Source organism: Salvelinus namaycush, chromosome 1, assembly GCF_016432855.1.
Source record: "Salvelinus namaycush isolate Seneca chromosome 1, SaNama_1.0, whole genome shotgun sequence".
Taxonomy (NCBI): domain Eukaryota; kingdom Metazoa; phylum Chordata; class Actinopteri; order Salmoniformes; family Salmonidae; genus Salvelinus; species Salvelinus namaycush.
In genome coordinates, this window is record NC_052307.1 from 69863476 (window position 1) to 69935564 (window position 72089).

Here is a 72089-nt window from a genome sequence, read left to right on the forward strand (position 1 = left end):
TCTGTAAGCTGCTCTGACAGCTGATGTTTAAAGTTATAGAGGGAGATATGAGTCTCCAGCTTCAGTGATTTTTGCAATTCGTTCCAGTCATTGGCAGCAGAGAACTGGAAGGAAAGGTGGCCAAATGAGGAGTTGGCTTTGGGGGTGATCAGTGAACTATAACTGCTGGAGCGCGTGCTACGGGTGGGTGCTGCTATGGTGACCAGTGAGCTGAGATAAGGCATGCTTTACCTAGCAAAGACTTATAGATGACCTGGAGCCATTGGGTTTGGCGACGAATATGAAGCGAGGGCCAGCCAACGAGAGCATACAGGTCGCAGTGGTGGGTAGTATATGGGGCTTTGGTGACAAAACAGATGGCACTGTGATAGACTGCATCCAATTTGCTGAGTAGAGTGTTGGAGGCTATTTTGTAAATGACATCGCCGAAGTCAAGGATCGGTAGGATGGTCAGTTTTACGTATGTTTGGCAGCATGAGTGAAGGATGCTTTGTTGCGAAATAGGAAGCTGATTCTAGATTTAACTTTGGATTGGAGATGTTTGATGTGAGTCTGGAAGGAGAGTTTACATTCTAACCAGACACCTAGGTATTTGTAGTTGTCCACATATTTTAAGTCAGAACCGTCCAGAGTAGTGATGCTAGACGGGCGTGTGGGTGCAGGCAGCAATCGGTTGAAAAGCATGCATTTAGTTTTACTTGCATTTAAGAGCAGTTGGAGGCCACGGAAGGAGTGTTGTATGGCATTGAAGCTCGTCTGGAGATTTGTTAACACAGTGTCCAAAGAAGGGCCAGAATATAAAGAGGGGAAGGTGGCTGAGGACCAACCACAGATGGCGGATGACTGCTTTAAACATTAAAGCATCCCAATGGGCACAGACGTCAGTTCAACATATAGTTTTGTTTTACATTTGGTTGAGTTGTCAACTAACGTGTATTCGACGTCCAATCAACAAAAACTGTTACCATGTGATTGGATTTAGGTTAAACGTTGGGTGAAAAAAATATGAAATGCCCTTCCGTTGATGAGATTTTGCAAATTGAATCAGTTTTCCATGTTGATTCAGCGTCATCACATTGATTTTTTTGGTTGAAATGATGTGGAACAATGTTGATTCAACCAGTTTTTGCCCAGTGGTATATCAACCATCATCAACTGACAGGAGTAACAGTGTTACACGAAAGAGATGGATAACATATGTCATCCTCGCATATCTAGCGTGACCTAAATAAGAGGAATCGTATCATCATCATAAGCACATTAAAGAGATGTCTGTGAACAAAATGGAAAAAGCAACCTTGCAGAACCCATGAATATTCAAAAGAGGAAGTTCAAGAGGATCAAATCAAATTTTATTTCTCACATGCGTCGAATACAACAGGTGTAAATAAACTAAATAAAAATAAAGAGAAACACAATAAAATAACAATAACGAGCGTATATACAGGAGGTACTGGTATCGAGTCAATGTGCGGGGTTAGTCAAGGTAATTTGTACATGTAGGTAGGGGTAAAGTGATAATAAACAGCGAGTAGCAGCAGTGTAAAAACAAAGGAGGTGGGTCTGTCAATGTAGATAGTCCGGGTGGCTATTTGATTTATTGTTCAGCAGTCTTATGGCTTGGGGGTAGAAGCTGTTAAAGAGCCTTTTGGACCTAGACTTGGCGCTCCAGCACCCCTTGCTGTGCGGCAGCAAAGAGAACAGTCTATGTCTTGGGTGACTGGAGTCTTTGACAACTTTTTGGGCCTTCCCCTGACACCACCTAGTATATAGGTCCTGGATGGCAGGAAGCTTGACCTCAGTGATGTACTGGACCGTACGCACTACCCTCTGCAGCGCCTTACGTTTGGATGCTGAGCGTTGCCATACCAGGTGGTGATGCAACCGGGCAGGATGCTCTCGATGGTGCAGCTGGATAACTTTTTGAGGATCTGGGGACCCATGCCAAATCTTTTCAGTCTCCTGAGGGGGAAAAGGTGTTGTTGTGCCCTCTTCACGACTGTCTTGGTGTGTTTGGACCATGATAGTTTGTTGGTGATGTGGACACCAAGGAACTTGAAACTCTCGAACCGCTCCACTACAGTCCCGTCGATGTTAATGGGGGCCTATTCGGCCCTCCTTTTCCTGTAGTCCACGATCAGCTCCTTTGCCTTGCTCACATTGAGGGAGAGGTTGCTGTCCTGGCACCACACTGCCAGATCTCTGACCTCCTCCCTAAAGGCTATCTCATCGTTGTCGGTGATCATTGTTGTGTCGTCAGCAAACTTAACTCTGTTGGAGTCGTGCTTGGCCATGCAGTCGTGGGTGAACAGGGAGTAAGCACGCACCCCTGAGGGGCCCCAGTGTTGAGGATCAGTGTGGCAGGTGTGTAGTTGCCTACCCTTACCACCTGGAGGCGGCCCATCAGGATATCCAGAATCCAGTTGCAGAGGGAGGTGTTAAGTTCCAGGGTCTTTAGCTTTGTGGGCACTATGGTGTTGAACGCTGACCTGTAGTCAATGAACAGCCTTCTCACATATACTACCATTCAAAAGTTTGGGGTCACTTTGAAATGTCCTTGTTTTTGAAAGAAAAGCACATTTTTTGTCCATTAAAATAACATCAAATTGATCAGAAATACAGTGTAGACATTGTTAATGTTGTAAATGACTATTGTAGCTGGAAAAACGGCAGACTTTTCATGGAATATCTACATAGTCGTACAGAGGCCCATTATCAGCAACCATCACTCCTGTGTTCCAATGGCTGGCCTTCTAGGCAGAGTTGCAAAGAAAAAGCCAAATTTCAGACTGGCCAGTAAAAAGAAAAGATTAAGATGGGCAAAATAACACAGACACTGGACAGAGGAACTCTGCCTAGAAGGCCAGCATCCCGGAGTTGCCTCTTCACTGTTGACGTTGAGACTGGTGTTTTGCGGGTACTATTTAATGAAGCTGCCAGTTGAGGACTTGTGATGCGTCTGTTTCTCAAACTAGACACTCTAATGTACTTGTCCTCTTGCTCAGTTGTGCACTGGGGCCTCCCACTCCTCTTTCTATTCTAATTAGAGCCAGTTTGCGCTGTTCTGTGAAGGGAGTTGTACACAGCGTTGTACCAGATCTAAAGTTTCTTGGCAATTTCTCGCATAGAATAGCCTTCATTTCTCAGAACAAGAATAGACTGATGAGTTTCAGAAGAAAGTTCTTTGCTTCTGGCCATTTTGAGCCTGTGATCAAACCAACAAATGCTAATGCTCCAGATACTCAACTATTCTAAAGAAGGACAGTTTTATTGCTTCTTTAATTAGAACAACAGTTTTCAGCTGTGCTAACATAATTGCAAAAGGGTTTTCTAATGATCAATTAGCCTTTTTAAATTATAAACTTGAATTAGCTTACACAAAGTGCCATTGGAACACAGGAGTGATGGTTGTGAAATTGGGTCTCTGTAAACCTATGTAGATATACCTTAACAAATCTGCCGTTTCCAGCTACAATAGTAATTTACAACATTAACAATATCTTCACTGTATGTCTGATCAATTTGATGTTATTTTAATGGACTACAAATTTTATTTTATTTAAAAAACAAGGACATTTCTAAGTGACCCCAAACTTTTGAACGGTATTGTATATATTCTTATTCCATTCCTTTACTTAGATTTGTGTGTATTAGGTAGTTGTTGTGGAATTGTTAGATTACATGTTAGATATTGCTGCACTGTTGGAACTAGAAGCACAAGCATTTCGCCACACTGCTGACCATGTGTATGTGACCAATAACATTTGATTTGATTTGATGCTTTGCCTGTTTGATGGTTCGTCTGAGGGCATAGCGGGATTTCTTAATGCAAGAATGATGTACTGTATGTGACTGATGTTAAACTGAGAAAGTGAGAGGATGGATCCAGTGCTACCAAGAGTAGTAATCTGCATCATGCAGGAAGTTGTACTGTATGAAGTACTGCTCGACTTTTGACACTCGCTAGGCCAAATAGCCCCCAAAATCCTTTAAATAAATTGGGCTACAAGGGTTTATGGTTTGGAACCAGCTCCATCTTCCATTATTCATCTTAAGGTGTACATTATACTGAAGCCTATCTGCACTACCGCCCTAAATAAGTGTGGTTCTTTAACCCCTGGAAGGATGGGGAATGAACGGGCAACCTAAGAAACCTGAAAAATATATGTTTCGAAAGCTGGAACCATTAAGAGCTTTGACAGGCTGGCACAGTCCAGTTGCTTGTCAAGACGATAGGGAAATCTGCACTGTAGGCCTACCATAGGAGTGGAGAATAGCTGCCCGGACAAATGGTAGCTAAGCTAACAAGCCCCCAGGCTCTGGAGCAGAGTGGGAGGCTGCAGACTATGACGGCTCCATCCATGCGAATCTAGCCCCACTGAGCAGCTCCAGCTTCATACGCTAGCTGTTACCCCCAGTCTAGAGCTGGTCTCCTGGGACAGAGCTGTCTACTACATCCCCCATCACACCACGTCAAACATGTGGAACATTAGGGATCAAAAAGAGTTTCAGAGAGAGGTGGAGAGGATCCTTGTTCCTGTATAAATCAATGGGATATACAGTGTAGCTAGTCTCACACGACGACTATTAGCACCTATGTGTATCTATAGCAATGCCTAAATGAATGCACCATCCATACAATTGCTATAATTATTAAATATTCTCCAAGAATTTCATCCCCTTCCAAATTAGGAGGAAGGTAGTCTTGCTTGTAAGACTCATGGCGCTCCACAGCGGCTGTGGGGAGAGACTAGGGGAAGATAAAGTAGGTCTACATTTGACATTGTTCCCTTATCAATCATAAAACCATGGTACAACTGGGGAGAAGGAAACTAAATTATACCACGCTACGCCTTTGATATTGCTGGTATCATCAGGCACCAATGTGTCCTTGGAATAAGACATAAACATGCAGTGAACTGGGAAGTCACTTTAAAGTCAGATGTAATTAGTCCAAATGAAGTGAGGGATCCACACAGTAGTCAGCAGGTGGCATATGAATACATCATGGAGGTGACAAAGACCTGAGTCCCTGTCTGATTAGTACTGTGGTTGACAGCAGGCATCAGGCCTGACTGGCACATCAAAAGAAACTGCAACACTTGTAAGTAACTTGTGGTATTCATCATGCTTCCTTCCACCACTGAGTTTACCCCATACCCCTACCTTACCTATCACAGTGTGTCCATTTTCTCGACTGAATCAAGTAATTATTTGTCGTTCGCTGTGTTCATGTTTTTTGGGGGTGTAAAATATCTGACTTGATCATTTATCTGCAGATTCTTAAAAGAAAAGAATAGCGTGAAAGAAGAAGAAAGACTATCTTACCTCTCTACCTGATGTTCTTTTTGTGTGTGAGGCTTAGTCGGCCCTGGCTGCCTGCGCCTAGTGATCCCAACAGTCCCTTTATCTGCCTTTCATTACGGTCTCACTCGCCCTCTTAGCAGAGCGGGTGTCTGGGAGAGACAGTCACTTTCTCCCAGCCTGTGATGTTCCTGCAGATTACAGAGGCGCTTTGAAGCCGCTGCACTCCTCGATGCCGGGGCCTCAGACAGACCCATGCCATCTGCCAGATTGACGCTGAAGCAGCAGAATGGGGCAGAGACGCCCTCTGTTGATCTAGGCCTCTTTTGTCTTTCATGTGTCACATTCGGATGTCGCACCAAAGCCACACCTATGCAATCTGAATCTGCAGCGGGGCCCGCCTGCCCGAGAGACAAGCACACAAACACATATAGACCAGATGTACGGACGGGATGGGGAGTAATGGGCCTCTGTAATTACTCTTACCTGTGGGCATCTGTCTAGAAATGAGACAATTACTGTGGTCTTCCCCACATGGTATTCTCTCTCCCTCTCTGCCAAGGCCTTGGAAATCACATTCATGTGGGCTATTTATTCCTTACCGGCAGATTGAATTTTATAACACCGTAAGAGCATTAGAGGACAGCATGGCTCATTTTCTAACAGTCCCGGTCAATGTTACAGAAAGGTATAGATGTTACGACCCTTAGGGCAGTTAGTATAGCAGATGGAAAGATACTGTTAAAGTTGCTGCCCTGGGGCAGTTAATGGTTCACTCTGATAAAATAGGCCTTACAGGTTTTTTTTAACAATTTGGGTTGAGTCAATACCGCCTCTCATTATTGGGTGTCAAATTGGGAGTCACAACCTTTGGTTGGAATGTCAGGTTAACACCCAAAGTTGGAAGTTCTTTCCCCATAAAATGTGGAACATCAATGAGTGCACAGACAGTGTTACCTCCTCATACAGTACAAATTAGTGTGTCTGGATGGTAAACTCTCATTGTGTTTGCAGACTCAGAGACCATTTCCTAATGGCTGCTACACAGTTTCTATGAACTTTTCATACAGCTTAGAATCTGAAAGAGGACCATCACCAGGCTTTGAACACTGGTCCCCTGTGTATTCTCCCCACCCCAGGACCACTGTCTTCAGAGGCTTATAGAGAAAAAAGGCCAAGAGCGACACAAATCACTGGTTGCCCCCCCCCTTCACACACACACACACCTCCTCCCCCTCCTTCTCTTTGTCATACAACACACAGACACTGTCACCCCCCAACAAGACTCCCCCGCAGTCACACATCAGAGTACTCTCCACTCACACAAAAAATAACTTCCACATCCATTGAAATGGAGCTTTCAAAAACAGAATAATACATTAAAGCACAAGACGTTAAACTATAAAAACATGAAGTAAAGCCCAATAAAATATACATTACAGTAATTGGAACAGAGAAGACTAGGTCTGACGATGGGAAGCGGGAAATGCTAATGACAGCACTTCAAACGTGGCTCTGCATTGATTCTCCTCTATCTGTAGCAGCACATGGTACCCTGGTTGTTGAAACTAGTTTTGCAATAATTTGAGCGAATAATCACAAAATCAATACAGTACAGACTACAGTAGATGATGATTTCATCACCATAGTGATGTACAGTGCTTTGCTCCAAGTTGGAACTTCCAACACAGAGCCAGGTCATATCCAGTGACTCCAGTGGCTCATGACTTTATTAGAGATATTGGGACATCTGCCAAGGTGAACATTGGGAGTAATACAGTCTTATAACAGTCTAACAGAAAACCAAAGCTACACACAGACATCGCGAAGACCATAGATAGGAGAGTTAAACGTCATTCTGTGATTGAGTGAGTGATGGAGTCTCAAAGCAGCCATCACAGTGACAGATTGGCAGCAATCAGGAGAGACATGCATGAGAGAAAGAATTATTGGCTTCGACTCTTTGATGTTTATATCTCTTTTATCTGATTGCTGGTTATACATCTTCAAACCCTGTTCGTTGTTGACAGGCATGGTGACCATAAACCATCATCTCTGTCACATCTGAATAGGATTCAGCTTGCTTCCCTTTGAGTTTAAAGAAGAAAACGTGAATCTGCTTCGCAGTGTTTATCTCTGTCAGGGAACAATTGATGTGCCATTCATTCTGTGTACACGACCAATAACATTTTCTTTGATTTGATTACATGGTTTCAGGTCATTTAGAAATAATTATTATGTGCTGGAGATGCTGGATGATAGTGCATTGCAAAAGCTTATAGAGAATAACATAGTATGACCATTTTTAATGGACAATAGCATAAAACTGGGTTGTCCAAGGTCATAAAAAAGCACTACCAATGTCTGTACAAAATGTTACAACATGGTTCTCTGGTATTCTAAAACTGTAGAAACTGGATTGTTCCACTGGCTTAAATTTCAAATGATGATAGTATTTTGGCCCTACAGTGGCATATAAACACCGTGCATATCTCGAGTGCTGATTGGTTGGTCAAACCCAAACCATGTGCAAGACAGATAAACCATTTCAAACCCTCTTTTGTGTCCCACTGTTTGTGTTTTTGTTGTGAATGTATGGAGACCAAATGTTTTTATTCCATACAGGCCACAGAGTGGGAAGCGGTTTCCCATGGTTCCGTTAGGATGCTGCATGCTTTCATGTGGAAAATAATCTCTGGGTCCCCTCAGCCCCTCTGTTGTGACAGGGGATAATGAATTTCACAACATCTGCCATTTGTTAGCCCTGTTCGGTGTAACGGATCTCCTTTTAATCCTGAGACGTCCATGGACTTCCAAAGCGTACGCAGAGCCACAGATGAAATGAAACAGATGGATCCCATGGCCTCTCTGGGCTGGGAGTAGGGGTACAGAGTATAGACAGGCAAGCAGGCAGAGGATGGGGCTGGGAATAAGGGCTGGGGCTGGGAGTAGGGGTACAGAGTACAGACAGGCAAACAGGCAGAGGAGGGGCCTGGGAATAAGGGCTGGGGCTGGGGAGTAGGGGTACAGCTTGGGACACATGCTATATAACTTTGTATTGAGTTACAGTACATCCCTTCAAATGCACTGAAAGTGTAGGACCTCTGTCATATGTTTATAGATATTCAGTGTAGCGGTAGTGATTTTCAGCCATAATGTTAGCTTATTCAAGCTCTTGCCTCAAGAAAAGTGAAGATTTGACATGTCAGTGTTGAATGGTTTGAGCCTTATCTCAGTTTCAAGGGACACAGAGTACTGGACAGTGATTCTCTCTCCCCAAGGCTCGTGAGGGATAGAGAGTGACAACACAGGCAGATAATAGTCGAGACTATTGATAAAGAAGCTGGGACACTGCTTCTTTAAAAAGCTCCTCCTTTAGGCTTCTGTATCAGAACTCACCAGACAGTGACAGTATTAAGCCTGAGCTGAACCAGAGTGATGGGTTTAAAATCAACTGACATGATTTACCTCACTGTTTAAAACGGTTATCCTTAAGGGCAAAAGAAAAATGGTATTTGCTTGCATGGGCCAGGCTGTGATAACGCTAAACTGTACTGTTTTGCTGTACATATAGAATACAACTAAAATCCTCAATGATCAACTTCGAAATATAAAAATATGATCACTTCACAAAAATGTAGAGGAGTTGATATCCAGATAAATTATAATTCGTTGAGGATTATTTTGCCTAGCCATTGATGAAAAATGATACATTCATCAGAGCCTCAGAATCTCCTTTCCATCTGAAAGGAAGGTATGGTTGGAATGGCCGATTCTGTTTCTTTTCCTTTCCACCAATTCTGAATATGAGCAACTGGATTCTCGGCCCCCATCCTCTGCCTCTTCATAAAACCTGGAATGTGCTTCAAAGAATGCACACTATCTTCCCTCCATGAATAAAACATCTGTCATTCATCGGCCTGTAAAATATGTGGCAATTTAACAGAGCATAACAGCTCTGAAGGGGATAGAGGAGGCAGAGCAGAAGCCTGTGCAGTGTCCTAATAATAAGCCATGTACAAGTGTTAGCTTAGGCTATCTCTCCCTTTGGACAGTTCACAGGTCTTGGGCCCAGGCCATGGCAAGTAAAACTCCTATTCGTGATCCATAATGACAATAGGAGTTATTACATGATAGAGAAACAATTCAGTGTTTCAAAGCAGGTTCATGTTAGAGTATTATTATCTATCTGTTGTAGAGTGTGGGCATCCACACTAAGACAGTCCGACAGTGGACTAAAGGCAGACTGGACTGGTGGAAATGTAAAGTAAACAATGTAGTGAATGGCCTGGGGGGGCTGCCTCAGGGAAAGCTAAACGTACAGTAAAAATCTGTCCTGGATCGGTTGGCCTTTCATGCTGGTCAAAGTGAAAAGTCACAGAGAAGGGGAATGGAAAGTGGGACAAGCAACCGCCATAAGGAAGTTAGTGGGTCAAAGTTACTGTCTCTGGACCTAATTTATTTCTATACATTTTCTCAGAGTAAATTCACTTATTCACTCCCTATCGGGTCTCCAAAGTGAGGCTCCAAAAACAAATAGGTGAGAAACAGTGGTCTAACTGTCTATCCTATCGGCTCTGTCTATCGGCTCTGTCTGTTTTAACCAGTCTGCCTGACTGTTCGGGCCAGGGGCATCTGATAACCTTGGGGTGCTTCACCTTTCTAAAGCAAGTGCCCATTTATTATTATACAAAATGACTCAGTAGGGGGATGTGATGACGTCAGAAGGAGATCAGTATGTACTATAGGCCTACATTGCTTCTGAATCTGCTGTCCAGTTTTAAAAATCTAGTAAAACCTTGAGACTAATACTGTGTCAAATCACGCCCCCTACAGGTGACTAAAGTTGATACATTCTTATGTCCTTTAAAAAATATATATTTAACCTTTATTTAACTAGGCAAGTCAGTTCACAACAAATTCTTATTCGGCCTACCGGCCGACCCCGGGCGACGCTGAGCCAATTGTGCACCGCCCTTTGGAACATCCAATCACGGCCAGATGTGATACAGCCTGGGACCATTTCTGACACAATAAAAAAAATGTTTTTTTAAATTAACTACAGTAAGAACATACAACATGGACATGTTATGTAGGTTTGGCTTATCTACAAATAAACATTGCACATGGTAATAAAATAATGTGATTTTACCTCCAGCCGACACGCGGCGCTGCACCCAACAAGCACTCTGCAATCGATTGCTATCCCTTCCAGGAGAGAAAACAAAGAACAACTTGGTTGTCAGCTAGCGTAAAGATTCAAACCATATAAATAATGGGCAAGAAGCATAAAAAGCACAAGTCTGAAAAATATGAAGGTAAGACACATTTAGATAGCCAATGCGCTGGTATTGGTTGAATTCCTCGGGCCATTAAAAGGTTAGCGCTTCATAGCTGTTTTCGCGCGAGCTTTGGTTAGCTAACGCATAATCACCCATTTGAATTCAGTGCAAGTTAGCTAGCTAATTTATCCAGCTAGCTTAGCCACATGTACCGAGCTCATTAACAGGTGTTAAAGTTAATAGATATCTAATTCGATTATTGCCGGTCGCCTTATCATGTATCCTATATGCATTGAACCAAAGATTGAACTTTGAAATGGCTAGCTAGTTACTATACTCATTTACATATTTTAGCCGATGGAGAGGTAACGTTAGCCAACTCGCCATGTTGGTCATCTGTTTGCAACATAGCTAGCTAACTAGTTGGCTACCTCACAGTTGAGCTATCCGGCTAGCGAACTGTTGGTTACAATCAAATATTTTGGAATATACTTAAAGCTAACCCAATGTGTCCCATCTACAGAGTACGGGGAGAGACCACTTAAATTGGTTCTGAAGGTTGCTGGAAATGAGGTGACGACTGGAAGCTCGAGCTTTGAAAACACATTTGACGAACATCCAGATTTAGAGAAACACAAGGACAAGAAAAAGAAGAAGAAAAAGGATAAGGAAAGGAACGATACCATGTCACCAGTTGATGACAAGAAAAAGAAAAAGGTGAGTTTGGGAATCCATGTTTTCATTACAGCCCCTGTTTACCTTTGTACCGTTTGAGGGAAATCTCCAGGGGAGACCATGGCTAAGCTCCACCTACAGTGCCTTGCAAAAGTATTCATCCGCCTTGGTGTTTTTCCTATTTTGTTGCAATACAACCTGTAATTTTAAATGGATTTATTTCGATTGCATGTAATAGACACACAAAATAGTCCATATTGGTTAAGTGAAATGAAAAAAAATTACTTATTCCAAAAAAAATGGAAAAGTGGTGCGTGCATATGTATTAACACCCTTTGCTATGAAGCCCCTGAATAAGATCTGGTGCAACCAATTACCCTCAGAAGTCACATAATTAGTTAGATTGCACACAGGTGAACTTTAAGTGTCACATGATCTCAGGATAGAGATATATATATATATCTATCTGTTCTGAAAGGCCCCAGAGTCTGCAACACCACTAAGCAAGGGGCACCATAAAGACCAAGGAGCTCTCCAAACAGGTCAGGGACAAAGTTGTGGAGAAGGACAGATCAGGGTTGGGTTATAAAAAAAATATCCTAAATATTGAACATCCCACAGAGCACCATTAAATCCATTATTAAGAAATTGAAAGAATATGTCACCACAACAAACCTGCCAAGAGAGGGCCGCCCACCAAAACTCACGGACCAGGCAAGGAGGGCATTAATCAGGGAGGCAACAAAGAGACCAAAGATAACCCTGAAGGAGCTGCAAAGCTCCACAGTGGAGATTGTAGTATCTGTCCATAGGACCACTTTAAGCCATACTCTCCACAGAGCTGGGCTTTACAGAAGAGTTGCCAGAAAAAGAAGCCATTACCCAAAGAAAAAAAATAAGCAAACACATTGGTGTTCACCAAAGGGGATGTGGGAGACTCCCCAAACATATGGAAGCAGGTACTCTGGTCAGATGAGACTAAAACATCCCCAGTGAAGCATGGTGGTGGCAGCATCATGGTGTGGGGATGTTTTTCATCGGCAGGATCTGGGAAACTGGTCAGAATTGGAGGAATGATGGATGGCGCTAAATACAGGGAAATTCGAGGGAAACCTGTTTGTCTTCCAGAGATTTGAGACTGGGACAGAGGTTCACCTTCCAGCAGGACAATGAGCCTAACATACTGCTAAAGTAACACTCGAGTGGTTTAAGGGGAAACCTTTACATGTCTTGGAATGGCCTAGACAAAGCCCAGACCTCAATCCAATTGAGACTCTGTGGTATGACTTAAAGATTACTGTACACCAGCAGAACCCATCCAACTTGAAGGAGCTGGAGCAGTTTTGCCTTGAAGAATGGGCAAAAATCCCAGTGGCTAGATGTGCCAAGCTTATAGAGACATACCCCCAAAAGACTTGCAGCTGTAATTGCTGCGAAAGGTGGCTGTACGAAGTATTGACTTTGGGGGGGTGAATAGTTCTGTATTTTTGTCTTGTTTGTTTCACAATAAAATATTTTGGATCTTCGAAGTGGTAGGCATGTTGTGAAAATCAAATGATACAAACCCCTAAAAAATGTATTTTCATTCCAGGTTGTAAGGCAGCAAAATATTATTCACCCCCTTGGCATTTTTACTTTCGCAAGCCACTATGTTTGATGAACTCCACCAACTGAGTGGCGCAGAGACCATCTTTTAGGGGAATTCAGCTCTGACCACATGGATTTGCCCAATACTTAAACTGAAGTGGCTTTTGATTTTCAGAATTCAAATAGGGGTTTATTTGGCCCATTGACTGACGGACAGGTGATGTTTCAAAAATGAAAATGAAGTGTCAACAAACATGTTTATATGGTGCATTTAGATAAAGAAGAAGAAGGGACAGGACGCTGATACAGACTTGGATGATAGGGAGGCGAGCAGGACCCCTATCCGTTCAGATCTGGCGTCCTCTTTGAATAAAGTGGAAGGTAAGTTACTTGCCAGTTTCTACAATGACTGCAACTTTTCCATAATCCTTTCTTTGCCTTTCATTTCTATTGATATAAAGTAATTTTAACCATTTATCTTTCTTACTCTTCCTCTCGCTCTCTTACTCTTCCTCTCGCTCCCTCACTCTCTCGTGTGCTTTTTCCCTCTCTCATTCTCAGAGAAAGAACTGACCCCACTGCAGGAAGCATTGAGCCAGCTCATCAGACAGCTCCAAAGGTGAAGCTTGTTAATAAGAAATTGACAATGAATTGATTAGCAGTCTGTTTCCTCTGGTCTATAAAAAAATATCCCGGTGCCGTCTTTCGGATGCGATTTTAACCGGGTGTCCTGACTCTCTGTGGTCAAAGATCCCATGGCAATTATCATAGACCGCTGCACCCCGACTCTTAAGGCACTGCATCTCAGTGCTAGAGGTGTCACTACAGACCCTGGTTTTATTCCAGGCTGTATCACAACCGGCCGTGATTAGGAGTCCCATAGGGCGGCTCACAATTGGCCCAGTGTCGTCCGAGTTTGGCCGTCATTGTAAATAAGAACTTGTTCTTAACCGACTTGCCTAGTTAAATAAAACATTTCTAAAAAATCTGGTGTCCTAGCTAAATTCCCAATCTGGCCCTCATACGGCCACCTAATAAACCCTAGCTTCCAATTGGCTCATTCATCCCCCCTCCTCTCCCTTGTAACTATTCCCCAGGTTGTTGCTGTGAATGAGAATGTGTTCTCAGTCAACTTACCTGGTAAAATAAATGTTGCATTGAGGCCTTTCAAAGCAACAACTGACTTTCTCTTGTAGGAAAGACCCAAGTGCGTTTTTCTCGTTCCCTGTGACTGACCTTATCGCTCCTGGCTACTCCACGATCATCAAGCGGCCCATGGACTTCGGCGCAATGAAGGAGAAAGTCAAGAATGAGTATTACCAGTCACTAGAGGAGCTCAAGGTACACCTGTCAGCTGCACTACCTTCTTGACGAATAACTTTCAGAATAGCTTCATTTTGTCTCATTCTAAAGCAGTGGATTGATTGACAATCAAGCCTGAGGTGTTGATTTAAATAGAAACCCAACGTTAAACATATGCAGAGTCCAGTGACTGACTGCAGTGTGTCTCCATTGATACAGGTGGACTTCAGGATCATGTGTGAGAATGCCATGATCTACAACAAGCCAGAGACCATTTACCACAAAGCTGCCAGGAAGCTGCTCCACTCTGGCATGAAGATCCTCCGCCCGGTAAGGAGAATGCGTCTACAGACGGAAATTTGACACATACATCTCACACATGCATATGGGATCTTCCCTTGAAAATGGGATTTAGTCCTGGATTAGGCTTAATCTGTGTCTAGGAAACTGGCCCTATATGTGTGCCTGAGTGAAATAATCACTAGTTGCCACATATGAACAGCAGAGGGCGCCATATTCATACCCCTGAATGTTTAGATATGAATCTTCACCACAGTTTTTATATATTTTTTAAAATAATTGGTGCCCTGTAATCACAAGACCCCTTGGTTGGAACAACAAGGGATTGTGGTGTACTTTGCGGTGAAACAAAGTCTACTCTCTTGCTGTCCCACAGGAGAGGCTTGAGAGCCTGAGGCAGAGTATTGAGTTCATGGCTGGCCTAGAGAACCCAGCCAACCGGTCAAGTAAGACTGGAGAGGTGGGAAACTCAAGCATGGGTCAGTGTAAAGATGGCCCCAGCCCTACAGATCCTAGCGAGACCGCCCAGTCTGCCCCACACACTCCCAGGTACTGTGATAACTTTACCCTGCACATGAACACTGACAATATGCTTTTAGGTATTAATTGCAGAGTCAACATATGGATTTCGATCTCGTACACAATTTACATAAACTAATATATAGACTACAGATAGGGGTTAAGGTGATTGTTCATAGCTTAGACTGTGAGAAGCTGTTCTTCACCAAACACAGATCCCAACCAGGAAGCAAGCAAGCAGTATTATACACTAATGTTAATAAGTCATGGATAGTGGGCTTGTTCTCCCAAGTGTTTGGTGGATCAGTTCTTTCCACAGACTCTGGCTGGAGGATGACCGATAATGAAAGGAATGCCTCTGAGCGTGTCAGGTCTTGTGTTCAGTCAGCACTATGCAGCACGTTTCACACCAATCACTCTCTGAAACCTACGAGTTATTGTCCTTTTAAACCCCACTGAGGTGTAATGAGTAGAAAATGTCTTCTCTTACTTTTAGGTATTTTTTTTAACTGCATTGTTGGTTAAGGGCTTGTAAGTAAGCATTTCACTAAGGTTGAGCATTTCACTATGTGCCAAATACCTGTTGTATTTGGCACATGCAACAAATACAATTTTATTTGAAATGCTTTCGCAAATAAGACTACAGCATGAGGACTTATAAGATTTGATGTGAAGTTTGATTGAAAGTATACTGACAGCATATTCATTGGGAACATGTACTGTAGCTATAGCATGAAATGTATTCTCTATTAGATTCAGATGTTATGACTGTTTCAAAATGTATTGTAATCACTAATGGCTGCCAGCAAAATAAATTCCTATTTTCAGCTGATCCTTTTTTGGTATTGAACAATGAAACCCTATGAATCAGTTAAGTTCAAAGTCTCCTACTCCTCTATATTCTGTTCTCCAATACTTCCAGGAAAGACAACGACTCCAAAGACGAAGTGTCCAAGGTCGTCAGTCAGGCAGAGAAGGAGCTTGAGGAGATCCGCAAGCTCATTGACGATTCAGGAGGCAAACTGTCCAACAGAGGGCTGGAGAGTGAGGTGAGAGCCATGGGCTATGGAATTGGCTTAAACTGTTTAGGCCAACCAAGCTCTCTTACCCCATCTACTATGTAGGAAATGTATGGTCTAATTTAGTGAATGTATTCATTATGTTCACTAATGTAATAATACGACTGTTTTATTTGGTTATGTAGCTGGACTTTGAGAGGAGAAAGTCTGATGGTTCCACCACACTGGCAATCCTGAACCCAGTCGACCTTGTAGCTGGAGGTGGGTCCAGTCGTCACGGCCGCAATTAGCTAGTTGCGCTATATCCATTTCTATTTGTGCAACATGGGAAAACAGGAATCCATGATTGATTCCAACTTAACTCTATCAAGTGTAATAAAATCATCAGCTTTTAATTGTAAATGAGCCTCTATTTCTCAATCAACTCTTATCTCTACAGATGTGGGCTACTGCCCTGTGAAGCTGGGCATGATGTCCAACCGGCTGCAGAGTGGCATCAACACCCTGCAGGGCTTCAAGGAGGACAAGAGGAACATGGTCACACCAGGTAAGCTTAAGGGGCCTTAGTGACGAGTTTTAATAATCAAAAGGCATTTCTTATATCGACTTCCATCGTCTCCCAAGAGTGGCTGAATAACCTCTTCATCTGAGTGTCTGAGACTACAGAGCTTGTATAGAAGCGCATGTATAAATCTAATGTTCAACCAACATGCCAGTATCCATTCATGGGCAACATTGTTTTTCCCTAAGGTCATGTAGCCATGTTAGATTGTGATTCTATAAAAATCTGTTTTTCATAGTCTTATAAATGTATCTCTCTCTGTGAGAGGCTGAGCTCTCAGCCTGTGGTCCTGTATCTCCATCAGTGTTTACGAGCTGTAATGTAATCCAATCTCTGATCTCGCAGTATCGTACATGAACTATGGTCCGTACACCTCCTACGCACCCGCCTACGACTCGAGCTTCGCCAACATCGGGAAAGAGGACTCTGACCTGATCTACTCCTTCTATGGAGAGGAAGCCAGCCTCCAGGGATCTGAGAGGTATGCATGTTGCTCCTCATCCTCCCCCTACATTACGGTGTAATATTATGGTCCGGATCTGACATTTACAATAACAAGGGCCTACTTTACAGTAAATAATTCCAAACAAACAAAGCTTTGAGCATTCCAGCATGCTCATAACAGTCCAGATGCCCCTGTATTTCATTGGGTTTGTATATGAGAGTATGCATTTTATGGTTCTGTTGGTGTGGATGAGATTCACTGTGGTGGAGGCTAAAACCACATGGTAAACCTGATACGACCCTACTGCTGCTTCTGAGAGGAGACCAAATGTGACTACCACACACACACACACACACACACACACACACTGATGTAATGTGTTTGTTTTTGTGTCTGCAGCCTCTCGGAGTTCCTGTCCAAATCGGAGGAGCACATGTACAAACTGGCAGACAACCTCCTGGACGCGTTGACTAACGGGGAGCACTCCAAAACCCTGAGAGAGGTAGAACCATTAAGCATGGGAATTATACGGCTATTTTAAAATTTCTTTGGACAATACTAACTTGATGCGTTCTTGTCTGTCAGACCCGTCCAGATGAGCAAGGGCCAACAGAAGCCTCTGAGACTGGAGACAAGGACATGGAGGTAAGTCTCAGCTACACTAGGACACTAAACCTGGACAACCTCAGCAGATAAAGGAGACACCACACCCTAGGTCTCAACTACACCCACCTGAAGTGAGCCCCAGCTATCCTGCTCCACGAAACATGACCCAACTCCTTGACATAATACCCGCTTAACCTGGAAGCCAGCCACACCAATGTGTCGGAGGAAACACTGTGCACCTGGTGACCGTGTCAGCGTGCATTGCGCCCAGCCGCCACAGGAGTTGCTAGAGCGTGATGGGACAAGGACATCCCTGCCGGCCTAACCCGGACGACGCTGGGCCAATTGTGCACCACCCCATGGGTCTCCCGGTCGCGGCCGGCTGCGACAGAGCCTGGATTCTAACCAGGATCTCTAGTGGCACGGTTAGCAACGGCGATGCAGTGCCTTGCGCCACTCGGGAGGCTCAGTGTTGGATAATATTAACAGCTTCTGCACATGCCATAACTGTTCTGTTCCAGCTGTGTCAACATGGCAAGCTCGTTCGCTAGCTGCCATGATCCAACACACGGAAAGAACATTTCCCCTTCAAAACACTGCCTCTCTCCACCAGCCCCTGAGAACAGGTCTGTTCACACACACACTGTCAGGGATGTGGAAATGTCTGTTATTTCTGCGCCCCCTTCGTTGGGCGGCTGAATGGCTCCTCAGTCACAGCAGTGTAGAGGCTGGAGGAAAGAAAAGATCAGGTGTCTCAAGCACACAGCAGCTCTCTGTACCTGGCTGTTTGCTGTGCTTGGCCAGTGTCCAGTTTATCCTCATTCCCTGGTTGGGTGTTGCTGCTGCTCTTTATTTTATTGGAAAGGGCTTGGCAGAGGTATCGACTGTAGCTACCAGAAAAGAGCTGGCCTGGCTGATGCCTCTCCTTTTCAGGAATGCAATTTCAAAGATTCACTGACTGCAGCACTGGGTGACTTGGAATCCAAACAAAAATGCTTTTATTAACCTTTCTTTCATCCTTTTGTTTTTCCCTCAGGTGGTTGATCCGGAGGCCAGCAAGCAGACTGAAAGCAGACTAGCCTCCCTGGGCTCTGTGATCGGCCTGGGCTTGGACCTCCAGACTCCACCGGACCTCCTCTCTGAGGGTAAAGATCAGCTCTAACTGAGGAAACCGACAGCATGCCAGTTAATTCTCTAAAGCTACTGAGAGCCAAAGCGTTACATTTTAAATCCCCTAGGCTTACACCCTTCCTCAAGGTAATTTAGGCATTTCTGACTCCTGCAGCCACCCTAGACTGTTGTAGGCCATATGCAGTCCCAGTTGAATGTAGTCTATGAAGATAAGAGGGAGGATTCAAGAAATAGAACCCTGCACGTGTCAATGCAAGCTTCCTTAGGATATTTAAGAGTGTGTATATGTCTATGTGCATCAGAGGCCCAACACTTCCAGCAGAAGTTGGATGAGACTACAAAGCTCCTCCACGAGCTGCAGGAAGCGCAGAGGGAACGCTTGAGTGTCAAGCAGCCCCCCAACATCATCTGCCTGCTAGCCCCAACCACCAAGGAGCTGCAACTGGGTAACACGTCCTTTTTTCCTTTTAAAGGAGAATGGAATTCCACTCTGTAGTTTATTGGGGGGGGCTCTGATTCAAAGGGTTGAGTTAAATGCGGAAGACACATTTCGGTTGAAGTCATTGTTGTGCAGCTGACTAGATATCACCTTTCTCCCCCACAACAGCCTTTGTTTTGGACCCTGTAAAAAAAAAACTGCAACCAGAAACAGTTATGACTAAACATGGATTTCTGTCAAGCTATTTCCTTTTGACTATCTTAATTCCAGTGGAAGAAATTTCTGGGTCATCCATTTCTCAGCTACACCACTACCAGTGATCTTTATTTGGACTCCACCTTTGGCTTGAAGTTGGACTGTAATATAATTTCCCATTTGTCTCCCTGTAGCTGAGAAGGTGACTGGTAACCTGGCCCAACTGACCAGTCAGGTGGCTCCGGGAGATGTGAGCAGTGTGTATGGGATCAGGAGGGCCATGGGCATCGCTATACCCCTAGAGGCAGATGAACCACTCATAGACCTCACCACAGGTAGGCTTAAACCACCCGGCATCTGTTTCCCTGGTTATTTAGGTCATGGGTAGTAAACATTCTAACCATATACTGGTTGATTTTGTGAACGTGTTCAGTGAAGTAGTAGGCCTACTTGCAAAACTGACTTACCTTTTTAATTGCCCCTGAGGTGGTAAAGTTGTATTGAATGGTGTTACGGTATATACAATGTTATGGCTACATATGAATTGAAATGTCAAAGCTATTCCCGTCATCTTGATTCCAGTTGATGCTGAGCCAATGGATACCTTGCCTGAAGTTCAGCAGATTCCAGTCATCGCAGTATAATGGAATTTCACAGCAACCATCCTCCTGATAACATCCAATCTCTGTTGTAGTGTACAAAAAGGTTCTTTGTTTGCATTTCTTTTAAACCTTTTTATATATAAAGCCATTTGTCATCTACCTTATCCAATCTGATATTCCGTGTCTTCGTAAATCAAGTTGGGATTCAGCCTTTAAAAAAATCAACTTGCGAAACAATTTATCGCAACTGTACAAAATGCAAACTCACATTTAGTCCTCAGACAGCATAAGATGAAAGCAACACGACAGACGTTGACTAAGGCCACAGGACAAGTCAGTGTTGCGTATCTTAAACGTCTGCCGTGGACCTTTTTTTATCTATCAAATCATTTATGGGTAACAATTAAGTATGTTACTGTGATTGTTTTCAATTAAACAATGGTCAAACAGCTTCTTAGCTAAATTTGCTCTTTGCTAGGACTGTCAGTGGTGTGATTGGGGAGTGGAGAGCTGAAAACAAGCTGTTATTGGCCGAGAGGTTTGGAACTCTCTTATCGGTCTTAACTAATTTACTGCCTGGCCAAAACTCCATCCCACCAAACAGGCTGAGATTTCAGGTGGTCTTTTCAAAATGGCGCTTATACTAAAAGGGCATTGTCATAGTATTATTCTAACCTGTGTGTTTAGGTACACAAAGGACACCAAATAGAATATTTGTTTGACCAGCGATTCCCATGCAACATATAAGACACTGCAGTTTGTTGGCTAGTCAATGCAATCTATACATTTACAACTAATATGGCTGAAGCATACTGCACAGCACTGAGTTAGGCTCAAGATCATTTTGTTTCAGTCAAATTAAGCTTTTCATTAGTCACCAGAATGTTGTTTTACTCTTCAAAATTGATTGTACTGTGCATATAGCACTTATTCGTCAGATTATTTTTGAAAGACATACCATATAAACTGTCCATTACACAGTAATTGAACAGACTGTCCATCGGTCTCAGCTGTTTCAGGAGGCAGGATATTTGGCTTCAATATTTACATTTAGTCCCATGGTCGTACAAACCAAACAGAAAAATAAGAAATTATTAGAGGGTGACTGTTCACTAAACGCGAATTGTATTAAAGGTAGACTCACCGATATGACGTAGATGCCCAAAGTAAACAGCATAGTGGGTCAATTTCCACAACAGCGCAAGTTTAAACTTCTCCGCTGTAACAGCGTGAAGGGAACCCGTGCACAAACTGTTTGTGAGAGCGAAGTCTTGCCGCTCGTGACAACGTAATTTCGCTTAGTCTACCTTTTTTAAGGTCTAGAAAACCATGGCAGAGTGTGTACTGTCACTCCATTGTTTTGGTCACCATTTGCTTGATAAACAGCTCAGTTTTGAACAGACTGAAGATGTTTTTGGTACATCTCATGATTCCAGCAAGGTTCTAGGAATATCAGGTGATAGAATCCAGTATGACGACGACCAGTGCTTGACGTAACCTCCATGTCAGTCTAATTGAATGCACACATTAGAACTGGATCTAAAAAATAAATAAACAGCAGCACTAAGCATTTATTTCCAATGAAGAATCTCCCAAAGGGATTCCTGGAAACACGAATAATCCAAAATATAACCTCTAGGACCACAAGGTCAAGTCTTGATCTTGTCCGGTCAGGATCATCGCTGACTGAAGCACTGGGATGGATTATATGAGTGCTCCGGTAGGTTTACTCTAAGAATGTTAACTTATGTGCGGTCATGTAATTAGTCTGTGCTGAATGCTAGACTGTGTCCTGTGACTGACCCAGCACACGTATGCGCTACCAGGCCCAGAGTCCACACACAGTAGTGTGCTCACCGTAGACCTCAGCTCAGGCCCATTCCCTGCTGCTTGCTCATGTCTGTGCACACAAAGAAGGTTGTCAGCTCGCCTTTTCCCTTGACGTTGATGAGGCCTCGGCACTCGCAGGAGTAGCCCAGCTTCTGGAGCACGTCTGACGTCTCCTCTGTGACCTGGAGCAGAAACAAGACAAACATTACTATGCTGAATGCATGCAGCCATGGTTTTTGTGTGGTTATAGTTACTCTCCAGCCAGACTAGCAAGGACAATACTAGGTTGTACTGAACCTGAATCTTGCCCAGCTCTCCAGTGCTCTCCATCCTACTGGCCACGTTGACGGTGTTGCCCCAGATGTCATACTGAGGTTTTCTGGCTCCAATCACCCCAGCAATAACAGGCCCATGGTTAATGCCTGTGAAAAGCAGGCAGACAGTGACACAGGGCACACATAACGAGATACCTGCTGGGAATAAACCAGTCACATACTGTAGAGTAGTCTACCAGAATGTGATGACCAAGACACTGACTGATTTTTATGCCTGAAAAGAGCATGATGACACAGAAAACTGGAAATAAAATACAAATGACATGCTCAATTCAGTGATATACACTAACAAACAAGTACCATCAGCTTGTCTGGCTGAGTCAACCACAGGGAGTCAAAGCCATTTTACATTTCCGTTTTAGTCATTTAGCAGATGCTTTTATCCAGAGTGACTTACATGAGCAATCGGGGTATCGCAAGGGCACATCGACAGATTTCTCACTTAGTCAGCTCGGTAAGTCGAACCAGCAACCTTTTCGTTACTGGCCCAACTCTTAACGGCTAGGCTACCTGCTACTACCACTGCCAGTTGTTCATGTTGGAATCTCTGCATTTTAATAAAAAATGTCTTCCAGGGAGAATTATGTGGACTTCATTTGTTATTTAGATTTTTCTAGGGACATGTGAATAAATCCTTTGATGCACCAGTCCTTTGAATTTTTTTTTCTTGTATTTCATGCCAGCTTTCTGTGATTATGTATTAAAACCCTAATGTGTGCTTTTATCCCTCAAGTATTATAAATATTTTCCTAAAGCCTGGGGGATCTGCTCAGAATAAGCTGTCTTAGAACTATGTCACAACAGTACACAGGGAGACCAGCGGAATCATGGAGAGTCAATGTTAGCTATTGTGGACAGAAAGAATGTCCTCCTACGTGGTTAGATAGACAGAGTATCGCAGGGCCAGGAGTGTTTTGTTCTATAACTAGAGCTCACAATTTCTCCTGACCAGGTTAGGTGCAGGTGTTCAGGAAAAACTCTTAGCACTAGAATAACAACCAATGAAACCCTAATAAAGATGGATAGAACCAGACACATTGCAGACGTTACAGGTAGTTAATGAATATAGTTCATATATGCCCAGGCCAGTGCCCAAGCTTTACTCACCCACACGCAGCCTAAAACTGTTGAAGGAGTGTCTGTTGATGCCATCCAGCTTGCCAATGAGGGCAATGGCAAACTCTACCATGTTCCCTATCTGTGCCTGCTGCCTATCTCGATCCTGAAACACAGTTCATCATAAAGTCCACACACAGGACACTACTACTTACAGTTAAAGTCAGAAGTTTACATACACTTAGGTTGGAGTCATTAAACTCATTTTTCAACCACTCCACAAATTTCTTGTTAACAAACTATAGTTTTGGCAAGTTGGTTAGGACAACTACTTTGTGCATGACAAGTAATTTTCCTAACAATTGTTTACGGACAGATTATTTCACTTATAATTCACTGTATCACAATTCCAGTTAGAAGTTAACATACACTAAGTTGACTGTGCCTTTAAACAGCTTGGAAAATTCCAGAAAATGATGTCATGGCTTCTGATAGGCTAAGTGACATAATTTGAGTCAATTGGAGGTGTACCTGTGGATGTATTTCAAGGCCATACCTTCAAACTCTGTGCCTCTTTGCTTGACATCATGGGAAAATCAAAAGAAATCAGCCAAGACCTCAGAAAAAAAATTGTAAACCTCCAGAAGTCTGGTTCATGCTTGGGAGCAATTTCCAAACGCCTGAAAGTACCACGTTCATCTGTACAAACAATAGTACGCAGGTATAAACACCATGGGACCACGCAGCCGTCATACCGCTCGGGAAGGAGATGCGTTCTGTCTCCTAGAGATGAACGTACTTTGGTGCGAAAAGTGCAAATCAATCCCAGAACAGCAAAGGACCTAGTGAAGATGCTGGAGGAAACAGGTACAAAAGTATCTATATCCACATAACCTGAAAGGCCGCTCAGCAAGGAAGAAGCCACTGCTCCAAAACCGCCATAAAAAAGCCAGACTACGGTTTGCAACTGTACATGGAGACAAAGATCGTACTTTTTGGAAAAATATCCTCTGGTCTGATGAAACAAAAATAGAACTGTTTGGCCATAATGACCCTCTTTATGATTGGAGGAAAAAAGGGGAGGCTTGCAAGCAGAAGAACACCATCCCAACCGTGAAGCACGGGGGTGGCAGCATCATGTTGTGGGGGTGCTTTGCTGCAGGAGGGACTGGTGCACTTCACAAAATAGATAACATCATGAGGGAGGAAAATTATGTGGATATATTGAAGCAACATCTCAAGACATCAGTCAGGAAGTTAAAGCTTGGTCACAAATGGGTCTTCCAAATGGACAATGACCCCAAGCATACTTCCAAAGTTGTGGCAAAATGGCTTAAGGACAACAAAGTCAAGGTATTGGAGTGGCCATCACAAAGCCCTGACCTTAATCCTATAGAAATTTGTGGGCAGAACTGAAAAAGCGTGTGCGAGCAAAGAGGCCTACCAACCTGACTCAGTTACACCAGCTCTGTCTGGAGGAATAGGCCAAAATTCACTCAACTTATTGTGGGAAGCTTGTGGAAGGCTACCCACAACATTTGACCCAAGTTAAACAATTTAAAGGCAATGCTACCAAATACTAATTGAGTGTATGTAAACTTCTGACCCACTGGGAATGTGATGAAAGAAATAAAAGCTGAAATAAATCATTCTCTCTACTATTATTCTGACATTTCACATTCTTAAAATAAAGTGGTGATCTTAACTGACCTAAGACAGGGAATTTGTACTAAGATTAAATGTCAGGAATTGTGAAAAACTGAGTTTAAATGTATTTGGCTACGGTGTATGTAAACTTCCGACTTCAACTGTACCTACACAACTTTATCTATACTGCGTCGTTAACCAGGTTTTATGGTAAAGTTCTATAGTATAGAAAATCAAAAGGTATGCACAGTTGCATGCTGTGTAACCCCCCTCCCATTCCACATGACCTGGGTCAAATAGTTAGTAGCTACCTGGTTATTCTCCTGTCCTGGGGTGCCACTCAGCCCTGCGGCTGCCATATAAGTGCTTCCGATGGTCTTGATCTTCTCAACTCCACTGAATTTGGGCTTGGACAGCAGCTGTGTGTGGGTAAACAAGTGGATGTGTGAGCCAGGGTTGGCTGTGTACTTATTTCTATTACTGGGACATGTGCAATTTTTGTTTGTTGATGGCTGCCAGCGGTTCTCTGACCTCATCAAAGTCTGCTATGATCTCGTTGAGGAGCCTCAGACACTCCAGACCTTCCTTGTTGATGTCACACTCCGTGTAGAACTCTTTGAAGTCCGGTACCGAGGCGAACATCACACACACACAGTCATATGACTTGTAGTACAGATCCTGAGGAGGAAGGAGGTGTACAACTTAAGAGGCAATGCCATGTAGTAACACTAAGCAGAAGAACATAGACATACACTTCACAACAGAGATATAGGGAAGTTTCAGGTTCACACAAGAAATATTAGGAGACAGAGCACAGAGCCACATCTTTAAGAGAAAGACAATTCGGAATGATGAGAGGGACAGACTCACAACAGTTCCTCCAGTGCTAGACGTTCCAAACTGTTTTCACTGTGTTGACGTCTGGCAAGGAAATGGCCAGTGATTAGGCTGTACAAGAGGGGCCAATGTTAAACGGGGCCTCTAAAACCCATTCTCTGGGAGAGAGGGAGGCCATCGAAGTCCCATGCTTCTGCTCCTAGATGTCAAATCTCTGAGGAAAACTTCAAAGCATATTTATACTCGTTTTTTTCCCTCATGCTTTTTGTTGTGTTGTTTGTTTGATTTGACAATGTGTCATCAATTGGGATTACTATTGTCAGGTATATGCAGTGTTCAAGCTAAGCTGATGAACACTCATCTTTAACTGAAGCAGCTTCAGTAGACTACTTCTCAGGCTGTAACCTACATGTCAAACACAAATAGCTGTTCTGTTGTGTATGTGCTTCCAGAAAACATGTCAAGAGTAAATAGTTCAACCAGATTTATACAAAGGCTGAATTATTTTCTCCGTCACTGACTTAAAGACCTTAGTCAAAGTGTGTCAGAGTGTGGTGATTTAGAGGTAACACGCTGGTCATAACACTGTGACTGGGCTGTGGAGTGCCGGAGTGAGGGAGACATCATAGTGGAGGGGATGTCCATGGCCTTCAGCGGTTAAAGTAGGCCAAGCTCTGAATTTCTGAAAGTTTGTCATATCTTATGAAGTAAGACAAAAATATATTACAAAGTATTGTCAAACCTGTTCAGAATAAATATTGTTAATTTCTTTTAACTTTAGTTACACTGTTTTGATTAAGTGACTCTGCTTATCAGTGGTTTGTCTAGTGTGTTTATGTCTGTATCATGTGGACTATTTGAGAGTGGCTGAGAGTAGGGGCAGCAGGAGTTGAGGATGTTGAATGTATACTATTTGAGAGTGACTGTGTAGGGGCAGCAGGAGTTGAGGATGTTGAATGTGGACTATTTGAGAGTGGCTGAGAGTAGGGGCAGCAGGAGTTGAGGATGTTGAATGTGGACTATTTGAGAGTGACTGTGTAGGGGCAGCAGGAGTTGAGGATGTTGAATGTGGACTATTTGAGAGTGGCTGAGTAGGGGCAGCAGGAGTTGAGGATGTTGAATGTGGACTATTTGAGAGTGGCTGAGTAGGGGCAGCAGGAGTTGAGGATGTTGAATGTGGACTATTTGAGAGTGACTGTGTAGGGGCAGCAGGAGTTGAGGATGTTGAATGTGGACTATTTGAGAGTGGCTGAGTAGGGGCAGCAGGAGTTGAGGATGTTGAATGTGGACTATTTGAGAGTGACTGTGTAGGGGCAGCAGGAGTTGAGGATGTTGAATGTGGACTATTTGAGAGTGACTGTGTAGGGGTAGTAGGAGTTGAGGATGTTGAATGTGGACTATTTGAGAGTGGCTGAGAGTAGGGGCAGCAGAAGTTGAGGACGTTGATGTGGACTATTTGAGAGTGACTGTGAGTAGGGGCAGCAGGAGTTGAGGATGTTGATGTGGACTATTTGAGAGTGACTGTGAGTAGGGGCAGCAGGAGTTGAGGATGTTGATGTGGACTATTTGAGAGTGACTGTGAGTAGGGGCAGCAGGAGTTGAGGATGTTGATGTGGACTATTTGAGAGTGACTGTGAGTAGGGGCAGCAGGAGTTGAGGAAGTTGATGTGGACTATTTGAGAGTGACTGTGAGTAGGGGTAGTAGGAGTTGAGGACGTTGATGTGGACTATTTGAGAGTGACTGTGAGTAGGGGTAGTAGGAGTTGAGGACGTTGATGTGGACTATTTGAGAGTGACTGTGAGTAGGGGTAGTAGGAGTTGAGGATGTTGCTGTAAGAATGCAGTGGCTCTGTCTCTACCATGCTGACACAAAGATGACATCACAAATCACAATTCCGATGAAGGGGCTGATTCATGGAGCTGTGGGTTGGTAGGTGGGGTGAGACAGGCACTGATATACGGTACAATGATCCATAGAAGTGGGACCGTCCTTACCCTGGGGTTTCCATCCCTTAACCACTAACCACACTACTGGAAATCGTAATAAACCATTTACAAGTAAATCCAATCAATTCCACTACTAAGTGTTTCCCACTAAGCTTTAGTGAGTGCAGGCCAGTGGAGATGGGACCCCAGTGCAGATAGGAGGAGGAGGGGAGGATGAGTTGGACTCAGTCGACTACCAGTCATCCATCCTGGACTCCTACCTTGTACTTCTCAGTAAGTAAAGTGTTTGTGAGGAATCCCACCTCGTTCTTTTTATTCTCCCCAACAAACAGCGCAGCCACATGGGCCGGCAGCACGTTCTCCAGGAGCAGGCGGTTCAGGTTCTCCCTGGTCTCGATCTCATCCTGCTCCGTACGGTTCTTGTTCTTCAGAAGGAAGTCCTGGCGGAAGCATGACTCATTCTACGGGACAGAAGTGATGTGGTAATTTAGTAGTAAAAGGAAAGAGGTAGTGGAAGAGGGGGGTAGAGGAAGAGAGGGGTAGTGGAAGAGGGGGGTAGGAGAAGAGAGGGGTAGAGGAAGAGAGGGGACAAGACAATGAGAGGAGAACAGAGGCCAACAAAGTAGAGGAACATGTCCTGACCTGTTGTGAGATGATGAGCATGGTGACCAGGAACAAGGTGATGTAAATGCAGCTCATCACCTCAGGGTGTTTGACCAGCCCCAACGCTCTCAGGATGGTCCCAGAGTCCTCAGTTCTGGAACACAGAGCTCAGGGGTTAGAGGTAATCTAAAGTAAAGCTCTGTATAAACCAGGTAGGATATAGTACCAGGTGTTTGATGCACAGTACAGAACAGTGTTGGGTTCAATTCAGTAAGTGGATTGAAATTCAATTAATGAATTGAAACAACCTTCATAGAAAACAAATCAGAAATGACTTAATAATATATAAATGTTCCTGAATCACTTCTTGAATTGAAAACTGAATCTACCCCAGGCCTGGTACACAACACATGCTATAGTACCTGTTTTCATTGAGTTGGTTGTAAAGCATTTGTCCATAGCAGCTGAAGAGACCAGCCTTGGCACTGAGGATGATGATGTAGTAGGCTGTGGAGGCCAGGATGAGGAAGACCACTTTGAGCTCAAAGCTCACCCTCAGGAACACTCCACAAGCTATGAGAGCCAGGATACAGCTGAACACAGAGTACTGAGAGAGAGATGGAGAGAGAGAGAGAGATAATGGAGTGAGGAGACCATGAAAACCATCAATGGAAAGTGCCAGTTCTTCATTTCAATGTTTATTATTTGTAATTGATTATATTTATTTGAAATGGCTGAGTATATATTTGCAAACAACAATAAAAACACTGAAATTGAAAGCATCATTTCATAACTGTGTGTTGCAAGCGTGCCGTGCTCTATCAGCTGAGTACAGAAGACCTGTTAGTGAGGGATATTGTAGGCATCACTCACCGGCAGGTAGAACAGGCTGCCTGGATGCTGCTCACTGGAGTTGTCAGATCGAATCAGATCAGGGTTACCATTGATATCACACGGTGACTTCGTCTGGATGAAGCACTAGAGGGAACAAGAAGATTTGATTGACAGTCAACCGCTAAGTGGGTCTGACTGAAAACAAAAAGACTGTGAAGCATGTGTTATTGGCATGTCTGTTGATGACTTGATGTTCTTCTTACAATAAGAAGCTAATGCTCTTGTTGCTATAAAAAGTTTATGTAATTGCATGTACACGTGATGGCATTCTGTTCTATGTTTAATCAGTGAGATGTGAGATAGTGAGTTGTTGTGTTAACTTACCAGGTTGAAGACTGCTAGGATGATGATGACCGCAGTGGTGATAGTGACCAGAGGGAGGCGCACACACGGCCTCTTGACCACTGCCTCGGACACAGCAGGCAGCCACTGGCAGGACGACAACTTCTCCGGAAACAACCGCTGAGGTGTGGGAGGAGCGAGGCATCCAGCCATGGGAGAGGAGGAGTGGATAGGAGGGGAAGAGATGAGTGTGTATATGGGGGGTGAAATGCATGGAAGAGACAATGTGCGACTTACTAACACAGCAGCACTGAATGTTCAGTCTATTTTCAGAAAGACAGGATAATACACTGAGTGTACAAGACATTAGGAACAACTGCTCTTTCCATGAAATAGACTGACCAAGTGAAAGCTATGATCCCTTATTGATGTCTTCTGTTAAATCCACTTTAAATTAGTGTAGATGAAGGGGAGGAGACCAGTTTAAGAAGGATTTTTAAGCCTTGAGACAATTGAGACATGGATTGTGTATGTGTCATTCCGAGGGTGAATGGTCAAGACAAAATATTTAAGTGCCTTTGAATGGGGTATGATAGTAGGAAGGTGTTCCTAATGTTTTGTACACTCGGTGTATCTCTGACTAGTGAATGTAATAACTACAATGCCTGTCTGTCTGCACCATGGCATTGAGATGGTATGCACCAGCTGTCAATGGCCACATAACATCAACGTACAGCTTCACAGGAAAAGACCCAGGGATAGATGGAAGAGCTTATGCATCCTAGCCAGAAAGCGTGTTTCCACTGTCACAGTAAGAAATACACACAGTACACACACACAGTACCCCACCCCCACACACAGTCAACTAAGCCTTGCCCTGTCCAGAAATAGGGCTTAAGCCTAAAACTCCCACTGACCTGCAGGTGACCTGCGAAACAGATGCCCAGGGTCAACAGGAGGACACAGGCCAGCACTCCAAACGACATTCCCAACATTTTGGAACTGAGGGATGAAGAAGGGAAAAGATCCAACACTGAATCCCAAAAGTTCAAATACTGGTTGTCATGCCATTATTGTTTCCATGGTTTAAGAGGAACAACTATTATTACTACTGTACCAGTCAATATCGGTTGAGAAATATGTTTCTTATAGCCACAAGGGAAAATCACTCACTCTTTTGTCACAAACATCTGAACCACAAAGATGCAGAAGAAGATGAAGGTGGCACAGCCGATGTAGTGCTTGAACATGGGCAGATCAATGGCTCGGTACTGGGGAGGAAAGAAGAAGTCATGTTTGAACCTCTCACAAATACTAAGAACACAGTTTTTACAGTATGTATAGTGCATTCGGAAAGTATTCAGACCCCTTGACTTTTCCCACTTTTTGTTACGTTACAGCCTTATTCTAAAATTGATTTAAAAAAAATATTTCCTTATCAATCGGCACACAATACCCCATAATGACAAAGCAAAAACAGTTTTTTAGAAATGTTTGCAAGTTTATTAAAAACAAAATAAAAATATGGCATTTACATCAGTATTCAGACCCTTTACTCAGTACTTTGTTGAAGCACCTTTGGCAGCGATTACAGCCTTGAGTATTCTTGGGTATGACGCTAAAAGCTTGGCACACCTGTATTGTGGGAGTTTCTCCCATTCTTCTCTGCAGATCCTCTCAAGCACTGTCAGGTTGGATGGGGAGCGTCTCTGCACAGCTATTTTCAGGTCTCTCCAGAGATGTTTTATCGGGTTCAAGTCCATGCTCTGGCTGGGCCACTCAAGGACATTCAGAGACTTGTCCCGAAGCCACTCCTACATTGTTTTGGCTGTGTAATTAGGGTTGTTCAGTCTCACAGTCCCTGCAGCTGAAAAACATCCATACAACATGATGCTGCCACCACCATGCTTCACCGTAGGGATGGTGCCAGGTTTCCTCCAGGCGTGACGCTTGGCATTCAGGTCAAAGAGTTCAATCTTGGTTTCATCAGACCAGAGAATCTTGTTTCTCATGGTCTGTGAGTCCTTTAGGCAAACTCCAAGCGAGCTGTCATGTGCCTTTTATAGAGGAGTGGCTTCCGTCTAGCCACTCTACCATAAAGGCCTATTTGGTAGAGTGCTGCAGAGATGGTTGTCCTTGTGGAAGGTTCTCCCATCTCCACAGAGGAACTCTGGAGCTCTGTCAGAGGGACCAAGGCCCTTCTCCCCCGATTGCTCAGTTTGGCCGGGTGGCCAGCTCTAGGAAGAGTCTTGGTAGCTACGAACTTCTTCCATTTAAGAATGATAGAGGCCACTGTGTTCTTGGGGACCCTCAATGCTGCAGAATTTTTTGATACCCTTCCCCAGATCTGTGCCTCTACACAATCCTGTCTCGGAGCTCCTAGGACAATTCCTTTAACCTCATGGCTTGGTTTTTGCTCTGACATGCACTGTCAACTGTGGGATCAATTAAATTTACCACAGGTGGATTCCAATCATTTGTAGAAACATCTCAAGGATGATCAAATGAAACAGAATGCACCTGAGCTCAATTTTAAGTCTCATAGAAAACGGTCTGAATACTTATGTAAAAAAGGTATCTGTTTTTATTTTTAATACATTTGCAGAAATTTCTAAAAACCTGTTTTTGCTTTGTCATTATGGAGTATTGTTTGTAGATTGATGAGGGGAAAAAATTATTTAATCAATTTTAGAATAAGGCTGTAACGTAACAAAATGTGGAAACAAGGAAAGGGGTCTGAATACTTTTCGAAAGCACTAAGAACAGGTGTGGTCTGTGTAGGCTAATCAGAGATATCAAGAGATTGAGCCAAAGAAATAGATTCCGATATAACATTTAGCATGTTGTAAGGGTTAGGAACTAAAATGTCATGTATGAATGTTTTTCTTTATACTGTATCTTACATAAAGGCTCTTGACATTGCCATTGTGCATGTTGTATATTAGGACAGTAAGGCTCCTTTCCAGTGTATGAAGACCATAGAGTCTGTCAATTGATAGTTACATGTAGTCATTCCAGAGACAACTGATATGTCTTTATATTGTATCTATAAGGTTCTAGAGATTTTCATTGTGGAGATGTACCTACTACAGTGTATACTAGGACAGCAATGCTCCTCTCAATGGTGTCTAGACAGCTCTGAGACAAACACTCACCTGTTTCTCCAGCTCTTTCTTAGGGAACCACACAGCCAGACTGCTAATCTCCTCAGACTTCACCCACTGCCTGGAGGTCACATGGGGAGAGAGTGTGAGGAAGAGTGTGTGAAAGAGTGAATGGGTGTGTTTGAGTGAGTGCAAGCTCTCTATTTTTACAACTCAATATGAGTTGAAAATGAAAATACATTTTCAGATAGCTTTGACTCATCTTTGTCAATATTATTCACAATTGGCTAAATAAGACTTTTCTCAAGGGATATGTTGGTGGCTAGGAAGATTAGATAACATTAGACCCTTAATTCTGAGTTTAGGCTTAAACTTGTGGTCCCACCTAGTGACTATTCTCTGAATGTCTTGACTGTTTAGTGACTATAGAGACTCACTTGCTGCTGAGCTCATCGATGGTGGTGGTCATCTCATTGTGCAGCTCCTCATCAAACTTGCTCTTCTGGGACTTGTTCCTGTAAAACACTCAGACAATAAGGAAGAGGTAGACTAGCAGACACACAGAGGCCGACATTTTACGCAGACAGACCGACACACAGACCGACCGACACGCAGACCGACAAACAGACCGACCGATACGCAGGCAGACCGACCGACACGCAGGCAGACCGACCGACACGCAGGCAGACCGACCGACACGCAGGCAGACCGACCGACCGACACGCAGGCAGACCGACCGACCGACACGCAGGCAGACCGACCGACCGACCGACACGCAGGCAGACCGACCGACCGACACGCAGGCAGACCGACCGACCGACACGCAGGCAGACCGACCGACCGACACGCAGGCAGACCGACCGACCGACACGCAGGCAGACCGACCGACCGACACGCAGGCAGACCGACCGACACGCAGGCAGACCGACCGACACGCAGACCGACCAACACGCTGACCGACTGACCGACACGCAGACAGACCGACTGACCGACACGCAGACATGCAGACCGCCCGACACGCTGACAGACCGACATGCAGACCGCCCGACACGCAGACAGACCGACACGCAGACAGACCGACACGCAGACAGACCGACACTCAGACAGACCGACACGCAGACAGACCGACACGCAGACAGACCGACACGCAGACCGCCCGACACGCAGACCGCCCGACACGCAGACAGACCGACACGCAGACAGACCGACACGCAGACCGCCCGACACGCAGACCGCCCGACACGCAGACCGCCCGACACGCAGACAGACCGACATGCAGACCGCCCGACACGCAGACAGACCGACACGCAGACAGACCGACACTCAGACAGACCGACACTCAGACAGACCGACACTCAGACAGACCGACACTCAGACAGACCGACACTCAGACAGACCGACACTCAGACAGACCGACACTCAGACAGACCGACACTCAGACAGACCGACACTCAGACAGACCGACACTCAGACAGACCGACACTCAGACAGACCGACACTCAGACAGACCGACACTCAGACAGACCGACACTCAGACAGACCGACACTCAGACAGACCGACACTCAGACAGACCGACACTCAGACAGACCGACACTCAGACAGACCGACACTCAGACAGACCGACACTCAGACAGACCGACCGACCGACACTCAGACAGACCGACCGACCGACACTCAGACAGACCGACCGACCGACACTCAGACAGACCGACCGACCGACACTCAGACAGACCGACCGACCGACACTCAGACAGACCGACACTCAGACAGACCGACCGACCGACACTCAGACCGACACACAGACCGACACGCAGACAGACCGACCGACACGCAGACCAACATACCGACCGACACGCAGACCAACATACCGACACACAGACCGACACGCAGACAGACCGACCGACACGCAGACCGACCGACACGCAGACCCACTGACAGACCGACAAGCAGACCGGCCGACAAGCAGACCGAGCGACCGACCGACACGCAGACCGACCGACACGCAGACAGACATACCGACCGACAAGCAGACAGACATACCGACCGACAAGCAGACCGACCGACACACAGACCAACACGCAGACCGACCGACCGACACTCAGACAGACCGACCGACCGGCACTCAGACAGACCGACACGCAGACAGACCGACACGCAGACAGACCAACTGACCGACACGCAGACAGACCGACTAACCGACACGCAGGCAGACCGACAGACAAGCAGACCGACAGCCAGACACACAGACAGACCGACCGACACGTACGTAGACAGACCGACCGACACGCAGACAGACCGACTGACCGACACGCAGACCGACCGACATGTAGACAGACCGACCGACACGCAGACAGACCGACCGACATGCAGACAGACAGATCGACAGACTGACACAGACAGACCGACCGACACATAGACAGACCGACAGACCGACATGCAGACCGCCCGACACGCAGACAGACCGACCGGCCAACACGCAGACCGACCGACACTCAGACAGACCGACACTCAGACAGACCGACCGACCGACACTCAGACCGACACTCAGACCGACACACAGACAGACCGACACGCAGACCAACATACCGACACACAGACCGACACGCAGACAGACTGACCGACACCCAGACAGACTGACCGACACGCAGACAGACTGACCGACATGCAGACAGACCGACCGACACGCAAACCGACCGACACGCAGACCGACCGACAAGCAGACCGAGCGACCGACCGACACGCAGACCGACCGACACACAGACCAACACGCAGACCGACCGACACACAGACCAACACGCAGACCGACCGACCGACACTCAGACAGACCGACACGCAGACAGACCAACTGACCGACACGCAGACAGACCGACTAACCGACACGCAGGCAGACCGACAGACAAGCAGACCGACAGCCAGACACACAGACAGACCGACCGACACGTACGTAGACAGACCGACCGACACGCAGACAGACTGACCGACACGCAGACCAACCGACACGCAGACAGACAGACCGACCGACATGCAGACAGACAGATTGACAGACTGACACAGACAGACCGACCGACACATAGACAGACCGACTGACCGACAAGCAGACCGACCGACACGCAACCCGACCGACAGACACGCCGACCGACAGACACGCAGACTGACCGACACGCAGACCGACCAACACGCAGACCGACCGACCCGACACACAGACTGACCGACAGACACGCAGACAGACTGACCGCCACACAGACAGACAGACCGACCGCCACGCAGACAGACAGACAGACCGACCGCCACGCAGACAGACAGACACGACAGACCGGCTGACACGCAGACAGACCGACCGCCACGCAGACAGACAGACACGACAGACCGGCTGACACGCAGACAGACCGGCTGACACGCAGACAGACAGGCAGACAGACAGGCAGACACAGGCAGACAGACAGACAGACAGACAGACTGACACTCAGACAGACAGACAGACTGACACTCAGACAGACAGACAGACTGACACGCAGACAAACAGATGGATGGATGCTGGTAAACCAGCCAAGATCATGCAGGTTATTCAGTCCCAGTGTGCTGTGCAGGGAGGCAACTGGTTTAGGCCATTCTCAGCATTAGTGGAAACAGAGAGAAGGGGGGTGGGTGTGTGTCATTCATTCTATAATGTGTGTGTGTGCAGGATGTTGTGTGTTAGTTGAACTCTGGTGACTGAACAGGAGTCTCCCAGCAGTACCCCTGCTCTGTGCCCCCTGCCCCACCAGGAAGGAAACACACACACAGACACAGACACACAAAGACAGACACACACACAGACAGACAGGCACACACACACACGGTATTTATAACAGCACATAACTTCAGTAGGAAAACAAAAAGACACTTTAAACACTTAGTAGAGAGTGGTTACTATGCCCTGCTTGCTTTGTAAAGGTGTGGGAATCCCTGTGATGCCCTGTTATACAGAAGAGGGAGGCAGCTCTAGGCAGTATGGGGGGGGGTAGGGAGGAGTGTTAACCCAGAAAGAATGGTTGGAGGTTAATGGTGCTGGTGAAACATCAAGATTCTCCTCCTCCACTCAGAAGGGAGAACTTGCGTTGTGAGCCAGGCTGGCACCACTCACTTATAGGTGCTGAGCGGAGGGGCGGGCGAGGAGAAGGGCTCCTCTACAGACTCATCAAAGCTGTCAGGGACCAACAGTGAGAGATAGACACATTCAACATGGTGACATCGTTGTCGCTGTATGGGACTATTGTGTGTTGTATGTGAGGATTCATGTGTGCTAAAACAACAAATGTCTGTCTCCGTAGAATGGATCAAATATTAATAAAGCTTGTATTGTAACTGAATAAAGAAACTATTTTGTTTTTATTAAACATGACATGAAGAGGGACTGTTCCTGACCAAATGAAAGAACATAGGAAGGGCCACCGACCACATCGGAAGCAACACAGCCGGTTCCTGTTAAGTGTCCATTCACAGTATCGGTGCCCACTAGAACCACAGCTGAGACAAAAGGTGTAACGGGGCAATTTTCTTTTTTCCCTGCCCTGTCTACTGCACTCACATGTGGTTCAGCTTTTGTCATTAATGGGGAAAAAGAGACAACTTCTAAGCCCTTTGCGACCAAACTTGATGACCTTATAAAAAGTAAATGTGTTTGTGTTTTTATATACAATACGTGTAACATTAAGTGGACTTACAAATCGCTTAACATTTACTGTACAGTCACTGATCTGTTGTTTGCATTTGGTAATTCAAAAAAAGAACTGGCTTCCTAAATACACCTCAACAACCATAAACACCCACTGTATCAACAGACTGATGCATAGCAGGAGTACCACTCCAGTAAGGGGAGTCTGACGTCACCACTCTGACATGATGCCAGTTCAGAGCTCTTGTTAACATATAAACAAATGAACTCATCCTCTCTGTGTTCTCAGACTTAGCCTTCCTTACCTCTCAGTGATCTTCGAGTGAGCTGTGCGCAGAGGGATGTCCTAGAATTTTTTTTAAAACAACTGTTGTTATACACATCGTGCGTAAAACAGCAAGAAGTAAAGCAGCATGTAAATATGCCATCAACAGTCGCAACAGTCTTCCACAGGAAATACTGATGCTTGTGGCAATACATTTCAACCTGTTATGCTTGATTTGATGTGTAAAGTGGACTATTTCTGTTAGAGGAAGTATGTCTGGTAATCTTTTCATAAGTTATAATGCAGTGGCCCCCCAGCCGTCACTCACCTTGCAGCGTGATTTTCCATTGACCATGGTGTCTGTGGTGTACCCCTCTCTGCTCTGTAGGTGGGCGAAGGGTTTGACGGCGCCCCAGGACTCCAGGTAACGGGTCATTCTCACTGACGCCCGCATCTTCAGCCCGTCATTCACACGCGGCTTGGGCATGCTGCGGCTGTTCAGAGCCTGGTCCTTAGACTGATGACACACACACATGTTAACGAGGAGTACAGTCTCACATATACAGATAAGGCCCTTGTCAGGGATTCTGGAGGTAATACATTAAATGAGGTAGCTCACCCGAGGATCAATGACAAGGTATGTCTGTATGTTGAGCTCCTTCAGGTAGGCATCTCTTAGCCCACCGTTCCCCTCCTCCACCTCATAGGCCTTGTTCAGGTGCTTCAGGGTGGCCTCAGTGATGTGGACACGCCTAATCAAGACAGAGATGGGGGTTACTATTAGTAAAATGGACCTACTAGGACTAGGTTACCACTAGTAACTTAATAATGAATGACACCATTAGGATTAAAGATTTACCATACATGGTTAACTCAACTACTAACATACCCAGGTAAGCCTCCAGACTCCATATAATTGGCCAGGGTGACGTCATGTGACCAAACGTCAAACTGCCACTTGCGGAGGCCAATCACACCGCAGAGCACGTTGCCGGAGTGCACGCCCACTCTCATGTTGATGTCCACACCTGTGGCCTCGCGCACTCGTCTGAGGGGCGGGATCAGAATATGTCAGATGTGTGTGTGTGTTCATTTTGGTTTCCCTGGGATTCCTTCTTATTGCTTTGACATCAGAGCCAGCTGAACAAATCAACTATTTCCTTGTTGTCATAACATGCGCACACATGCATACTGACGCCACACATACTCACCACATACGCTGTTGCTACGGTCTATTATCTATACTGTTGCCTTGTCACTTTACCCCTCCCTATATGTACAGTGCATAACTACCTCAATTACATCGTACCCCTGCACATCACCTCAGTACGGGTACTTCCTGTATATAGCCATGTTATTACCTCGTACCCCTGCACATCGCCTCAGTACTGGTACTTCCTGTATATAGCCATGTTATTACCTCGTACACCTGCACATCGCCTCAGTACTGGTACTTCCTGTATATAGCCATGTTATTACCTCGTACACCTGCACATCGCCTCAGTACTGGTACTTCCTGTATATAGCCATGTTATTACCTCGTACACCTGCACATCGCCTCAGTACTGGTACTTCCTGTATATAGCCATGTTATTACCTCGTACCCCTGCACATCGCCTCAGTACTGGTACTTCCTGTATATAGCCATGTTATTACCTCGTACACCTGCACATCGCCTCAGTACTGGTACTTCCTGTATATAGCCATGTTATTTTTATTTGTTATTGTTATGGACTGTGTATTTATTCCTTGTGTCACTATTTCTATTTTGTATTTCATTTATCTTTAACTCTGCATTGTTGTAAAAGGACCCTTAAGTAAGCATTTCACTGTTAGTCTACACCTGTTGTTTATGAAGCGTGTAACAAATGAAATGTGATTTGATTGTCCAACAGGGCAGAGAGGAGCCATGATAAAGCCTTCCTTTGACAGACCCTCCAATCCTCCACAACACCTGATTATAGAACTAACTCACTCTCATAACCATCATTGACCCAGACAACTCATATCAACACCTACTACTTAGGCCAGAAAGTCCCCCTTGCGTTATACAATAACACTACCCTCCCTACCTGACTTTAACACATCTGATTTACTATACGCTATTTATCTCACAATCTAATGAGAATACATGTTGCTAAAGTCCTGGAACTAACCAGAAGGATCACATGTTTTAGTAATTGTTTTCCCCCCAGAAGGCCTTGGGGCTCCTCTGAACTCACTTGATGGCCTCACACATGTCCAGACCCATCTTCACACAGTTCTTGGCATGCATGGGCAGGGAGACAGGCAGGCCAGACACACAGTAGTAGCAGTCTCCCAAAATCTTGATTCTCATGCACTCGTTCTCCTGAAGAATAAAATAGAAAAATACCACAGACCATGAAGACCATCCAAGAAGCAGACATGTCAACTGGATTTAGCATTAACACAAACAAGGTATCAGAAGTTCTCCTGAAGAACCAAACACACAACACATCCATACGTGTCCAGCCCAAGAACTACATGTACTTGTTTTTAACTATCTGAGATTATTTGTATCATGAAATGCACTCTATAAAATAAATATATTATTAGAATTATTATTATTATGATGAAGCAAGCACTGATTAATGCTACATAACAAGTGGATTATGCATTACTACACTGTTGTGTTATCATAATAAAGTGTAGCTAAATATGAAATAAAAGGTGAAAAGTCAGTGTTAATTTAATTAAAGGTGCAAATCTTACAAATTGTTAACTCACCTTTGCAATCTGGTCAAACTTCCCAAAAAGCTCGTTGAGCATGATGACCAGCTCCTTCGGAGAGCAGTCGCTGGCCAATCGGGTGAAGCCCACAATGTCAGCATACAGAATACTGCAAAAAGAGAAAAGCCAAGGGTGTGTTCATTAAGACACACGGTTTGCAAAGAAAACAAGAAGCATTCATTATTGGACAAGTTTAGATAGTCCCTCCCTGTTGCACATAGTTTCCAAGCATTTTCTTGCGTTTCATGCTTACTGATCACGACCGACTCAGGACATATGGGGTCAAGACATCAGTGTCATAATGATGTCTGTTGTCTGCATGGATACGGCCAGGCTGGCCGCTACACTGATTAATCCCTCTGATGTTGTTGTATCACTAAACAAGGGTGTCATTGTCAGATAACGGTTGACTCCTGGGGTGTTGAAATGGAGTGGGGCTAAATGATTACAGCTGGAGGTCCTATCCTGGGTGAGCAGTAATCCTAGGGGCTAGAGAGGAGGTGAAGACTGAGTAGAAGGGAGATCGTGCTAAGGGGTTTGGCTCTAAGACATAAACTACAGCAGTGTTTTCCCTATATTCATTTAGCAGCACCGTTGCCTCCACTCCAAAAGATATGATTACAAATATATATATATATATATACACTGCTCAAAAAAATAAAGGGAACACTTAAACAACACAATGTAACTCCAAGTCAATCACACTTCTGTGAAATCAAACTGTCCACTTAGGAAGCAACACTGATTGACAATAAATTTAACATGCTGTTGTGCAAATGGAATAGACAAAAGGTGGAAATTATAGGCAATTAGCAAGACACCCCCAATAAAGGAGTGATTCTGCAGGTGGTGACCACAGACCACTTCTCAGTTCCTATGCTTCCTGGCTGATGTTTTGGTCACTTTTGAATGCTGGCGGTGCTTTCACTCTAGTGGTAGCATGAGACGGAGTCTACAACCCACACAAGTGGCTCAGGTAGTGCAGTTCATCCAGGATGGCACATCAATGCGAGCTGTGGCAAAAAGGTTTGCTGTGTCTGTCAGCGTAGTGTCCAGAGCATGGAGGCGCTACCAGGAGACAGGCCAGTACATCAGGAGACGTGGAGGAGGCCGTAGGAGGGCAACAACCCAGCAGCAGGACCGCTACCTCCGCCTTTGTGCAAGGAGGTGCACTGCCAGAGCCATGCAAAATGACCTCCAGCAGGCCACAAATGTGCATGTGTCAGCATATGGTCTCACAAGGGCTCTGAGGATCTCATCTCGGTACCTAATGGCAGTCAGGCTACCTCTGGCGAGCACATGGAGGCCTGTGCGGCCCCACAAAGAAATGCCACCCCACACCATGACTGACCCACCGCCAAATCGGTCATGCTGGAGGATGTTGCAGGCAGCAGAACGTTCTCCACGGCGTCTCCAGACTCTGTCACGTCTGTCACATGTGCTCATGTGCTCAGTGTGAACCTGCTTTCATCTGTGAAGAGCACAGGGCGCCAGTGGCGAATTTGCCAATCTTGGTGTTCTCTGGCAAATGCCAAACGTCCTGCACGGTGTTGGGCTGTAAGCACAACCCCCACCTGTGGACGTCGGGCCCTCATACCACCCTCATGGAGTCTGTTTCTGACCGTTTGAGCAGACACATGCACATTTGTGGCCTGCTGGAGGTCATTTTGCAGGGCTCTGGCAGTGCACCTCCTTGCACAAAGGCGGAGGTAGCGGTCCTGCTGCTGGGTTGTTGCCCTCCTACGGCCTCCTCCACGTCTCCTGATGTACTGGCCTGTCTCCTGGTAGCGCCTCCATGCTCTGGACACTACGCTGACAGACACAGCAAACCTTTTTGCCACAGCTCGCATTGATGTGCCATCCTGGATGAACTGCACTACCTGAGCCACTTGTGTGGGTTGTAGACTCCGTCTCATGCTACCACTAGAGTGAAAGCACCGCCAGCATTCAAAAGTGACCAAAACATCAGCCAGGAAGCATAGGAACTGAGAAGTGGTCTGTGGTCACCACCTGCAGAATCACTCCTTTATTGGGGGTGTCTTGCTAATTGCCTATAATTTCCACCTTTTGTCTATTCCATTTGCACAACAGCATGTGAAATTTATTGTCAATCAGTGTTGCTTCCTAAGTGGACAGTTTGATTTCACAGAAGTGTGATTGACTTGGAGTTACATTGTGTTGTTTAAGTGTTCCCTTTATTTTTTTGAGCAGTGTATATATATATATATATATATATATATACACACACACACACACAGTACCAGTCAAAAGTTTGTATACACCTGCTCAGTCCAGGGTTTCTTTATTTGTACTATTTTCTAAATTGTAGAATAATAGTGAAGACATCAAAACTATGTAATAACACATATGGAATCATGTAGTAACCAAAAGTCTTAAATTGCAGGGAACTAGCTTTAAAACTGTAAAATGTTCTCTCCGTCCATAGCAAAATGTGTAGAATTGCATGAAATCAGCTTTAAAACATTAAATAAATGGTCTGTAGCCAACAGGACGGCCACTAAAATGTTTGCCATTGGCCACGTCCACTAACCCGCCCCCCCCCCCCCACCCCACCCCCACAATGCTAACTTTGCCACAGCTGCTGATAAAAAATAATAGGGGAAGCACTGCACTGTACACTGATTGGAAGTGCTATAAGCTTATTGTGAACCCTATCCTCCACACAGAGCACCTGACCCAGGCCACCACACATCCAGCCGCCACAGCCTAATCACTGGCTCATTACCAGGGCTCAGAGGGCTAACTGCTGCCAAGGTCAGTCCTCATTAAAGTAGCTAACATTAGCCTGTTGCTCGCCAAGCAGACCAGACCAGAGAACCATGGCTGCCCAGTAACTCTGACTGACAACAACCAGGTGTTTCCTTGGAAAGAACATGTCTAATGACAAGCATGTCTTGTGTCATTACAAGGATCAAATGGGGAGGTGATTGGGCTATAATTCACAGTAGCACCAAAGGGCTTAAAGGAGGATTCACTCACTAGCCGAGCCACAGCAGCACATGATACAGTCTGATCTTCACAAGGCCTTCTCAGATCAGACAGTTTAAATGTCCCTCCTTTTCTATGAAATCATATTAATTATGGGTCTAAACTTATCAAAATCAACCAGGTAGTTACAAATGTCAGTTTGTCAGGCTACTGAGAAGATTGAAGAGTGTTACTGTGTTGACCTTAATTTGGGCAACAAATGGGCTCCCTCTCTCTCCAGGAAGGTAGAAGGTACAGTACAGTCTGTAAGCAACTACAGAGTCTAAAACTTAGGGAATCTATTGAGCCATCTGCCAAGGTTCACTGGATAGGCTACAAAGCCAATGTCTGTCAGCACTTTCTAAATGAATGCCCATAAAACAAAAGGCCTCATTTGGGTCAATGCTCAGCTAACACTGTAATGCTAAATTCCATGAGAACTGACTGGGCATTGTGAGTGTAAATAGACCTCCCAGAGCAGTGATGGGCAACTCCAGTCCTCGGGGTCAGAGGATATCAGGGGAAATTAAATTAAAGAACACAAACTAACTATTCAAAGCACACATGCAACATATGATTTAACCCAGTGTTCAGACTATTGTTTCCATCTTTGCGGGCCGGCACCCGGGTCTCACTGGCCCATGGATCCGGCGGACCTGCTCTCACGTGGGGCCAAAGCCAGGCCACTGGTACTTTTCAGCTGCATTTACATAACAATGGCTAACTGTGAACTTTAACACCTTCTCACAAAGCAACTGATTCTGCTCTTCTAAAGTCCCTAGCTATGGAAACACAATTTCAAAACCAAATCAAATCGTATTTGTCACATGCGCCGAATAAACAGGTGTAGACCTTACTGTGAAATGCGTACTTACAAGCCCTTAACCAACAATGCAGATTTAAGATTAAAAAAAAAAAATTAAGTAAAAGATAAGAAAAACAAATAATTAAAGAGCAGCAGTAAATAACAATAACGGGACTATATACAGAGTCAAGGTACGGGGGCACCGGTGTCGAGGTAATATATACATGTAGGTAGAGTTATTAAAGTGACTATGCATAGATAATAACAGAGAGTAGCAGCAGCGTAGAAGGGGGGGGGGGGCAATGCAAAAAGTCTGGGTAGCCATTTGATTAGCTGTTCAGGAGTCTTATGGCTTGGGTGTAGAAGCTGTTTAGAAGCCTATTGGACCTAGACTTGGCGCTCCGGTACCACTTGCAGTGCGGTAGCAGAGAGAACAGTCTATGACTAGGGTGGCTGGAGTCTTTGACAATTTTTAGGGCCTTCCTCTAACACCACCTGGTATAGAGGTCTTGGATGGAAGAATGCTTGGCCCCGGTGATGTACTGGGCCGTTCCAGAAGTAGAAAAAGATCCAAAATGTAAAGGCAGGGAATGAGAAAATCAAAGGCTAAAGCCAAAAGCAGAGTTTCGTTCAAGACAACATTTGGGTTGGGTAAATATTTTCCATGTGTATTATTTGGTAGACTGAAAACCGTGCTTAGTTTGACAGGCAATGAGTGACAGGCAAAGGATAGGATTCCACTGTATGTTTCTTAGTAATTTTCTTAGAACATAACAGGTTATTTGAACAGGCTGTATGTTTCTCAGTCATATTCTTAGTCCTTGACAGGCTATTCTTGTACTGTACCTGACGTTCTCGTGTCTCTTGACGTAGAGACTGTGGAAGTTGTTGTCTTTGACGAGTCGTTGCTGCTCTTCTTTGTCCTTGCAGTCTTGCAGACGCTCCATGATGGCCAGCTTCATCTTCATGGAGATGTAGACCGGCAGCACAGACTGCAGCAGGTTCTCCTACGCAGGCACACACACGTTAGCATCAACACACCACACCCACCCAACCACACACACTGTCCGATAGACAAAAGGTCATGAACCCAACCCAATCTGAGTATCAACCAGCTGTCAGAGTGTCTTGCTGATCTAGTAACTCCACTAACAAGGGCCCCATTCATTCAGATTACTGTTAAAAGCTTTATAATCATTGTGCTGCCAGTCTGGTTGTACAGCCAGTCAACAGAAAGATATAACATTGCATTGAGAGCCTCTGGATGGAATAGAGTCAGGTGAGATGGGAATCTAAGAAGTTAATAAGGAGATGTCTCAGGAAATAATTCTTCAATCCCATCATAATTCCTGTTCACCCTTATGATGCAATACTGAGGCACCGGACTACTCTCTTTCCTCTCTCCACTGGTTTGGCTGCATCCACAAGGGGGAAGTTGCCCCTAGGTACAGATCTAGGATCAAATTCTAACTTTAACTATTAGTGGAAGAAATGTAAAACTGACCCAAGACCAGTGTCAGGGGGCAACTGGTTAGGCCTACATACTCTCCCAGATAGATTACCACCTCCTGGTTCAAATGACTGGGGCAGGTTTTCCAGTAAACCGTAAAGCATGGAAAGTCATTCTGCACAAAGTGGCCATGATTTGGTTCATTCAGCTCAGCTCTGTGCTGTAATTGATCTGGCAGATTCTATCTGACTGGGTCTAGAGAACAATGGCATAGTGCTCTGTGGGAGGGAGGGAGGGAGGGAATACTGTTCACCTCAGCGTTGGGACCCATTTCAAACCCTCCCTTCCCTCTTCTCTTTATTTATGGTGCCTGTGCTCTTTGGCTAACCCCTGTGGCACTGCTCCTTTTTTCGGGCTCAATACCACAAAGTAGAACAGAGGCGGTTCAAATGTTAACAATTATATCATTCCATTCTGTCCTGCTAGGCAACAGAGCAGCCAGCAGCCTCCTCTCTCTCATGGTGTGTGGTGTCACTTCCTAAGCAACTATTATTCCAAATGAAAAAAAATTGCGGTTAAAAAGCCATTTGAAACAGACATCCGTTTTTACTAACGGAGCACACACAGACATCTACTTAAAAAATCATTAATGAAATTTTATTTGAGGGGGATTTGATCATCGTAATGAAAAATACAAGCTAGAAAACAACAAGGCTACTGGTCTTAAATGAAGTAAAAAATGAACCAGTGCTATTATGACAAAAATATTTTAGCCTAACACTATTTATTAACTTTTATTAGTCTTTCATACTTCCTGTATTCAGTCGGGTCAGCCTCTGTTCAGAAAGAGACACCACTGGGAGATTGCCCTTGCCAAATAGGTTTCTAATCTCAAGGGTCTTTCCTTAAAGATTAAATAAATAAATCAAGAAGATAGCAGAGTGTCTGATAAGATGTTCTCACCTGTTGTCTCTTTTCTATCTCCAGCTTCATGCGGATGCCCAGACATCTGAGTGTATCCTGGAAGGTCTGTCTTAGTGTTCTCTCCATCAGGACCTTATGGAAGGCCCCCACCACACTGCCACACAGAAACACCACCGCATTGGACAGCAGCTGGGGACAGAGGGACAGACATTACAACCTAGCTGCACAGCATAAGCATTTTATTGTCTGTTTTCAGAGAAATGTGCCTTACGACCTTAAAAACTCCTTACAGGACATCAAAAACAACACTATAGCACACAATCTCGTTGAAACAAACATGACACATGAGTTATTAAAACACACACACACGCAGTGATACTTCCTGTTTATAGAAAACTACTTAAAGCACAACATTGTGAACATACATAACGTTATGCATCACCAGGAGATCACGTAACACATGTATAATTGTTACTAACAGCATAACTAATAACACACCTGATTGGCCAGAAAGGGACTGGGATCTTGGGTGTTGAAGATAGTGAGGCGTAGAGTGAGGACCATGATGTGAGAGAGTGAGGAGATCACACTGAGCACCACAGCATAGCACATCTGGAAAGGCAGCATGGTGTACACTGTGAAGATGATGAACAGGAAGAAGGGAACCTACAGGAGAAAAGGAGAGAGAGAGAGATAGGTCAGACTGATATGACATGAAACACTGTGTGGGGAAAGAGTCTCGGATTGGCAGCACTATCCAAAGAACAAGTGGTTTTACTGGACAACTGTCACCTCAGTGTACTGGCAAGTACAAATATAACTTTTTGATGCTTCTGTTCATGTGTGTATATAATATATGTACACTCAGTGGCCAGTTTATTAGGTAGGCCACCCAGTTCACAAAAATGGTTCGCTCCTACAGACAGTGAGTCATGTAGCCGTGGAATGCTATATAAAGCAGGCAGACAGGCATCAAGGCATTCAGTTACTGTTCGATTGAACGTTAGAATGGGCTAAATAAGTGACCTAAGCAACAGAGCGTGGTATGATAGTCGTTGCCCCTTTGCCTCCAGAACAGCCTGAATTCATCAGGGCATGGATTCTACAAGGTATGGCGTTCAAAAGTTGCTCAATTGGTATCAAGGGATCTAACGTGTGCCAGAAAAACATTCCCTATACCATTACACCACTGCCAAATTTCAATTCACATCAGAATTCACATCAGTTGGCAGTGCTGTAATGGTGTATTTTGCCCATTCTAACGTTCAATCAAACAGTAACTGAATGCCTTGATGTCTGTCTGCCTTCTTTATATAGCAAGCCACAGCTACATGACTCACTGTCTGTAGGAGCGAACCATTTTCATGAACGGGGTGGCCTACCTAATAAATTGGCCACTGAGTGTTTTGTTTGTTATCACATGGAGAAGATTGCATGCTCTGTGGGGTAGATCTTAAATCAGATAACTTCTTCGGGGAAGGAAACAGAAACTGTGTGAAACGTAATTCTGCAATAATGACCAAAGTAAGGATTTGGCATAAGCAGCATGAGTCCATGGCTCCATCCTGCCTGCTGTCAACAGTACAGGCTGGTGGCGGTGGTGTAATGGTGTGGCTAATGTTTTCCTGGCACACGTTAGGTCCCTAGATACCAATTGCACAACGCTTGAACGCTACACCTTGTAGAATCCATGCCTGAAGAATTCAGGCTGTTCTGGAGGTAAAGGGGGGTCTGACCCGGTACTAGATGGGTGTACCTAATAACCTGGCTGGTGTGAAGATGGAGGAGAAGAGTAAGAGGACAAAGGAAGTGGGTGTCATAGAAATACAACATTATGTTAATCACATTACTTTTATATTAGAATGTATTCCTATATTAGTACATTCACACTGTTTTTCTTAGAGGCAACAGAATAGGGTTCTTTGAACTCTCATGTGTCTGTGTTAACACTGAAAGTAGATTTACCATGGCTTTGTGATAACCTAAAGACTGCATTCCATTCCAGAGAGAATGGGAAAGAGTTAGATGCCAAGGAGAGTGGGAATGACTGCGTAAAGGTCCCTGAGCAGAAGGCCATCTCGGCATTGTATATTGAGCATGCTGGTTTCCATGGTAGCAGAAGTGAAGGCTTTTACTAGCACATTTAACTACGGCCACACCCACTAAATCAACCTATAGGAGACTTGTTCATTTCCTTTTCTCATTTATTTTCAGATGGAGGGAAGTAGTGAAAGTGTCTGTGTGCCTGTCTGTCGGTGCCAGGGGGACCCTATCTCCAGTTTATTTATCCCATACGGCAGATGAATACTGGACTCGATCATTCGGAGGGAGGGGCTTAGAATCCTATGTTGCATTAGTATTTCTGTATAAACAAGCAGTAAATGAACTAGAGACAGATATCTGTTGAATGAGAGCACAATGTACCTTTGTATAATTTCACGTATCTGTTCTTCGTCACAAGGACTCAGGAAGACTATGAAAAGTTGTAAACGAATCCTGTTTATTTGGGCTCTAACTCCACACCATCGGGTGACCATTAACACTCTATAACTGCAGTAATTATTAATAAAGTTTGATGGTTTTGAAGAAATCTAAAAGTCTCTCCTTTGATTAGAATAATTACCACGACATGGGCTTCAAACATTTATTTTGAAAGCCAACAGGCTTTGTCGTGCAACCTTTATTTTGAGCGAGAGTGTATACCTGGTCCCAGGGCAGGATGAGGGGTCCGCTGAAGATGAAGGTGAATCCCATGGTGAGGTGAGTGGCCCAGACCACCAGACCCAGCAGTCTCCTCCAGCGCTGGGTCAGGGTCTCTGTACACACCAGCACAAACACAGCCAGGAACACACACAGGCTGCAGCTCACCACGCTGACAAATGCACAGTGCTCCTCCGCACTCTGAAACGGAGAGGGAGAACATAACGCACACTGAATCACAATCATGGAATTTACATTATACTCTACATTGAGATATACATACATTCATAGACACGGACGTCATATCCATCTACACACAGCCATACAGACACACAATGCTCTACTCCTCTAATGAAAAGACAAGGATTAAAAAACAGGCTATAGTATACATTCTGTCTGAGGACAGGTTTTGAAGTGTTATATAGGTCAGGTACAATGATATGTCTAAACAACATTCACTCAACTTCCCTTCAACATCATTCAAGTCCCTTTCTTATGCCTATGTATGGTCTAGTCATGAGAGCGGCCCATATCTAATTCAGCATCGTGGCTTATTCAGGCTTATTGCACATCTGTCTCTGCGTCATGTCCTGTTGCTAGAGGCCACAGCATCTTCCTGATTGAATTACACTGAGAGGGAAGAGGAAGGCTCAGATATAGATTTCTGGTGTGTGTGTGTGTATACACTTGCGTCAACTTGCATGCATGCCAGTTAGCGAGAAAGCGAGCGAGAGAAAGAGAGAATGGGAAAGAGTTAGATGCCAAGGAGAGCGGGAATGACTGCGTAAAGGTCCCTGAGCAGAAGGCCATCTCGGCATTGTATATTGAGCATGCTGGTTTCCATGGTAGCAGAAGTGAAGGCTTTTACTAGCACATTTAACTACGGCCACACCCACTAAATCAACCTATAGGAGACTTGTTCATTTCCTTTTCTCATTTATTTTCAGATGGAGAGAAGTAGTGAAAGTCTATACAATTAGAGAACAGATTGCTTCTGATCCTCTCCTCTTGAAATCTCATCTGAAAAGCAATGACCCAGGTGGGATCTGTTCAGTCTCAGACTGCCATAAGTTAATGTTTTCGTCTGTTGGGCATTGAAATTCACACCATGTTTTGTTTGTTATCACATGGTGAAGATTGCGTGCTCTGTGGTGTAGATCATAAATTAGATCACTTCTTTAGGGAAGGAAACAAACCGTGCGAAACGTAATTCTGCAATAATGACCAAAGTAAACCCACAAGAACATACACTCTCTCTAGTGTCCATTGGTGGGTTAAGTTAACTTATGTAAAATGAGGACCATTCTAAAAGCATCCTCTCCGTGCTCTCTTTGACTCTCTTACACTCTCTGTACTCCGTTAGAATCTAGAGGACTTTATTCACCTAAAAACAACAGGGCTCTCAATAGGCCCTTTGTTCAATCTGAGCCCAACTATCCTGTTTAAGTACCACTTAGAAATATATGTTGGAATGCCCTCTCGCTTACTGGTGGGCTCATGGTCTCTAACAGGTAGTCTATCTATCCACAATGGAGAGGGAAGTTCTACAAGTTGAACACAGGGACTATATCACACTTGTACTCACAGGCCTGTGCACTTAATAATAGGCATTAGCCTACACATGCTAACAAACCTGCCACGAAAATCTTAGTGGTGGGTTTTACGCCATCAAAAGGAACATAACATTCGACATCCCAATTAGGATCTGGCAAAGAATACTTGAATCAGTTTTTGCCCTCTATGGTTGTGAGGTCTGGGGTCCACTCACAAACCAAGAATTAAGATTGCATGCATAATTTTGCAAAAACATCCTCTGTGCACAACATAAAAGACCAAATAATGCATGTAGAGCAGAATTCAGACAATATCTGATCATTATCAAAATCCAGAAAAGAGACATTAAATTCTACAACCACTTAAAAAAAGTGATTCCCAAACCTTCCATAAGAAAGCAATCACCTACAGAGAGATTAACCTAGAGAACAGTCTCCTCAGCAAGCTGGTCCTGGCGTTCTGTTCACAAACACAAACAGACCACACAGAGCCCCAGGACAGCAACACAATTAGACCCAACCAAATCATGAGAAAACAAAAGGACAATTCCTTGACACATTGGAAAGAACTACCCAAAAAACTAAGCATACTGGACTGCTATTTGGCCCTAGACAGAGACTACAGTGGCAGAATACCTGAACACTGTGACTGACCCAAAAGTAAGGAAATCAGCATAGCCTTGCTATTGAGAGAGGCCGCCGTAGGCATAGCCTGTCTTCTCGAGAGAGTCTGTTATGTGCCCACAAAATGTGGAAACTGAGCTGCACATCCTTACCTCCTGCAAATGTATGACCATATTAGAGACACATATTTCCCTCAGATTACACAGACCCACAAAGAATTTGAAAACAAATCCAATTTTGATAAACTCCCATATATATCACGTGAATACCACAGTGTGCCAACACAGCAGCAATATTTGTGACCTGTTTCCACAAGAAAAGGACAGTCAGTGAAGCAAACACCATTGTCAATACAAACTACACTGAACAAAACTATGAACGCAACATGTAAAGATTTGGTCCCATGTTTCATGAGCTGAAATAAAAGATCCCAGAAATGTTCCAGATGCACACATCTACCATAAGCCGCCTCTGTCGTTTTAGAGAATTTGGCAGTACTTCCAACTGGCCTCACAACCGGAGACCACGTGTAACCACTCCAGCCCAGGACCTCCACATCCAGCTTCTTCACCTGCGGGATTGTCTGAGACCAGCCACCCGGACAGCTGATAAAACTGTGGGTTTGCACAACTGAAGAATTTCTGCACAATCAGGAACAGTCTCAGGGAAGCTCATCGACGTGCTCGTCGTCCTCAACAGGGTCTTGACCTGACTGCAATTCTGCATCGCAACCAATTTCAGTGTGCAAATGCTCACCTTTGATGGCCGCTGACACGCTGGAGAAGTGTGCTCTTTATGGATGAATCTCAGTTTCAACTATACCGGGCAGATGGCAGACAGCTTTGTGTGGGGGAGCGGTTTGCTGATGTCAACATTGTGAACAGAGTACCCCATGGTGACGGTACGGTGGGGTTATGGTATAGGCAGGTATAAGCTACGGACAACAAACCCAATTGCATTTTATCGAGATACTGTGACGAGATCCTGAGGCCCATTATCGTGCCATTCATCTGCTGCCATCACCTCATGTTTCAGCATGATAATGCACAGCCCCATGTTGCAAGGATCTGTACACAAAGCTGAAAATGTCCCAGTTCTTCCATGGACTGCATACTCACCAGACATGTCATCCATTGAGCATGTTTTGGTTTCTCTGGATCGACATGTACGACAGCATGTTCCTGTTCCCGCCAATATCCATCAACTTTGCACAGCCATTGAAGGAGTGGGAAAACATTCCACAGACCACAATCAACAGCCTGATCAACTCTCATGTAGCGCGAAATTTGTGACTGGTTTTCTGATCCACATCCCTACTTTTTTAAGGTATCAGTGACCATCTGCCCGGTATAGATCTGTATTCCCAGTCATGTAGATTAGGGCCTAATGAATTTATTTCAATTGACTGATTTCCTTATATGAACTGTAACTTTCAACAAAAATGTAAAAAAACGCAACCTGCAACAATTTCAGTTTATATTGATCTGTCTATTTATTTTCCCTTTCGTACTTCAACTATTTGCATAGTTACAATACTGTACATAGTCAGCAAGAATATTTGAAATGTTAATTTCAGATTTTTTATTTCACTTTTGTTTAATATCTATTCCACTTACTTTTGCAAATGTAAACATGTTTCAAATGCCAATAAAGCCCCTTGTTTTCCTTTAGAAGGGAGCAGTAATGAGACCTGATGATGGACCTAGTTTGGCATCAACACCTGAATGAGAAAAGTGCTACAGTGCCTCAGGCCCTGCCAATGTCAACAGCATGAGTGTGTCCCAAATGGCACCCTTTCACTTATACAGTGCACTACTTTTGACCAGAGCCCTTGTCAAAAGAAATGCACAATATAGGGAATAGGCTGCCATTTTAAGAAGCAACCACATCTTTGTTCACTGGCCCTGACTGACTGAAGCCCTGTAAAACAACACATTTCACTGCACCTATCCCGTGTTTGTGACAATAAGGCACTCACCTGTCAGTTTATTAGGTACACCACCCTGCTCATAAAAATGGATTGCTCCTACAGACAGTGCCTTGCTTGGATCGCTCCTATGTGGCTGTGGCTTACTACTATATAAAGCAGAAATCGAGGCATTCAGTTGCTGTTTGATTGAACAAAACTAGTGACCTATGCGACTGAGCGTGGTATGATCGGTGCCAGGCGACCTCCTGGGCTTTTCACGCACGACAGTGTCTAGTGTTTACCGAGAATGGTGCGACAAACAAAAAACATCCAGCCAGTCAGCAGTCCTGTGGGCGAAAACAGCTCATTGATGAGAGAGGTCGAAGAAGAATGGCAAGAATCATGCAAGCTAACAGGCGGGCCACAAACAGGCAAATAAAGGCATCCAACTGGCCTCACATCCACAGACCACGTGTATCCACGCTAACTCAGGACCACCACATCCGGCTTCTTCACCTGCGGGATCATCAGAGGGGATGCTGAGGAGTATTTCTGTCAGTAATAAAGCCCTTTTGTGGGAAAAAACTAATTCTGTTTGGCTGGCCCTGGTTCCCAAGTAGGTGGGCCTGGCTCCCAAGTGGGTGGGCCTATGCCCTCCGAGGCCCACCCATGGCTGCACCCCGGCCCAGTCATGTGAAATCCATAGATTAGTGTCTAATGAATATATTTCAATTGATTGATTTCCTTATATGAACTGCAACTCAGCAAAATCTTTGAAATTGTTGCATTTATATTTTTTTTATGTACTTCCCCCTCAGCTCAGACCTGCAATAACTCTCATAACACTCCTCTTTTATTACACTGAGGGAACCTACACTACAGTTCAAAAGTTTGGGGTCACTTAGAAATGTCCTTGTTTTCCATGAAAACATACATGAAAAGAGTTTCAAAATGAATAGGAAATATAGTCAAGACGTTGACAAGATTATAATAATTATTTTTTATTGAAATAATTGTGTCCTTCAAACTTTGCTTTCGTCAAAGAATCCTCCATTTGCAGCAATTACAGTCTTGCAGACCTTTGGCTTTCTAGTTGTCAATTTGTTGAGGTAATCTGAAGAGATCTCACCCCATGCCTCCTGAAGCATCTCCCACAAATTGGATTGGTTGATGGTAAATTCTTACGTACCATACGGTCAAGCTGCTCCCACAACAGCTTAATAGGTTTGAGATCCGGTGACTGTGCTGGCCACTCCATTATAGACAGAATATCAGCTGACTGCTTCTTCCCTAAATAGTTCTTGCATAGTTAGGAGCTGTGCTTTGGGTCATTGTCCTGTTGTAAGAGGCAATTGGCTCCAATTATGCAAATCTCCCACTTTACCACCACCAAAGCTTCTTAAACTCTGAAGTCTACACCAATAACATCATCTCTCGTGTATTGCTACGCCTTGAATGTTGTTTTGAGGAGACATAAAACAAAGACCTCAATTATTCAATGTACTACAGAAGAATAACATACTTATTTACAATGACGGCCTACCAGGGTTAACTGCCTTGTTCAGGGGCAGAACGACAGATTTTTACCTTGTCAGCTCGGGGATTCGATCCAGCAACCTTTCGGTTACTGGCCCAACGCTCTAACCACTAGGCTACCTGCCGCCACACAATGGTGTCTTTAATGTGCTAATTTACATATCTCCATCCATTATCGGTCAACTCATCCAGAGAGGACATCACATCCCCTGAGGGGATATTACTAAGTCATTCAAAAAAGCTGCAATTAGCTGGGCTCTGATGTGTAGCATACTGTCACTTCATACATGGGCAGGTGCACACACACTTCTAGGTCTTGGTAGATGACGTCACTTACACAATGGCCGCTAGCTAGCCATTCCACATCAGCTAAACACACACACACACACACACACACACACACACACACACACACACACACACACACACACACACACACACAGGGACTCACCAGGTGCAGGGCGAAGAAGAGGATGATGAGGACTCCACAGGACAGCATGGAGAGGCCCAGTAGCAGCACCAGAGGCTGGTACTGGCTGATACAGGAGAACTTCCTGTACAGGGCCTCATGTTTCAGCTCCTGGTCATTTAACAGGTACTTCCCTTTAGCCGGCATGGTGGTGGTGACCTGTTCACTACTAAAACCCTGATAAAAGGTTACGGGCCGCTGGTTTAACATAGAAGCATTTTTATCAGCTTCCACTGTTCTCTAAGAGTTGCTAAATTTCCTCTCCACTTTTGTCCACCACTCCTCACACAGGTAAGGTAGGCAGGGAATAACGCTGAAAACACCACCCCACAGTGTAGGGCAGGGTAGGAGCCGTCTTCTGCTGCGACTGAGACAGACGTGTGTGTGTGTGTGTCTACAGATCCACACATCCAGGTGGGCAGGTTTGCTGAGGTCTTCTAGCTAATACTACTCAAGTGCAGTTGTCGATGTTATCCCTCATGGGCATTTTTAATATGTTCCTCTCTTCTTTCACTCACAGTTTTTGAACTTTCTCTCGCTCGCTTTTCTTTCACTCTCTCTTTCTCCCTCTTATCTCCCTTTCTACATTGGCAGGCAGACCCAGTTCATCCTTGCCAGCTACTGTGGTCCATTCTTCAGTGGTGTTGAGTAATGATCCCAGCGCTGAGAGAAGAGACCAGGGGAGGAGGAGAGTAAGGAAATAGGAGAGGAGGAGAAAGAGGGTGGAGCCTGGGAGAGCGGAGAAAGAAAGAGGGGTCGTCAAGGATTCCTCCAGGATTCAGGATTCTGTCCCATCAGTGCTGAGCGGGCAGAGAGAGGGGCCCAATGTAGCTCCACCCACTGGAGCTGGCACAGTCAGAGGCCTGGGGAGGAGACAACAGAGACAGACTGGGTGAGCTTACTGGAACCACTTATCAAGACAGAAGTAGAATGAAATAGCAATCCACAACACTTGAGGGGCATGGCTCTTCAAAGCACTTTCTCTTGTTGACATGTCAGAAAATGTTGATGCACTCACTAAGCTTGTTATGTTTCAATAAACAGATGACATTTTTATCTGACATTGAGAATTAAAAAAAACAGTTTAGCGATATGATTTTAAACTACATTACTGTCTGCCAAACTGTACACAGTTAGAGTACAGTACAGTAAGTCCCTTCATATGACAAAGACAGACTGTTGTTTAGCCAAGGGTGTAAATATTTATCACAAGTGAGTGAATCTTCAATCCTCATTCAACCAAAGCCCTGCAGTTGTTCCCACGATCAAGAAAGCCTGGTTTGTCTGTATTCAGTCCCAGCCCCAGTCCTCAGTCTCTGTCCCGGTTTGGCCACAGCTCCATGGAGAACTGCCATGATGACACCTAGCCCTTCTAATGAATAAGCTCTCCATGGAGCGCTTTACTCGAGAATACGCCATCGAGGGAAGAACTCTTGCATCATGAAACACCACACTGGTCCCGACTTCATTTACTTATATCTTATTAATTTTACTCTGACAAAACACATTCAGCATTGTGGAGTTTAAACGCTAGCCAAGAGTCTCAGTCTATGTTTGCCAAGAATTTTACCTTAGCAATCCATTACTCACAAGAGTTTAAGGGGATTGTCATTCATCACTTTAATACGTAACACATTTAAAAGATGGACAAAAATAACTGGTCCACTCTGAAAGAAGCATATTTTAAATCTCCGGCACTGGGGTATGTCCAAACCGTTCTTCTTTACGTGAAACTGCAGTCTTGCAAATGATTAAGTACATGAATACAGCCCCTTAGAAGCTACATTAAATATCAATAAATCAAGGTGTATTAACCTGTAGGAAAATAAAACAGGTCTATGTTTTGTTAGGATCTATTGGCTGGGCAGAGTATGTACTTTGCTCCTGTCTTAATGAGCACAGAGCAGAGGCCACTAAAGCCAGTCAGTATATGAGGAGTCTGATTCCCCTTAGTCCGTCTGCCCTCGCTGGCTGGCTCCCTGGCACACAGGAAGTTTGCTCAGTGAATCAGAGGCTACGTTGTATTTACAAATCTAAGGCTGAATGAAAAATAAATTCGGGAGGCTCGTCTCAAGCACGCAGTAGGACGTACTAGGCATCCTTATCTGGTTGGTTTAAAGAGGGCCCAGCGGCTGATCTTTGTCTCACCTGATAATAAAATCACAGAACACAACAGCACAGCTACAATATGGGCGTGACCGTAAACCATTGGGCTCAGAGACTGATTATGATATCACTTCTCATTTTGTCATTTCGTAGAAGGGATTTACATTCTTGGCTTCACAAACAGGCTGGTGTGTTTGGGAGGCGGTAGATGTTGCTGGGTTGAAACAATATGAAATTAAGCTTGTATAAAGTTAGTTAATATAAACCTCATCTCAGTAGTTGCTAATAGTCCTGACTCCTGGACCTGTCCTAACAGTATGAAGCATTGTTGCCTGTTTGTCTTTTAGCATGGCAACTGTTGTGCCATAAAATAACATAAAGGCTGATGAGGTTATGTACCTAAAGACCAAAGAGGGAGGGACACCTGTTGGGCTGTGTGAATGGGTATCCCAGCCAGCCAACCACTCAGGATGCTCCAGTCATAGTGACAACCTGCTCTGTCACAACAGGCCGTGTGTTGATGGAGGTCCGGTCAGCAATTTACAGCCTTGCTGTTTAACTGTTCCTTTTATTACTATAAGACTATTACTGCCAAACAACTAACAACCCTTTACCCAGTTCCTATCCTGTACTACACAGGCTATCCTGCAGTCTGACTAACAGACAGAGTTAGGGAGTTAAAGCAGAGGACGAGGTAAAGCACATACTGGTAAGGGATCCGTCTTCTCTATTAGAAAACAGCTGGAGCCCTGAGGAGGTCAGGGCCCCTCAGATATATGATATACACACTGTTCATATGAAGGAAATTACTCCTTCAAAAAGAACACCTAAACAAAACACTATAATTTCTCTGATTTAGCTCCTTCAGACATTCAACCCACAGGCTAGATGACTGCTCATGCATGCAACCAGAGTAAACAGTAGGGAGGGTGAATGAATGGGAGGATAACCAGGCCCCAATGGCAGACAATAAAGGACCAAAGGTCCCATTTTGTCATGGCTACTCATCTCCTGGATAATGCAGCACAGTAGGTTGGTGTGATCACCCTTAAACAGGGAGACTTAGAGAGTAAGTTATGAGTCCACAGTGAGAGATCCAGAGGCAGAGATAGACAATGAGCCACAACTGTGAGGGAAGTCCAAATAGACCATTAAGGATGGTACTGTTAGAGAATGGTTCTGGGACAAAGGGACGGTGAAACGGCACTGAGACAGTATATCTCAGAGAGCAGTCAGGGGAGACATTATCTAGAAGGCTCCAGGGAACTTCTGCTTATCAATGAAACACAGGGTAATGGTTCTCCTTTCAATCTGCGCATCTTCCTGTTTACTTAAGCCAGGCAGCTCAGGGGGTGGTGATAAAACAGTTCACTCTTTCGTGATGGCTTTTTCTTGCTTTTCAGTGACTTTGTAGCCTACTTTGTCTACAGTTTAACCAACTCTGTGTGTTGGTTAAACTGGGATCACTTTCATTGTCTGACATACTGTCTGTGTGCATTCCAATGTTAGGAGGTCAGAACAGTGAGGAAATAATGAAGACATTAGGAGAGCAGCCTCGTACTGGGGCAGATGGCCCAGTTCCCCACGATGTTAACGATCAGTGAATAGGTCTGTCTCAGTCGGACAGTAGGATACTAGTACTGATCATTCCAGGATGTTTTGTCCAGAGGCAGCCATTTAACACCGCCCTAGAGCGCTTGTTTGTGAGACAACGGCTTGATATTACAGCTCCCAGCCCAACAACCGCTTTGTGTTCCAATTCTAAAGTTGTCATGGCAAAGGACCGATGCAGCGGATCTCTGTCTGTCTCCGCCACTAAGTGGAGTCGTGAGGAGCAGTGCTGGAATAGCGGCCTGGCTTGAATAGGCTGGAGTCTCTCAAGAACAGGATGAATAGCAGTAACTGCACAGCATTGTCGGGGAGGCCTTTCTCTCTGAAAGAGCTGAGGCAAATCGAGGCATTCTCACAGAGGTCTCGCAAACTGGTGTCATTTGACTCCTGGAGCAGCACAAAACTACAGACGTCATCACCAACCCAGAGCCCAGCCACCGAGATTGGGAACGCACATGGCTGCTGTCGCAAACTGGCAACGTGCATTACCACAAGATAGAGGACGTGAAGTTCAAGGGACTGGATGTCGTCTTCTCTTTGGCCTCGCGACATGTGAGGGATAGGAAATGAAAAAAGTTGCCACTACATTTGAAGGGGAGCAAACTATATTTGAGCTGGTGGGATTGTTGTGCAGAAGACCACCATTCATACTACATTTTTATGCGGCAGAGTAAGCCACAGCTGGGCAATTCCATGATTTTTCACTTTTAAAATGTACACTACCGTTCAAAGGTTTGGGGTCACTTAGAAATCTCTTTGTTTTTTTAAAGAAAAGCAACATTTTTGTCCATTAAAATAGCATCAAATTGATCAGAAATACAGTGTAGACATTGTTAATGTTGTAAATGACTATTGTAGCTGGAAACAGCAGATTTCCTATGGAATATCTACATAGGTATACAGAGGCCCATTATCAGCAACCATCACTCCTGTGTTCCAATGGCACGTTGTGTTAACTAATCCAAGTTTATAATTTTAAAAGGCTAATTGATCATTAGAAAACCCTTTTGCAATCATATTAGCACAGCTGAAAACTGTTGTTCTGATTAAAAACTTCTTCAGGCTAGGGTCTATTTTTCTCCACTTCCTGTCTGACTGACGTGCCCAAAGTAAACTGCCTGTTACTCAGTTTGTAGAAATGGTAAAGTAATGTATGAGACTATAACACAATTGATATGGTAGGACAGAATCCAAAGAAAAACCAACCGGAATATTTTGTGTTTTTGAGAGCCCATGCTATTCCAATGAAACGTATAGGGTCATATCCAAATCCAGCTCCCAGATTGCAATTCCCATGGCTTCCACTAGATGTCAACAGTCTGTTTAAGGTTTCAGGCTTGTTTCTTCCCAAACGAGGAAGAATTCTGAGTTTTCGTACCGGAGTCAGAGTTGGAAATCAGTATGTGCGCGCCCGACGCACCAGCTAATTTTGCTTTTCTATTGAACATACTTCATTCCGTATGAAATGTAGTTTTATTACATTTTAGGATACCTGAGGATTAAATAGTAATGTATTTTGACTTGTTTTAACTTCTTTGTGATAGGGGGCAGCATTTTCACTTTTGGATGAATAGCGTGCCCATAGTGAACTGCCTCCTACTCTGTCCCAGATGCTAATATATGCATATTATTATTCCTATTGGATATAAAACACTCTGAAGTTTCTAAAACTGTTTGAATGATGTCTGTGAGTATAACAGAACTCATATGGCAGGCAAAAACCTGAGAAAAAATCCAAACAGGAAGTGAGAATTCTGAGGCTGGTCGATGTTCAACTCATCGCCTATTCAATTCCCTGTAAGATATGGATCTGTTTGCACTTCCTGCGCCTTCCACTAGATGTCAACAGTCTGTAGAACGTGGAATGAAGCCTCTACTGTGATGTTGAGCCGGATGGGAGGTGTTTCAGTCATTGGTCTGGCAGAATGCCAGTTCCTGGTCACGCGCATTCCAAACGATATCGTCTTGCGTTCCATTACTTCTATAGACACAAAGGAATTCTCCGGTTGGAACGTTATTGGATAGTTATGATAACAACATCCTGAAGATTGATTCTCTACTTAGTTTGACCAGTTTATTCGACCTGTAATATAACTTTTTGAAGTTTCGTCCGAGTTTGCCTGCATCTGCGCGAGCGTTTGGACATGTGCACTAAACGTGCTAACAAAAGTAGCTACTTAGACATAAGTAATGGACATTATCGAACAAAACAACGATTTATTGTGGAACTAGGATTCCTGGGAGTGCATTCTGATGAAGATCATCAAAGGTAAGGGAATATTTATGATGTAATTTCGTATTTCTGTTGACTCCAACATGGCGGAGAAATATTGTTTCTATCTGAGCGCCGTCTCAGATTATTGCATGGTGTGCTTTTTCCGCAAAGTTTTTTTGAAATCTGACACAGCGGTTGCATTAAGAACAAGTGTATCTTTAATTCTATGTAAAACATGTATCTTTCATCAAAGTGTATGATGAGTATTCCTGTTATTAGATGTGGCTCTCTGCAATTTCTCCGGATATTTTGGAGGCATTTCTGAACATGGCGCCAACGTAAACTAAGATTTTTGGATATAAATATGCACATTATCTAACAAATCATACATGTATTGTCTAACATGATGTCCTATGAGTGTCATCTGATGAAGATCATCAAAGGTTAGTGATTCATTTTATCTCTATTTCTGCTTTTTGTGACTCCTATCTTTGGCTGGGAAAATGGCTGTGTTTTTCTGTGGCTATGTACTGAGATAACATAATCGTTTGGTGTGCTTTCGCCGTAAATCCTTTTTGAAATCAGACATGTTGGCTGGATTCACAACATGTGTAGCTTTAATTTGGTGTCTTTCATGTGTGATTTCATGAAATATTGATTTTTATAGTAATATATTTGAATTTGGGCGCTGCATTTCTTCTGGCTTTTGGCCAAGTGGGACGTTAGCGTCCCACATATCCCAGAGAAGTTAACAAAGTTTCGCGGTAGCTTTTTGGATACCTTTCTCTGCATGTTGAATGAGTGGATTACTCAAATCGATGGCGCCAACTAGACAGACTTTTTGGGATATAAAGAAGCATTTTATCTAACAAAACGACCATGCATGTTTTAGCTGGGCCCCTTTGGGTTGCAAATCAGAGGAACATTTTCAAAAAGTAAGTGAATATTTAATCGCCATTTGTGATTTTATGAAGCTTGTGCTGGTTGAAAAATATTTTGATGTGGGGCGCCGTCCTCAAACAATCGCCTGGCATGCTTTCGCTGTAAAGCCTATTGTAAATCGGACAATGCAGTTAGATGAACAAGGCTTTAAGCTTTTAACTGATATCAGACACTTGTATGTACCTAAATGTTTAATATCCATCATTTTTATGATTATTTATTTGAATTCCGTGCCCTCCAATTTCACCGGAAGTTGTCGACAGGTGTCCCGCTGGCGGGACGCCTAGCCCTAAGAAGTTTTAAAGAAGCAATAAAACTGGCCTTCTTTAGACTAGTTGAGTATCTGAAGCATCAGCATTTGTGGATTTGATTACAGGCTCAAAATGGCCAGAAACAAAGTCTATTCTTGTTCTGAGAAATGAAGGCTATTCCATGCGAGAAATTGCCAAGAAACTTTAGATCTGGTACAATGCTGTGTACTACTCCCTTCACAGAACAGGCAAACTGGCTCTAACCAGAATAGAAAGAGGAGTGGGAGGCCCTGGTGCACAACTGAGCAAGAGTACAAGTACATTAGAGTGTCTAGTTTGAGAAACAGACGCATCACAAGTCCTCAACTGGCAGCTTCATTAAATAGTACCCGCAAAACACCAGTCTCAATGTAAACAGTGAAGAGGCGACTCCGGGATGCTGGCCTTTAGGCAAAAACCATTGATTTCAAAAGTTTAACAAACCATACAACTCTATGCACAATAACTACTTTGAACAATTGACACAGTAAACAAGTCAAATATTTACTGGGAAAATTGTGCAGATGAAAAGTTGGTAACAGAATTACGGTAAAAACTCCCTCAGTTGTATTCTGTGTTTTTATAACAATTTTCAATGGAAATTGTTAAAAGTTGTCCTTGTGCATAGAGTTCTATGGTGTGTTAGTTTTTTCAAATCAATGGTTTTGTTTGGTATACATTTTAAAATGTGAATCTCAGCATAATTCCGTTCCCATGGAATTTCCCAGCTGTACATGGTGGATGCTACTTTCCACACCTCTGAGGGACAGAGAGAATAAGGATAGTCCCTATAAGTCAGGTGTGATTCATCCTGGAAACATTCAACTGTTGAACAAATATGTTGGAAGGAACCATCAGGTTGATAATGTAGTCACATCCCATTAAATATCCCTGTGGTGTAATAGTGACATAATAGTGAACCATCGACCATATCTACAGTGAATGCAATGTCCACCATCAGGTACTAAACAAACCAACGTGGTATTTTAGGCTTTCATGTAGAGTAAATAGGCAATTCTTTACCTTTAGGCTGTCATTCCATGGTATTTGTGTTGTTATTCAAATGGTTGGACAATGGGACTTCCCCCCCCTTTATTTAACCAGGTAGGCCAGTTGAGAACAAGTTCTCATTTACAACTGCGACCTGGCCAAGATAAAGCAAAGCAGTGCGACACAAACAACAACACAGTTACACATGGAATAAGCGTACAGTCAATAACACAATTTTTTAAAAGTCTGCATACAGTGTGTGCAAATGGCGTGAGCAGGTAAGGCAATAAATAGGCCATAGTAGCAAAGTAATTACAATTTAGTAAATTAACACTGTTGTGATAGATGTGCAGATGATGATGTGCAAGTAGACATACTGGTGTGCAAAAGAGCAAAAAGTAAATAAAAACAATATGGGGATGAGGTAGGTAGATTGGATGGGCTATTTACAGATGGGCTGTGTACAGCTGCAGCGATCGGTTAGCTGTCAGATAGCTGATGTTTAAAGTTAGTGAGGGAGATATGTCTCCAACTTCAGCGATTTTTGCAATTCGTTCCAGTCATTGGCAGCAGAGAACTGGAAGGAAAGGCGGCCAAAGGTGGTGTTGGCTTTGGGGATGACCAGTGAGATATACCTGCTGGAGCGCATGCTACGGGTGGGTGTTGTTATCGTGACCAGTGAGCTGAGATAAGGCGGAGCTTTACCTAGAAAAGACATAGATGACCTGGAGCCAGTGGGTCTGGCCACGAATATGTAGTGAGGGCCAGCCGACGAGAGCATACAGGTCGCAGTGGTGTATGGGGCTTTGGTGACAAAAACGGATGGCACCGTGACAGACTGCATCCAATTTTTTGAGTAGAGTGATGGAGGCTATTTTGTAAATGACATCGCCGAAGTCGAGGATCGGTAGGATAGTCAGTATAACGAGGGTATTTTTGGCGGCATGAGTGAAGGAGGCTTTGTTGCGAAAAAGGAAGCCGATTCTAGATTTAATTCGTTGATATATACAGAGAAAAGAGTCAGCCCGAGAATTGAACCCTGTGGTACCCCCATAGAGACTGCCAGAGGTCCTGACAACAGGCCCTCCGATTTGACACACTGAACTCTATCTGAGAAGTAGTTGGTGAACCAGGCGAGGCAATCATTTGAGAAACCAAGGCTGTTGAGTCTGCCGATAAGAATACGGTGATTGACAGAGTCGAAAGCCTTGGCCAGGCCGATGAAGACGACTGCACAGTACTATCTTTTATCGATGGCGGTTATGATATCGTTTAATACCTTGAGCGTGGCTGAGGTGCACCCGTGACCAGCTCGGAAACCGGATTGCACAGCGGAGAAGGTACGGTGGGATTCGAAATGGTCAGTGATCTGTTTATTAACTTGGCTTTCGAAGACTTTAGAAAGGCAAGGCAGGATGGATATAGGTCTGTAACAGTTTGGGTCTAGTGTCTCCCCCTTTGAAGAGTTCCTTAAATGACTGCCTCGCCTGGTTCACCAACTACTTCTCTGATTGATTTGACACACTGAACTCTGAGTGCCTGTTGTCCGGACCTCTGGCAGTCTCTATGGGGGTGCCACAGGGTTCAATTCTCGGGCCGACTCTCTTCTCTGTATACATCAATGATGTCGCTCTTGCTGCTGGTGATTCAATGATCCACCTCTACGCAGACGACACCATTCTGTATACATCTGGCCCTTCTTTGGACACTGTGTTAACTAACCTCCAGACGAGCTTCAATGCCATACAACTCTCCTTCCGTGGCCTCCAACTGCTCTTAAATGCAAGTAAAACCTCCCGGGTGGCGCAGTGGTCTAGGGCACTGCATCGCAGTGCTAGCTGCGCCACCAGAGTCTCTGGGTTCACGCCCAGGCTCTGTCGCAGCCGGCCGCAACCGGGAGGTCCATGGGGCGACGCACAATTGGCATAGCGTCGTCCGGGTTAGGGAGGGTTTGGCCGGTAGGGATATCCTTGTCTCAGTATGTAAATGTAATAAAATGTATGCACTCTACTGTAAGTCGCTCTGGATAAGAGCGTCTGCTAAATGACTAAAATGTAAAATGTAATGTAAATGTAACAGTTTGGGTCTAGAGTGTCACCCCCTTTGAACAGCTTTCCAATCTTTAGGGATCTCGGACGAAACGAAAGAGAGGTTGAACAGACTGGTAATAGGGGTTGCAACAATGGCGGCAGATAATTTTAGAAAGAGAGGGTCCAGATTGTCTAGCCCAGCTGATTTGTACGGGTCCAGGTTTTGCAGCTCTTTCAGAACATCTGCTATCTGGATTTGGGTGAAGGAGAAGCTGGGGAGGCTTGGGCAAGTAGCTGCGGGGGGTGTGGAGCTGTTGGCCGGGGTTGGGGTAGCCAGGAGGAAAGCATGGCCAGCCGTAGAGAAATGCTTATGAAAATTCTCGATTATCGTGGATTTATCGGTGGTGACAGTTTCCTAGCCTCAGTGCAGTGGTGTCACACCCTGGCCTTAGTTATCTTTGTTTTCATTATTATTTTAGTTAGGTCAGGGTGTGACATGGGGAAGTATGTGTTTTGGTTGGTCTAGGGGTTTGTAGGTTTAAATGGGGCAATGTCTTGTCTAGGTGTTTGTATGTCGATGGCTGCCTGGATTGGTTCTCAATTAGAGACAGCTGTGGTTTATTGTCTCTAATTGGGAGCCATATTTAAGGCAGCCATGGGCATCATGTGTTTGTGGGTAATTGTCTATGTTGAACGTTTGTTGCTTGTCTGTGCACTTACGTTATTTAGCTTCACGGTTGTTTTGTTAGTTTGTGTATAGTGTTCGTTTTCGTGTTTTTCTCTCTTTTCCACAATAAAGAGATGTATTTTGCACACGCTGCGCCTTGGTCCAATATCTCACAAGAAGACGATCGTGACAAGTGGGCAGCTGGGAGGAGGAGCTCTTATTCTCCATGGACTTTACAGTGTCCCAAAACTTTTTTGAGTTAAAGCTACAGGATGCAAATTTCTGTTTGAAAAAGCTAGCCTTTGCTTTCCTGACTGACCGTGTATTGGTTTCTGACTTCCCTGAAAAGTTGCATATCGCGGGGACTATTCGATGCTAGTGCAGTCTGCCACAGCATGTTTTTGTGCTGGTCGAGGGATGTCAGGTCTGGAATGAGCCAAGGGCTATATCTCTTCTTAGTTCTACATTTTTGAAAGAAGCATGCTTATTTAAGATGGTGAGGAAATTACTTTTTAATAACAACCAGGCATCCTCTACCGACGGGATGAGGTCAATAGCCTTCCAGGATACCCGGGCCAGGTCAATTAGAAAGGCCTGCTCGCAGATGTGTTTAAGGGACCGTTTGACTGCGGATCCATAGCGGATGCAGGAAATGAGGCAGTGATCGCTGAGATCCTGATTGAAAACAGCAGAGGTGTATTTGGAGGGCAAGTTGGTCAGGATAATATCTATGAGGGTGCCCATGTTTATGGAATTAGGGTTGTACTTGGTGGGTTCCTTGATAATTTGTGTGAGATTGAGGGCATCTAGCTTAGATTGTAGGACTGCCGGGGTGTTAAGCATATGAACAAAGACCTCTACGAAGGAGGGAGCAGAAAGCAGATAACTGCTATTCACAGGTCAGACTAAACCCATGTTAGGCTTTATGGTTACGAGTTGAAAGGTCAACTGAACTGTCCAGCCTTTCTAGATTCCATACAGCAGAAAGGAAGGCTAGAAGCTGTATAATCCTCTCATGATGACCTTTATTAGGTATTCAAGTCAACACTTCACTCAAATGATATGCACTTATTTTCTTGATATGATTACTCTGTTGATGCTCATGAGGGCTGACCTTTTACACCCAGCAAATCATATGAATGATGTTTTGAAAATTACAAAACCATTTACGAGTGTGTTACGAGTTGACAACAACAGTTGTCATGAGTTCACAAACAAGAACTTCCATAATGTCTTTTTCATCATAACCTAAAAACCCAAACAGATAACGCAGCTGGAACCTTATTATATAGAAACCTCACACTACACAGCAAAGCCTCATCCATCTGTTGGGGATGACGGTGCTATAAAAGCCCCTTATATATGTGAGATCTGCAGGAGAGTTACTTTCTCTGTAGGACAAAAGTTTAAAGGGCACAGTAAACAAGGGATGCATGTTTCCCTGAAAACAATTGAATCTACATACCTGCTTATTACACACATACCAGATGGTCTGTTGGGAGATAAGAGACTTTTGTGCTCATATCTTGTGTGACCAGGTGTGTATCAATGTATAGGCTACCTGTATATAGACAGTTGACTGACGGATTTAGTTTGTGCTTCTGTAACAGACTACTGTTACATGTGCTATACAAAAAAAAGCATCTGTTGCTTCCCAGAACCAAATTAGGGTTTGTGGTCGACCATTTCGCTTCACCCAAGCAAATTCTGCTACATCATTGGTCCCCAACCTTTTCTGAGCAGAGATCACTTGAGTCAAAATGAAGACTGACATCTACCGCATTTAAAAAAAAAAACATGACTTAAAAAAACATAAGCATATGCAACATTAACCTATTAAACAGTTGCGTAGCAATGAGGTTTGTGGTAAGCTATATGCCCAATACATTATTACTGCATATTGGCTGTTTGAATTGCCCTGTCAATGTTGTTCTTCTCAGACCATTTAAAAATTCTATTTCAAAACTTGAGGTATATAATCACACCCATAATAGATCATTTGTTGTATTACTTGTGAGGCACAGCGGTGTGAGCATAAATTGAAATAATGTGCTTTCTTTATTTTACTGGACTGATTGTGCCTGCATCTAATGGTCAGTTTCAGCAGAGGGAGCGCATCAGAGGGTCCGCCTCGCACCGTTGGACTGTCCCTCAGGTCTCACCCCTGTTAAGAGTGACAAAAAAGGAGACACCAGCTTCGAGCAGATAGCGAAATTCGAGTCACACCGCATTATTTTTGCCTCATGCACAAATTGATGTTGTTACTCCTATGACCAGAGAGAGTGAAATATTAATATTAAAAAACACACATCCGCTAATAATAACGCAGGCCTATCAATACACTTTGCTACTCATCCATTGAAGCTGCAGTGCTGGTTGCAGCGCGAGTGGAGAAGCGCTATTCATAACTTATAAGTGTTGAATAAAAAGTGTTGACAGTGCTGAATAAAAACTTAAACATGAACTCTCAAAAACAGCAGCTCTTTGCTCTTCATTGACAGTCTCTCTCTAGTCATGGTTTTTAGACGTCTTGAAATCATAGTATCAATTTACTTTGCTGTGTACTTGAGGAAGAGGACAAACACGGTGATCTGAGCAATTAGACTGGCTAGCGGTAGGCCTGTAAGTGCACTTGACTTCCTCTCCGGGCACGCCGAGTAGGCGGAGTTTGTACCTTCAGACACATTAAATATTTCAAAATGGGAACACGTCGCCCTGAAACAAGTGCACCTACTCCCAACGGCACAAGACAGAAAAAAAGTAGGAATGCAAGGCTGATCGTTGTTTTGTTTTTTTTATATAATGTTTTTGCCATCGACTAGGCTGAACCAGTCGATCGCTATGGAGTTTGGTGACCACTGTGCTACATAATCTGACAAAACCGATTAGATTTACAAGATATATGCTTGTCATCATTCTTTACCCCACTGAAGTGGTTTTCCTTTTTCTCTTTAACAAACCTTCAACACTGTGCGAAGTGTTAGATTATAAATAAAATATGACATTAATTTAAAAAATATATTTGAAGTCAGCAACTGCATCCCATCCTGAATTTAAAATGCATTAACTAGATGTCTCACCCATCTACATAGAATACCCCATAATGACAAAGTGAAAACATGTTTAGACATTTAATGAAAATTAAATATATACACCCCTGAGTCAATACATGTTATAATCACATTTGGCAGCAATTACAGCTGTGAGTCTTTCTGGGTCAGTCTCTAAGAGTTTTCCACACCTGGATTGTGCAATATTTGCACTTTTTATTCTTCAAGCTATTTCAAGTTGGTTGTTGATCATTGCTAGACAGCCATTTTCAAGTATTGCCATAGATTCTCAAGCGGATTTAGGTCAAAACTAACTATGCCACTCAGGAGCATTCAATGTAGTCTTGGTTAGCAACTCCAGTGTATATTTGGCCTTATGTTTAAGGTTATTGTCCTGCTGAAAGATGAATTAATCTCCCAGTATCTGGTGGAAAGCAGACCAGGTTTTCCTCTAGGATTTTGCCTGTGCTTAGCTCCATTCCGTTTCTTTTTATCCTGAAAATCTCCCCAGTCTTTAACAATTACAAGCATACCCATAACATGATGCAGACATCACTATGCTTGGAGTGGTAAACAGTAATGTGTATTTGATTTGTCCCAAACATAACACTGCATTCAGGACAAAAAGTTTTTGGCAGTAATACTTTAGTGCCTCGTTGCAAACAGGACACACAATTTGGAATATTTTTATTTTGTACAGGCTTCCTTCTTTTCACCCTGTCAATTAGGTTAGTATTGTGGAGTAACTACAATGTTGTTGATCCATCATCAGTTTTCTCCTATCACAGCCATTAAACTCTGTAACTGTTTTAAAGTCACCATTGGCCTCATGGTGAAATTCCTGAGCGGTTTCCTTCCTCTCCGGCAACTGAGTTAGGAAGGATGCCTGTATCTTTGTAGTGACTGGGTGTATTGATACACCATCTGAAGTGTAATTAATAACTTCACCATGCTCAAATGGGTATTCAATGTCAATAACTTGCTTGTAACAGATTACATTCATATTCTGACTATCTCTGAAACTCACTTAGATAATACCTTTGATGATACAGTGGTAGCAATACATGGTTATAACATTTACCGAAAAGACAGAAATGCCAACGGGGGTGGTGTTGCGGTCTATTGAAAGAACCACATTCCTGTAAAAATTTGAGACTAATAGATCTAATGTTAAATACTGTTGTCACGTTCCTGACCGGTTTTCTGTTATTTTGTATGTGTTTGACGGTCAGGGCGTGAGTTTGGGTGGGTAGTCTATGTTATGTGTTTCTATGTTGGTTATAGGGTGACCTGATATGGCTCTCAATTAGAGGCAGGTGGTTTTCATTTCCTCTAATTGAGAGCCATATTAAGGTAGGTGTTTTCACATTGATTGTTGTGGGTGGTTGTCTCCTGTGTCAGTGTCTGTATGTTACGCCACACGGGACTGTTTCGGTATCGTTCGTTCGTTCGTTTTGTATGTAGTCTGTTTCCTGTTCATGCGTTCTTCACGTTATATGTAAGTTCGTGTCCAGGTCTGTCTACATCGTTTATTTGTTTTGTAGTTTATCAAGTGTATTTCGTTTCGTCTTCGTCTTGTTTAATAAATATCATGTCAAGTTACCACGCTGCGTATTGGTCATCTGATCCGTCTCGCCTCTCCTCGTCCGAGGAGGAGGAAGAGCTAGAGAACCGTTACAGAACCACCCACCCAAACCAGAACCAAGCAGCGTGAGTTCGAGCAGTGGCCTACGAAACAGGAATCCTGGACATGGGAAGAAGTATTGGAGGGAAAAGGACACTGGGCTCATATTGGGGAATATCGCCGCGCTCGTGAGGAGATGGAAGCAGCGAGAGCCCAGGAGCGGTGGTATGAGGAGGCAGCAAGGAGACGTGGCTGGAAGCCGGAGAATCAAGCTCAAGACCGGAGTTATGAAGGTACGCGGCTAGCACGGAAGCCCGTGAAGAAACCCCAAAAATTTCTTGGGGGGGGGCTAAGAGGTAGTGGGCCAAGGGCAGGTAGGAGACCTGCGCCCACTTCTCAGGCTAACCGTGGAGAGCGGGAGTACGGGCAGACACCGTGTTACGCAGTAGAGCGCACGGTGTCTCCTGTACGTGTGCATAGCCCGGTGCGGGTTATTCCACCTCCCCGCACTGGTAGGGCTAGATTGAGCGTTGAGCCGGATGTCATGAAGCCGGCCCTACATATCTGGCCACCAGTACGTCTCCTCGGGCCGGCTTACATGGCACCAGCCTTACGCATGGTGTCCCCGGTTCGCCTACATAGCCCGGTGCGGGTTATTCCACCTCCCCGCACTGGTCGGGCGACGGGGAGCATTCAGCCAGGTAAGGTTGGGCAGGCTCAATGCTCAAGGGAGCCAGTACGCCTGCACGGTCCGGTATTTCCGGCGCCACCTCCCCGCCCCAGCCCAGTACCACCAGTGCCTACACCACGCACCAGGCTTCCTGTGCGTCTCCAGAGCCCTGTTCCTCCTCCACGCACTCTCCCTATGGTGCGTGTCTCCAGCCCAGTGCCTCCAGTTCCGGCACCACGCACTAAGCCACCTGTGCGTCTCCAGAGCCCTGTACGCACTGTTCCTTCTCCCCGCACTCGCCCTGAGGTGCGTGCCCTTAGCCCGGTACCACCAGTGCCGGTACCACGCACCAGGCCTATAGTGCGCTTCGAGAGGTCAGTGTGCCCTGTCCCTGCTCCCCGCACTAGCCTGAAGGTGCGTGTCCTTAGCCCGGTGCCTCCAGTTCCGGCACCACGCACCAGGCCTACAGTGCGCCTCATCCGGCCAGAGCCATCCGTCTCCCCAGCGCCATCTAAGCCATCCGTCTCCCCAGCGCCATCTGAGCCATCCGTCTCCCCAGCGCCATCTGAGCCATCCGTCTCCCCAGCGCCATCTGAGCCATCCGTCTCCCCAGCGCCATCTGAGCCATCCGTCTGCCCAGTGCCATCTGAGCCATCCGTCTGTCCCGAGCAATTAGAGCCGCCTGTCTGTCCCGAGCAGTCAGAGCCGTTAGTCAGTCAGGAGCCGCTAGAGCCATTCATCAGTCAGGATCTGCCATAGCCG

The 72089-nt window shown here is 44.5% G+C and overlaps 2 protein-coding genes across 2 annotated transcripts; one reads left to right on the plus strand and one right to left on the minus strand.

Moving 5' to 3' along the window:
- The first annotated feature begins 10491 nt into the window (after nt 1-10491).
- LOC120048030 (bromodomain-containing protein 7-like) lies at nt 10492-20132 on the plus strand. The gene is made up of 17 exons (XM_038993706.1): nt 10492-10622; nt 11110-11303; nt 13124-13229; nt 13410-13467; nt 14045-14189; nt 14370-14480; nt 14827-14999; nt 15892-16018; nt 16174-16249; nt 16428-16535; nt 16896-17031; nt 17395-17497; nt 17581-17640; nt 18638-18746; nt 19035-19178; nt 19561-19701; nt 19949-20132. Exons 1-17 carry the CDS (start codon nt 10580-10582, stop codon nt 20008-20010), a joined length of 1896 nt encoding a protein of 631 aa, XP_038849634.1. The 5' UTR covers nt 10492-10579; the 3' UTR covers nt 20011-20132.
- Nucleotides 20133-21722: 1590 nt separating this feature from the next.
- LOC120048037 (adenylate cyclase type 2-like) lies at nt 21723-55775 on the minus strand. Its single transcript, XM_038993719.1, has 25 exons — nt 55115-55775; nt 49045-49242; nt 46849-47007; nt 46381-46530; nt 44814-44974; nt 40172-40283; nt 39646-39773; nt 38313-38471; nt 38043-38175; nt 37752-37940; nt 37464-37504; nt 32941-33018; nt 32555-32624; nt 30573-30670; nt 30317-30401; nt 29442-29579; nt 29097-29201; nt 28646-28830; nt 28263-28377; nt 27923-28081; nt 25368-25514; nt 25148-25255; nt 23241-23355; nt 22096-22220; nt 21723-21980 (listed from the first exon to the last, which is right to left on the minus strand). The coding sequence occupies exons 1-25, from the start codon at nt 55340-55342 to the stop codon at nt 21834-21836; spliced, it is 3333 nt and encodes a 1110-aa protein (XP_038849647.1). The 5' UTR covers nt 55343-55775; the 3' UTR covers nt 21723-21833.
- Nucleotides 55776-72089: the final 16314 nt, after the last annotated feature.

Excerpts from the sequence above, each read along its gene's own strand:
- LOC120048030 (XM_038993706.1), top strand. The coding sequence starts at position 10,580 with ATGGGCAAGAAGCATAAAAAGCACAAGTCTGAAAAATATGAAG. Across the intron at positions 13,468-14,044 it reads CTCATCAGACAGCTCCAAAG|GAAAGACCCAAGTGCGTTTT; the intron begins GTGAAGCTTGTT and ends TTTCTCTTGTAG. Across the intron at positions 19,179-19,560 it reads CACCAAGGAGCTGCAACTGG|CTGAGAAGGTGACTGGTAAC; the intron begins GTAACACGTCCT and ends GTCTCCCTGTAG.
- LOC120048037 (XM_038993719.1), bottom strand. The coding sequence starts at position 55,342 with ATGTTAAACCAGCGGCCCGTAACCTTTTATCAGGGTTTTAGTAGTGAA. Across the intron at positions 29,202-29,441 it reads TCCTAGCAGTCTTCAACCTG|TGCTTCATCCAGACGAAGTC; the intron begins GTAAGTTAACAC and ends TGTTCCCTCTAG. Across the intron at positions 25,515-27,922 it reads GGGAGAATAAAAAGAACGAG|GATCTGTACTACAAGTCATA; the intron begins GTGGGATTCCTC and ends CTTCCTCCTCAG.